Source organism: Artibeus jamaicensis, unplaced genomic scaffold, assembly GCF_021234435.1.
Source record: "Artibeus jamaicensis isolate MK-2021 breed Jamaican fruit bat unplaced genomic scaffold, CSHL_Jam_final contig_464, whole genome shotgun sequence".
Taxonomy (NCBI): domain Eukaryota; kingdom Metazoa; phylum Chordata; class Mammalia; order Chiroptera; family Phyllostomidae; genus Artibeus; species Artibeus jamaicensis.
The window spans coordinates 16,236,579-16,308,667 of NW_026521842.1; positions in this window are offsets into that span (position 1 = coordinate 16,236,579).

Sequence of the window (72,089 nt, forward strand, 5' to 3'; positions counted from 1 at the left end):
GTGGGTAGGGCCAGCACTGAGGTGCCTTCTCCACTTGGGAAACCCTTTGTATTCCAGGTACTTTTCTTCCCACTTCCGAAGTAATTTCATGAGCCTGGGGACTTTACACAGCACCATCTTAGGTGGGCACTGTCTTGCTCCTGTTGATAGAGAGCTATGGAGACATTGGTCTCATGGGCCAATGAATATGAAGTCCTGGCTGTTTCACAGGCGAATTCAACCTACAATAAAGAGTCAAATAAATGGAATCCTTCTTAAAACAGTACTGTGCTTAACCTCTTCCCTTCCCTGGCTTCTGGGCAACACAGTTTCAGTTACCTCTGCATGTCAAGCCAGCAAGAGACGGTTCTGTGTGTGTGTGTGTGGGGGGGGCAGTGATCTCCTAAGCACAGGGTACTCTGCCAAAAGACTCACACTGATCACACTGGGCCCAGGACCCAATTCATCAAACGCAGCATGACCTTTGAGTTTTTAGATGAATATTACAAAACCTTCTGACCCTCAATGGGTCCGCAAAGCTGGAAGGCCTTCTACATGCAGTGTGGTAATGTTTATACCCCTGCTAGGATAATCAAATATAACACGTTCTCCCTGGCTGTGGAATAGTGGGAAGCTCAAAAGACCACAATTTTTCTTTTTTTTTTTAATACTTTTGATCTTACTTTCTTTTTTAAAATTTATTTAGTTATTTTTCAAGTACAGTTTTTTGTCTATTTCTCCCATCCCAGTGCCCCCCCCCCGTCCTGTGCTCCCCACTTCCCTCTCATCTCCACCCCCCCTAGCTCTTCTCCCTGCATCCTTCATATTTGTTTCTCCAAATCCCTCCCCCCTTCCCCCTTAAATTCCCTTCCCTCTCCGTACCCTTGTACCCTCTGGTCACTGTACCCTTGTTTTCTATTTCAGTGTCTTTGTTTTTATTCTGCTTGCTTGTTCGTTTTGCTGTTTAGCTTCCTGTTAAAGGTGAGATCATATGTTATGTCTTTCAACACCTGGCCTATTTCACTCAGCATAATGCTTTCCAGCTCCATCCATGTTGTTGTAAAGGGTAGTAGCTCCTTCTTTCTCTCTGCTGCATAGAATTCTATTGTGTATATGTACCACTATTTTTTGATCCATTCATTTACTGTCGGGCACCTAGGTTGCTTCCAACTCTTGGCTATTGTAAATTGTGCTGCTATGAACATTGTGGTGCATAGGTTCTTTGAAATTGATGTTTTAAGATTCTTAGGATATAATCCTAGCAGTGGAATTGCTGGGTCAAAAGGCAGGACGATTTTTATTTTTCTGAGAAAATTCCATACTGTTTTCCATAATGGTTGTACCAGTCTGCAATCCCACCAACAGTGAACTAAGGACCCTTTTTCTCTACAACCTCTCCAACATTTGTTGTTTGTTGCTTTATTTATGATAGCCATCCTGACTGGTGTAAAGTGGTATCTCATTGTGGTTTTAATTTGCATCTCTCTGATAGCTAACGATATTGAGCATCTCTTCATGTGTCTCTGGATATTCTGTATGTCCTCCTTGGAGAAGTGCCTGTTCAAGTCCTTTTCCCATTTTTTAATTGGGTTAGATCTCTTCTTAGAGTGGAGTCGTATAAGTTCTTTGTATATTTTGGAGATTAAACCTTTGTCTGAGATATCATTGGCAAATATATTTTCCCATACACTTGGTTGTCTTTTTAATTTAATACTGTTTTCTTTAGCCATGCAGAAACTTTTTATTTTGATGAGATCCCATTTGTTTATTCTTTCCTTTATATTCCTTGCTCTAGGGGACATATCAGTAAAATGTTGCTGCGTGAAATATCTGAGATTTTCTTGCCGATGTTTTCCTCTAGAACTTTAATAGTGTCACGGCTTATATTTAAATCTTTTATCCACCTTGAATTTATTTTGGTGTATGGTGTAAGTTTGTGCTCACGTTTCATTTTTTTGCATGTAGCTGTCCAGTTCTCCCAACACCATTTGTTGAAGAGGCTATATTTAGGCCATTTTATGTTATTGCCCCCTTTGTCGAATATTAATTGACTGTAGAGAGTTGGGCTGATTTCTGGGCTCTCTGTTCTGTTCCATTGGTCTATGTGCCTGTTTTTATGCCAGTACCAGGCTGTTTTGATTACAGTGGCCTTGTAATACAGTTTGATATCAGGTATTGTGACCCCTCCTACTTTCTTCTTCTTTCTCAAAATAGCAGCTGCTATTCGGGCTCGTTTATGGTTCCATATAAATTTTTGAAGTGTTTGTTCTATGTCTGTGAAATATGCCTTTGGTACTTTAATAGGTATTGCATTGAATCTATATATTGCTTTGGGTAGTATGGAGATTTTGATGATGTTAATTCTTCCAATCCATGAACAAGGTATATGTTTCCATTTGTTTGTGTCTTCCCTGATTTCTTTCTTCAGGGCTGTGTAGTTTTCTGCATACAGGTCTTTTACCTCCTTGGTTAGGTTTATTCCCAGATATTTTATTTTTCTTTTTGCTATATTGAATGGGATTTTTTTCTTGATTTCTGCTTCTGCTGATTCATTGTTAGTATACAAAAATGCCTTTGATTTCTGGATATTGACTTTGTATCCTGCTGTTTTGCCAAATTCATTAATTAGTTCGAGCAATTTTTTGGTAGAGTCTATAGGATTTTCCATATACACTATCATGTTATCTGCAAACAGTGACAGTTTTGTTTCCTCCTTTCCTATTTGGATGGCTTTTATTTCCTTTTCTCGCCTAATTGCTGTGGCCAAAACTTCCAAAACTATATGGAATAGAAGTGGTGAAAGTGGACATCCTTGTCTTGTTCCTGATCTTAGTGGAAAAGCTTTTAATTTTTGCCCATTGAGTATGATGTTGGCTGTAGGTCTCTCATATATGGCCTTTATTATATTGAGAAACGCTCCCTCTATTCCCACTTTGCTGAGTGTTTTTTTTTATCATAAATAGGTGTTGTACCTTACCAAAAGCTTTTTCTGTGTCTATTGATATGATCATGGACCACAATTTTTCTTTCTGTTCATCACTTCCTCATCCCTTGAGAAACATATATTTTTCCCAGTCTGGAGAATCACCATACTGCTATGACTACCTTACACATATCTCTTTACTCCATGCCTCTAGCTCATAGAGAGGGGACTCCATGGGAATGGTGTCTAAGGTGTTCTTTGTCACCTAATACCTGGTTCACTGTACTGTCATCTAAAGTAATTCTCAGCAACTGTTTGTGGAGTTCCATTCAAGTGATCTATAATGATAAAAGGACCACCCAACAGCTGTGTGAAGTTGGGCAATAGCTTAACCTCTCTATGCCTATATTTCTTCATCTGCTCTACGAGGGTGATAATAGCACCTGCTGTATCAGGTTATTATGAAGACAAACAGAGTTAATATTTGTCAAGTTTTTGGAACCAGGTCTGGCATCTATAAAGCATTAAGTAACGGGGGTGATCGCCTACTTAGGGGGTAGTATAAGGAGAGTACAATAGATTCACCCTGCCTGAATCTTATCCACATTTGGGACCTCATCTACTGTAAAATTCATAGCCCGCTAATTAATTAGAAGTGCAACCCAGCCTGGCCTCCCTAAATGGGCTTGGTTCAGGGCAATGGTCCCCAGGGCTGCTGTCCCAGAAGCTGGTGGTTGGAGGGTAGAGCAAATGCATGAAAGAGACACCCCTGCTTGCCCTGACCTCATTCGAGGGTGGGGGAGATCCACATAGGCTGTGGCCAGGATACCGTGGTGGCAGTGCCCACTGAGGAAATTGATCACCTTAGTTCTTAAGAAACACTGTTCATTCACCACAGACCTGCTGGGAGCTTCTGCTCTGGCAAATGCTAAAGCACAGTTAGAACTGGTTTGTGGGAGATGAGAAAAATGTTCTCATTTGCTTCAAACACTGAAGCCACCCAGGGCCTCATCTCACCAAAAGCATTCTGGTTTCTACTTACATACAAGCACCTCTGGCCAGAATGGACCTGTGAAAATGAAAGCGAGGACCCGCATCCATGAACTCGCTCCCTGAAGATGAACCAGCATCCCACTTGGCTTAAGTAACCTCACAGAAGCTAACATTTACTGCATTTCAGGGGAACTCAAAGTAACATATGTATTATTAGCAATAATGCTAATGTGCTTGCCACTATTTTAAGTGCTATTCTTACAGGACTTCATTTAATCTGATATGTCACATTATTGTCATTTCATAGGAGGAAACTGAGGCACGAAGAGATTAAAGAGTGTGTCCAAGATCATAAAATTAGCATCTTGAGGCAGCTCATGGCCACTCATCCATACTGCACCTTTGCTGGAGGCAAATGAATGGAGACATTGCATTTTACAAAATACTAATAACGCTGTTGGTAGACAGCATCATTAGTATTTTGTAATACTAAATGCTAATTTAGTATTGGTTAGTTTAAACTTACAGTGAAAAATGGAAGGAAGGGGAGAAAATCAGACAGGAGGACAAAAAGGGAAAGAAAAGGGGATAGAGATAAAGGATAGGAGGAAATAGAAAGTGAAATACATGATTATATTATTATTTTATTTGTCAAATAAATCCTGTTTGCTACAATCATAGCTAACATTTGCAAAGAATGTATAATGTACCAGGCATGGCATGGTCTGAAGTGCTTCACATTCAGTTATTTCACTTAATATTCATAACAAAACAATCAGTAACTCATGTGAGACTCATTCATAGAGAAGAAAACTGAGCCCTGGAGAGGTTCCAATTCAAGAAGTAGAGGACCCAGATCTAACCAGAGTAGGGCTGTGGGATTATCAAGTAAAAAAATGCAGGGAAGCCAGTTACATCTGAATTTCAAAGAAACATCAAATCATTTAGGATGTACTTATACTAAAGCAACAAATAATTTAGGACATACTTAGACTAAAAAAATCTTCCATTTATCTGAAATTCACGTTGAACTAGGCATCCTGTGTTTTATCTGGCAACCCTAAACTGAGGCATTATTAGGTTGTCTCAAGTCTTTATAGTTCTAAGCTGGCATAAACTTTCAATTTAAGATCCCGTGTATACTCATGTGGTCAGATTCTCAGGGAATCTGTACAGGTGCCAGCAGGATCCAAATTCCTGGCTGGCTTCAAATGCAAGTTTCAAGTGCCAGAGGAGAACCTCAGGGGTGCACAATGACCAGTTCTGTGCTCCAGGGCGCACATGGGGTCCTCATGTCACAGGGCTCCCTTCAACACCCTGGTCCCCATGCACACCTCCACCCTGACTTCCTAACCTCGTGCATTCTGCCTCTCTCTCAGCTCCGCGTCTGCTTGCAATCAAGACTTTTCTGCCCTACACAGGATGCCAAGGTTTTCTCCACTTCAAGTGTGCACAGCTGCCTGGCAGATCAAGACAGCATCTGCGTCTACCCTTCCTCCGGCCTGTCCTTCCTCTAAAGTACTCTTGAATAGGGTCAGCTTCTGGCTGTATTTTTCAGTCTCTAATTAGCAGATTCCAATTCATCACCCTGAGTATCTCCTGGCATCAGCCCTGAGATCCCCTCTTCTCGCCTGGTGAATCGGTCTTCATTTAAAACCCTCTCTCTTAGTCCTAAATGGAAATCAATTCTGCAAGTTTAGCAAATAGTTAATTACTCCACAAAGGGGATTGATTGGCCTTTGATCACCAGAAAGCTCTGCAGTGCTATTAGTCTCTTTCATCTGTGATTAAACCACAGAGAGAAAGAAACAAAAACTAAATTAGGCTTCTCCTGTTATCCTACAAATATTTAATGACGGGCTAATCTTTTAGAGGTGTGTTCAGGGGATACGCATTCCATCAGGAGCCAGCTTCCATTCAACCTTGAACCCAGATTCCATCTTTGTGGAGAGCGCGGCAAAGAACTTTACAGAGGAACAGAGCTGGGCTCAAAGAAACCCTTTGTAGGACACACTCTTGTCTGCCTTTTTGTCTCTCTTCTTCTAATGTATGTTTTAATGCAGATAAAGATTTCCCCAGTGGACTCCTGGCATGAATAATAATAACAATAAAAAGGAAACCTGGCTTAAAAATTCCATTTGGGTTTTTCTAACTCTCTGGCCAGAACCGAACAGTGTCCCCCTGATTTACAGTTGATGAGGAGCCCTTCCCCCAAGTGACAAATGCCTTCCCTCAGTGTAGAGGGGGGCATGGGCAGTGGAATGTTCTGGGGTCACCTCTTCCTGAACAGGGGTGCCAAACAGCAGTGCAGGAGCTGGGGTGCTCTGCTTCATGCAGTAGATTGCGTGGATGTGTACAGAAAATTATACTTGTAAAAAGGCACTCTGCACACATTTGATACAACAGTCCTATAAAACACATAAGGAAATGGAGACACAGCAGGGAGTAAATTGCGAGGACATCAGAGTCAGGCAGAACTGAATTCAAAAGCTCCTCTGCTTAACAGCTGCGTGCCCTTGGGCAAGATGTTTAAAATCTCAGGCTTCCGTACAAAAGGTGTGATGACGTCTAGTTTATAGGGCCATTGTGCTGTGCCAAGGACAGTGCTGGATACATAATAGGGTTATTAAATGTGAAGTACGCTCCTCTGTCTCACTCAGGGGCCGCAGCTAGTTACTGAGAGAGCCTAGCTTGGAGCCGTTGTCCTTCCCACGTCCAGTGGGTTTTCTCCCCCCACATTCACGTCGCCTCTCCGGCAACCTTTCTATTCTGTGGTTGCCATTCCGCTTAGAATCTACCCTAGAGATTTCTGAAATGACATCAAGGCATCAGAATAAAAGAAGAGATTATGGCCCAGAATAGAGACCACCAAGGAATCAATCAGTTTTTACTTGAATGGACCCTTTCTAAACGGTGGATTTGCCCACGTAGCCAGTCAGATAAACTAGCTTGGTCTCCAAAAGCAAACACGGAACAGTGTCTAATGGATTGTTTTTCAAGCTGGTACTTTTGGCTTGAAGAGACGGTTTGTATACGCTTTTTATCACCCTCATTTGTTCTTCCTGCATTCTCATGTACATCCCTAGGGGTCATTCTGGGGTTTTGCTCTTCATAATTTTATCAGACAAATGCTGCTAATTGGGCTGACCCAGAGCAAGAGGGTGATGCTGGCCAAGCCGGCCCTCCGTATTCCCCATTCCACCTTTCTCCTCCGCTTGTCTCCACAGCTGCATCAGGACCCCTCTGAGCAGTGGCACATTCTTAGCTCTGTAATCTAGAGACCAATGGACTCAGCACTGATGACCCGGTGGGAGTCCCAGCTCTGACGTTCACATGCTGAATGACCTTGGACAACACAGTGGCTACACTAACAAGTTTAATTAACATTTCTGAGCATCTTCAGGTGTCAAGGACTGAGCTAACATATCTGTGAAGATGAAACAGACTAATTTACATGAAAGACTTTTAGCTATTATTATTACAATAGGTTTTGTTAAGTTCCACTCATGTCCTCTCAAAACACCCTACACATGAAGGCTGCTGGCTGCAAACACCTGGGACCCTTCCTGGCGGCTTTCTTTTCTGATCACATGAGTCCCCAGGCCTGAGCTGGCACATGCCTAAGAGCCGACAGAGTGGGAATCAGTCAAGAAGTGATGGACCAGAGTTCCACTCCTCTTGGCAGGGACAACTTTGAATGTCTGTCCTGCACTGTCTCTCGAAGTAGCCTATAGGCTGAAGCTCCAGTTGTCTGCAGTGGGAATATTCTCAATAATATATATTACGGGCTCCCTTCCCTTTCTCACTCGCCTATTAGTATTTCCTGGGATTACCTCCCAAACAGGTAATTTCCTAAACTTGTATCTCTGCTTTTGTTTCTGAGAAAACAGACAGCCACGGAGGAGCCCGCATGGAGAACATGCCCAGCTCTGCCCCAGAGGGGCCACCTCAGTGCCGGGTGGTTCTACCGGAAACAAGAGGATGTACCCTGAAAGGCCCCCTATTCCTCCACATTCTGAAAAGAGCCCAAGGACGATAGCTTCACCTAGGGCCAGAGGACAGAAGCATGGGAGGAATCAAATCTCGCCCGGCAGGAACTTTTTAGTGCTTTGGAATTTGTGTAGTATTTTCCCCTGGACAGTGGATTGGCTAAGTGGATTTCTCAGCCAAATTATATCTCAAACTCATTACCTCTTCCTCTCCAGCTGTAACAGCCCCCCACGTGTCATCCCTTTCATTCCTGTCCTCTTTAATGCATTCTCCATATTCTTATCCCATTTCCTACAACCTTTCAGGGTCTCTGGTTGTTCTCAGGAGGAGAAATATTCTGGACCTGCCTACAGGCCTGCCGTACTCTCATCTTGAGTCTCCTCCCCCGACCCCCTCACACTCTGGTCTCATGAAGTGTCTTGCTATTCCTTGAACAAGCCAAGCTCCTTCCAGGGACCCCGTGATCTCTTTCGACCGCCTGGCTTCCTCACTCCATGCACATGTCTTGGCCAACTCTTATTCATCTGTCAGCAGTTAGTGTAAATGCCCCTTCTTTGGGGAGGCTTCCCCTAATTGCTTTTATGGATTGTGGCAGGCAGCTTCTCAAGAGGCTCCCAATGATTTTCACCCCCTGGTTGTCACACCCCTGTGTAATTCCTTCCCCATAAGTGGGGGCTGGACCTAGGAACTTCCTTCTAATGAATAAAGTATGGCAACACTAGTGAGATTCACTCCAGGATTAGGTTCTAAAGACTGGAACTTCTGCCCTGCGTTCGCACTGTCTCTGTGTCTCCCCCCGGCATGCTTTGGGGAAGCAGACTGTGAGCGGCACTAAGGAGAGGCTATGTGGCAAGGCACTGAGGGCAGCCTCCAGCCAAGACTCATCAAGGAACTGAATCTTGCCAAGGACCTGGTGAGCGAGCTTGAAGCAAACCCTTCCCCAGTCAAACCTTGAGAAACGACTGCAGGCTTGTGAGGGACTCAGAACCAGAAGCACCCAGATGAGCTCTGCCAGGGTTTCCAACCCATGGAAGGTGTACGATACATGTTGTTTTAAGCCACTTGAATTTGGGGGTAATTTGCTATGAACCCAGATTATATCTAATCATTATATATGGTCACTCCATCGAGTGTGTATACTTTAGGGAACAATTCCGCAGCAGGTATTAATTGTAAACAACTCTGTCAGCCTATGGGAGGCCTAGTGGCTGAGAACAGGTGCTCTGGTCAGACTGCTGCGGTTTTAATTCTGGCTCCATTGCTTGCTGCCTGGATGATCTGGTGCTGCATATCTGACCCCTGGGCTTCGGCCCTTCATCTGCAAAATGAGGTAATAACGAGCTACCTTGTGAAGCAGCTGTGAGGATTAAACAAGATAACACTTGTAAATTACTTAATACTACCTGGTACTTAGTAAGCACTTAATAAATGCTATCTATTATTATTCTTATAGAGATTATACGAAGAGGTATAATGTCATTTTTGGAAATTGAGGGTCTTGTTTTCTACCTAGGGACATGCCACAGCTCATGAAGGAAGAAAACAGAAGGTAATAGACAATTAAGTGCTAAATCATGTTCTTTAGACTCAAAAAATTAAAGGAATTTAGAAGAGGTAAAAAAGAATAGACTGGGTTCTCCTGGAATGTTTTGTGGGGAAACTTTAACAAGACATGAAAGATGATTAGACCCCGGGCCTAAAGGGAAGATGTAGGGAATTGTAGCAAGGAGTCCCGGTGTGGGCTCCAAATGAGAGCAAAATAGGAGACTCATAACATGGAGTGGAGGATGTGCACCAGGAGGAAAATGACACTAATTAATACTGAGACCTGTACAGCAGTGACAAGTGTGAGACGAGAGCCTGTAGGATGAGGAAAACTTTGTGGTTTGCTAGGTGTTTGCGGAATGTGCTGAGGACAGAAAGGTTTACAGAGGAGAAAACTGGGAGCTGTGAGGCCTTCCATTACCATGGCTCAGTTTAGGATGGAGTGGAGGCCAGAGGCTGCCTGGCTGGGCACTGTTGTGCTCAGAGACATTTGGAGATACCCCGGGTCCTGGGAGAAGGGACGGGGAGGCCTGGGGATGGAATCCGCGATGGCGGGGCTCTCCGCGGCCTGTGGTGGCGGGGCGCATCTGCGGCTGCAGTCTCACCAGGGTGAAGTGGATGTGTCTGAGCGGGGCTCTCTTCGCCCACAAGCCACTGAAGCCCCAAGGCATGAGTGTTTGCAAGTTGGTGCGTGTTTAAGGTCAAGAGAACATTGATTTCTGCCCTGAGTTGTGGTAGAAGTTGTGCTAATTTGATAAGACAGAGCATTAAAGATTCAGTGTGGCTGGGTATTGATTATGGGGCAGGTCTTATTAGATGAAAAAATTTTTTTAATGAGCAAACAACTATTGGTAGAAAACTAAATAAGACTCACCTACCAGAACCTACCTTGTTTGAAGGGTTGTAAACCTGAATAAGGTACCATGTAGTGATTGAGTGCATAGCTTTGAAGTTAGACAGAATCCTGGTCTAGTCAGATTTAAATCCTGGATTTATCACTTATGGGCTGTGTAGCCTTGAACAAGTTACTCGACTTCTCTGTGCCTCAGGTTCCTGACAGGTACAATGAAAGAGCTAATATCTAAAACATGAGTTTGGTAGGATAGTTAAGCAAGAGGGTAATAATAATAAGAAGAAAACAACGTTGGATAATCTTTCTGGAGCTATTGAAAAAATTGAATCCCCAAAATGAGGAAACCGAGGCACAGGAGCTTGCCGAAGGTTACACAGTGTGGAGCCAACATTTGACACCAGGTGGCCTATGCCCAGAGCTGGCACTGCTAAATGCTGAGATCATGGCCTTAATGCATGTACAGCAGGGTCTGGTGTATAGGTGCTGAGTGCATGCTGAGCTCCAGAGCTGCGTGGTTGATGGAGGACCTAGAAGTTCATGACTTCCCTTTTAGTAAATCTTTGCAAGCTGCTGGAATTAGTTTCTTTCTATTCCCCCAATGAAATAGTAATACAAAAGAAAGTAATGGAGGATCATGAGCCCCTTGCCCACCCGTGCCTTCAAACCCAGATAAAACAGCATGAGGAAGGGAAGAGAAAGGAAGAGACAATGGAAACGTAACAGCAAATATGAGAACAAATGAGGAAATGTGGGTAGCTTTGGCATTGGACTTTGAGATCTAGGAAAGCTCATCAGAGCTTAAAGGCATTAGCAACTGCCACGTCACATGTGTGGGGCCTGTTCCCAAGAGAATCCTGTGGTCTGGAGTGACTGAAGGACTACGGTAGGCTGTTATATTGGTGGTCCCAATGAGCTGCACCTCCTGGGATCCATGCCCTTGTTTGCCCCTCCCACACTGATTCCACTGACGTCAGGTGATGAGCTTTGGCCAATGGAACAATAACGTTACATGCAAGTAGAGGTTTAATAAGTGCTAGTACTTGGACTTGTACCTTTAGAAGCTGGCCACCCTCAAAGCCCACCCTCGTGTGCCTGAGTGAAGTGAGACACTGCAGACAGAGACCCTGAAGCCCCACCTTGCTCATGGTTCAGGGTGGTGGCATGATGCCCCCAGCTGTCTGTCGTACACAGGGAGCTGCCCTCTGGCATCATAAGAAATAGATTGCTGTGGTTTTGTCACTGGGTCTTGAGGAGACAGATAATAGAAGTGACTTCTCTTATTTTCTCTTTTAAATTTAATTTTTAATCACAATACATATCATCCACTTTTCTTTAAAAATTAGAATACCATCAATAAAGCTGAAGTTCTCTTTGATTATCATGCCTAACTCTGGCCTCCTTCCCCATTTGTAGAAGTAAGCAAGTTAGGGGGTTGGTGTCCAGCCATCAAAAAATTTTTTTAAAACTTTCACACATATAGATATATATTCATAAATAATACATTGATTGGTTTTTGAGACTACTTTCAACTGCAATTTTGGGACAGTACTGAAGTGACCATCATTATTTATTTGAAGGTTGAGAGTGATAATTCTCCCCCTCAACGCATGGCAATAGCTTGGCCAATGGAGAGATTTCTCCCCTTAAACAATGACTCTGGGAAAACACATCAACTTGCTTCTAACCACGTTACCCATCCCTCTGCTACTGTGCTTATAACCAATTTAAATCAATGTGTGGATTTTCTTTCCAATCATCCTCAGAGAAGGATGGTTGGAGAAACCAACCAGAGGGGCTCCCAGAGGGACTTGAGCAACTTTCATTTGTCATCTCTTCAAGGAGGAGAAACCCTACCCAGACAATGCATTTCAACATGACATGGGAGAATCATGGCAGCCAAAATGGTCTGGCTTTCCATCCTGGGCTACATGTGCCCTTTGCCTTTCTTAACTCCTCAGGACCTCTGTTCCCTACCACATTCCCTGTCTAAAGAAGATTTACATCTGTTTAAAGGAGTTAGCAAGTACTCAGATCTCTGAGACCACCATGTCTTGTCAGTTTGCAAACAGGATGCGGGGGCTGCCAACATTCCCTACTGTTACCTACTTTGGAATCTCCCTATCCTGGGGCAGCTGAGGTCAGGTCTGCTGCCTGGAGGCCTGGCCTGCCACGGGTTGGCCCAAGAACAGAGGCAGGAGGCCAGAGGAACACTCAAAAGCATCTCTACCTAATTCGCACCTTGGCACCAGCTCGCAAGGCCCGGAGCATCACATTTACAGCAGGAGTGTCTAATGGGTGTCAGGCCTCACTAGACACACGCAGCACACTTCCCAGAGTGTTCAGAACTGTTGAATATCCTGCAAATGACTCACAAAGAAACATCCAAAACCATAGATCAATTCATCTAATATATCAGTAGCTGGAATATGACCAAGACATGTGGCTTGATGCAGGATGTTGTAGGGCAAATAAGTCCTTTGACTACCAGCCAGTAATAAAGCTGTCTTTTTCTCTTAGAGGTGAAAATGAACAAGCACTTTACCCTAATGGGAGCTTAGGGGAAGGGCAGACAGGCTCTCAGAACTAAGGAATCTGAAATAGTTACCAAGGAGTCGCCAAATAAAGTTCCTGGTAGCTCTGCATCTCTTCCAGTATCATGGTTAGCTTATGTCCAAGAACTACTAAAACTAGACAATGACACGTAGGAGTGCCTTGGGAAATACGTTGCGGCAGCCTGAAATGTTGAAAGCAGGGTCTCAAAGAGGTATCTGCACACCCAAGCTTGCAGCAGCATTATTCACAATAGCCAACACGTGGAACCAACCCAAGTGCCCATTGATGGAGAGATGGGTAAGAAAAATGTGGTATGTTTATACAATGGAATATTATTCAGCCTGAAAAAAACAGGAAATTCTGACACATGCTACAACATGGGTGCACATTGAGGACATTATGCTAAATGAAATAAGCCAGTCATAAAAAGGCATATACTGCATGATTCTACTTACATGAGACACTTAGAGCAGTCGCATTGCAGAGGCAGAAGGTGGCATGGTGGCTGTCAGGGGCTGGGGAAGGAGAGAATGGATGGTTCCCGTTTAATGGGCCTACGTTTCAGTTTTACAAGATGAAGAGCTCTGGAGATGGATGGTGGTGATGGCTGCACAACATTATGATTGTATTTAATACCAGTGAAATGTACACTTAAAAACAGTAAATTTTATGTTATGTGAATTTTATCACAATAAAGATATATATTGTGGAAGACTTAAAAGATGATCACAATACTTCATAACTCATTCCAGCGAGAAGTGAGGTCTATTTCTCCACCACATGGATCTGGTCTGGCCTTGGGCCTTTCTTGAACTGATACAACGCAGCAGAGTGACGTTGTGTGAGTTCCAGGGATTAGGCTTTAAGACACCTTGCAGTCTCTACTTTCAAGTTCTCGAGATCTGAGGCCTCCATGTAAGTAAATCTCAGCTAGCCTACTAGAGGATGAGACCCCATGGAACAGAACTGAGGCACCCCAGCTGACAGACAGACAGACTGACAGCCAGCCAGCCAGCTCCTGGCCCAACAGGCAGCTCATTGTAGATGCCCAAATAAGCCCTAGCTAAGGTTGGTGAAGTCTGACCCATGTCAGCAGAATTGCCCAGATTAGACCAGATTATTTGCTGATTCAGAGCCACAAATTAAATAAACTGTTGTTGTTTTAAAATATACAGTCTTGGTGGTGGTTATGCAGCAAAAGCTAATTGCTATGTATCTCAAAAACTGCTCTAAATTCTATTGACTTACTTAACCATGTTTTCAATGCTGTAAAATCCATGAAGACAGACACTGTGAACTGTCTTTTCTCCCATTATATCTCCATTATCTAACCCCATGCATAGCACAGAGTAGGTACTTAAATATTTGCTGAGTAAAAATAGTGTGAAATAGACTTATTTTGCTGGCACCTCAATTTTTTCCTAAATGAGGAAGCAAATTATGATAAATATAAAATAAATAAATAAAATACAAAGAAAACCCCAATTAGACTGTCCTAATTATCCAATATTCTTAATTAATGGGGCATGGATGAATGAATTTTAAAGCATCTGTAGGCCCCTTCCATCCTCCCTTCAACAAATATTTATTTAGTACAGAATTTGTGCTATGTACTATGCTAACCCCTAGGATACAATAGATAAGCAAGACAGATAGCATCTGTGGCCTCACGGAGCTGTAGAAACTTGTACCATTGATTCTGTGTACCACAGAAAATGATTAATTTCATTTTGTAACTGTAGGTAGAAATTGTAAGTAAGACTATGTGTAGGTATATCCACATAAAATGCCATCTCATCTTGGTGCAAGGCTTTCTTTCCTATAACTTGATTTTGGTTGGTGTATTTATTCCTATCTGATTAAACTTTACAATTCATTTATATACTCAAAAAATATTTATTCAGTGCTCCCTGCTCAAGTGTGAGTATATATAAGATGAACCTACCAAAGTATTGGGTTGGCCAAAAAGTCTGTATGATTTTTACCATAAAATAAAAGACACATTTTTCATTTTCACCAATAACTTTGTTGATCTGGTTTTTTTGAGTATGCTGGCTATCTCCAGCTATTGGCTTCTAGTAGGTAGAGGCCAGGAGTGCTGCTAAACATCTTCTAATGCATAGACAGCCCAAAGAATTATTTGGCCAAAATGTCAACAGTACCAAGAAACTTTGTAAACCACTTTTGACACATTCAATCAGTCATATCACCTTCTCCATATACTGCACAAATGTTTTTTATCTTTGTGTTTCAGATGTATTTTTACCTTTCTTGAAATAATAAAGCATAATATGCCAAAAATGTTGCATATCTTCTTCCATCTTCAATATTAAAATGGCTGCACAAAAATTCACAAGTTTTGATGTTTTTTAAATGCATGCTGATATGACAGCTGTCACAATACAATCTAACAAAGTGGTTTTGAATGAAGTTAAAGACAACCACGCTGTACTAGAGCCATCGTATAGGAAAAAACTAAACAAACTCTTTGGCCAACCCAATACTCTGACTTCACAGAACTTTCAGTCTAGTCAGGGAGACTGTATATAATTATATGTGTAACTATGCTAGTAAACAAACAATTACGAATTAGCCAAGTGTCACCAAGAAAAAGCTCAGTGTCTTACCACAGGGGAGCAGTACCCAGTCAGGGTGGAAAGTGGCGGGGGGACTTCTGGGTATGGTGAACAGCACAACATCATTGCCACTTGAGCTGGGGAGCTGTAGGTAGGACATTCTTGTTCGGTGTGGTTTTAAAGACTGCGTGCGAAGGCATTTACAGACTTCTACAAACTGTTAGCTTGTGGGCACTCTAGGTCTGTGCGGTTTATTCTCCTTCTTTCCCCATCTCGCCATTGCCACTAGGTGGGCATTTTTCCATTCACAGAAGTGCCAGAGACAAAGCCTAGACTTTGGGACTGCAGTTGTATGCAGCAGCCCTGGCCAAGGTCAGCTGAGCCTGGCCCAGGCTGGCAGAACTTCCCAGACAAGCCCTGACCAAAAAGAGGCCCTGCATTTGTTGCCTGTACCCCACTGGCGGTGGGTGAGCCACTGAAACCCCTCTGGGTTGTATTTCCACCTTTGGCATGAGACATGCTTCCTATGCCCCTCCCCATCCTTTCTTATCATCATCCCTTCTGTGCCATGTGCCCACAGGGCATGCAGCAAGCCACACTGCACAGCCACTCCTCACAGGTGTGAGGCGACAATCCCTGAGACCATGTCTGTGAAGTGCCACATGTTCAAAGAAGAGGGGCACTCTCCAGAAGGAACATGAGGGAACCATAATTACTATTGCACCTCTGTGGAGAGGCCATGGGTACTTGGCACGCTGCCACCACCTTCCCTGAAGACAGATGCTGCCCTGCCACGTGTGTGCTCACGATCGCAGACTGTTCGGCCTCACACCGAGCTTGCCCTGGGCGGCAGCAGGCACTGCCTGTTCATCTGCCTGGCTTTGATGAGCAAGGATGCAGATGAGGCCTGGTCCCCACATCTTGGAGCTATCAGTCAATGTTTATTCATTCAGCAAATATTTACTGAGTGTTTACTGTGAGCCAGGCATGAGGCTAGACACTGCTAGGGTATGAAGGCTGGTAACAGAGGAGAGAAACCTCTGTTTATGAAACACTAGCTATGGGGCTCAACACCAGGCCAAACAGTATTTCATTAATCCTTCTACAGATAAAGAAAACTGGTGTTTAACAACATATACAGGGTCACAGAGTTAGTAGATGGTGGAGCTGAGACTTGATTAAATGTCAGCCCAATTCTAAACACCAGTACACTCTTCACAATACACTGTCTGCTTCAGGAACTTACAAAGGTTCCCATGATCCCCAACTCGGCAGAGTTGGTATCCTCATCCTTAGCCATATCAGCCCTTTAGCTCCAGCTTACTGTAATACACAGTCCTCACAGAAAGTCGTTCTCCTGCTTCCTACCCTGGAGTCACCCCGTTAAGCAATGTCTTTTCTCAGTCTAATGCTTAGTGGGAATTCCCAGGGGCAGGTGGGAGGGAAGACAGGCAGAGGAACCAGCGCCTGCAAATTCACGCAAGCAAGGCAGATTTGTCTAGATAAGGAGGACCCAGGCATGCTTGGTGAAAGGGAAAAAACAAAAAGTACCCAAGAATAAGAGGAATAACTGGTGGTGGGATGATGGGATGGAGCCAAGCTCCATCTGGGGGAGGCACAGATGAAAGCCTTCACAGTCGGGCAGGAAGAACAGGTAAAGTACATTTAAATTCGGTGGATGAAATGATGACCATTGTGATACTTCAAGAATATGGAAAAGGCTTGACAGCTTAAATGGGGAATGGGAAATGCAGGGGGCAAACTGATTGCTGAATTAGTTAAAATAGCCAAACACTGGAAAGCATTTCAATGCCAAGCCATGGGGAATCGCTTGAGAAAATTCTGAGACTACTACTGGATGGAATATTTTGCAGTCATTGCAAATGATTATTAGGAAGACTTGGTAGCAACACAAAAAAGTATTATGATATAACACGATGAAAAAGTAAAATAAAACCCTGCTCTGTTTTTACTCCTAAGTGGACCGAGTGATAGATGTATGGAAAGAGAAAGACATTGGATTTGGAGACTGTTTTGAGACAGAACAGAAATTCTACAGAGCAGTGGTTCTAGAAGAAAATCCACAGATTTCATGAATCAATTATGCTTACAAAAGAGTGTGTGTGTGTATGTGTGTGTGTGTGTGTGTAGAGTGCACATGTGAATTTTTTCTGGGATGAGGTGAAGGCTCCAAGATTTCACTGTTTCTCACGTCAAGGCTACGGAGGCCCATTCAAATACTGTATCATAAACAATCTTATGACTGGAATGATTGTTCTTCTGATTGGGATCTTCCTTTCGGTTGGGATTCTGAAAGTGTTCTTGTCTAACATCTATCTCCCAACCTCCAAGGACCCAGTTGGGAGCCTATCATGATAAATGACTTGCGACTTGCATGTGGGGCCCATGCCCTCCTGCTAAATTCAACAATGGATGTGCGTGTACTCACACACTGTGTCTTTCACCCAATGAACACTTTCGTCCAGTCTCCCAGGCTCCAAGGAGCTCATCAGGGGACTTTTCTGAGGAGCAAAGGAATTTTTAATAAAATAATTTCAGTGACCTCGTATGGCTTTACAAAATATTAAATTCCCTCCAAATGAATGGTCACTGGGAGAATCAAACTCTATGGCTTTGCAGCCAAGTCCATGATTCATAAGACAGAAAGAGGTCCCGTGAGACTATTGAACCAAGGTGGCTAATTGCCCAGAAGACCACATGCCCTTAAATCAAGCTGGTGCATTTCATGGTGTGAAGAAAGAAGAACAGTGTACAATAAAGAAAAGAAAAATGGCCACTTAGAAAAACAAATGTTTCACAGCTTCTAAATAATTCAAAACAATAGTGTACTTGACTGGGTCATGTGTTTAAGCCAGTTCATATGGTCACGAAAACATTCTGGCGTTCCTCTGATCCAGCTCATATTCCTTCACTCACTAAATATTTACTGACCACCTTCCTTATGCCTGACCTCTGCCTTCTCATTGAAGAGCACAAGAACATAGGGCTGTGGGAGTGGGAAGAATAAAGGATCTTAAGGAATACAGGCTCTGGCCAGCCCACCCTGGGTTTGAATCCACCACCAAACAAATTAGTTATATCCACTGAACCTCACTTCCCTCATCTGTATAATGGCTAGTATTACTTACTATGCAGGTTGTATGAAAACTGTGAATGAACTTGTGAATAGCAGCAAACACAGGATACAGGCACCAAGTAGGTTTACTCTTGTGGGTGTACATGGAGGAGATAACTAAAGAATGCTCACCTTCCACCACAATGGTTGGTGGGGGGATCAAGTGAGCTCATAAAGTATGAAATTACTGCAAAAAATCAGTAAAATGTTCCAGAGATATTACAATTATGAGTTGTCCCCTAGCCCATGCCTTTTTCTCCCTTGGGTGTGAAGTGGCCTACTTTCTCCCAAATGTCAGAGGCTCTCCATTTTTCTTATGGTCTTTTCTTGTCTCTCAGCGCATGAGACATCATTTGCTCTAGTGAGCTTTTTTCTAGACTCTAACTGAGCTTTGGATGAGCTTTACTACACTAAGGGTCAATGTGTCCCCAGACAGAATAGTATTTTAATTCAACAGTATTCAGTAGTTATTAAACTATGATAAATGCTAAAGTGGGAAAGATTACACTTAGACATAAGAAGTGTCACTTGAATCACTTAAAAATATTATAATGTATGGCTAATTGCACCTTGACTATATTATCCAGTGCTATGAAAACACTTCGGATCCTTAAGTAAGGTACCATTTAAATACCTATTTCAGAATGTTACGGGTAATATTCTTGAGTGCAAAGGTTGTTAAAGGCCTCAACAGTCATTGAGTATCCATTATGCACCGGGCACTCTGTCCATATTAATTCATTTAATCCTCAAAACAATTCTCTGAAACAATTATTATCATCCCCATTTTACTGGTTGAGAAATTGAAATTCAGAGATATCAGGTAACTTTCCTGAGGTCGCACAGTGAACGCATGACAGAGCTGAGATTTCAGTTCAGAATCCATTGTCATTGCAGACATGTACAATCATATACAACACCTTTGCTTTTATACTTAACTTTTCTGTGCTTCAGCTTCCTCACTTATCAAATGATGATCATAATTATACTGGATTGTGCGAATTAAGTGATATGATTTATGAAGAGTTCATAACAGTGCTCAGTACATGGAAATATTATTAGATATTATATTTATTAGCTCTTAGGTTGCTGTTCTAGCACACTTAATCTAATGACTCTAGAGTTGGGATTCACTTTGGAGAGAAACACTCCCTATTCCCCATCACGAATTTAATACGGTTGAAGCAACAGAGTGCAATGTCTACACGGCAAGACTGGCTACATGATTTGTGTGGCCCAGGAGAAAATGAAATCCTTACCCTGTTCAAAAAGCATTAAGAATTTCAAGACGGCGGCTGCAGCAGAGCTTTGAACCCAGCACAGGGGTCCTAAGTGCTGGATCCTATGCAGCTGCACAGACTGCAGGGCCATGGAGATGGTGCTAGTGGATGTCCCGGCTGCCTTGGCTATTTGGCAGCTCTGCAGCCTTCGGCAAAGCACTGGAACTTTCTGAGTCTCTCTCTGGTTTCTCATCAATGAAATGGAGACTGTTTCTGCCTCACAGGCTATAGAAAGAACCAAAAGCAACTACAGGTAAAACAGTCCTGGCTTAACCACAAAGCACCTTGCTGGTGGTTCTCAATCCTGACCATGCAGCAGAACCACCTGTGAGCCTGTTTAAAATACAGAAAAAAATGGAGATGCTAGCAGTTCTGGAAGATTCAGACCCAGGAGCTCCGGTCTGTAGTGTTAGCAAGCTCTGGGCAATTCAGATGCACAGCCAGGATCAAGGAGCAGTGCACTATCGTGGAAAAGATACTTAGTATAGAAACATGCAATTGTTTAGAATTAGGGTGGTCCTTTCTTGGTTTTGAGATGGAGTATAGGCAAGGCACATTCAAAGCTTCAAGTCCTTCGAAACTCAGCCTATAGAATGACTTCGCTATATCACTTGGTCAGTCAGTGATAGGGATCTAGGACACACACAAGATTCCTTCAATGCCACCAGGTAAGGAATCATTCCTCACTTGGAACTGTGACTTCAAGGCCAGAGTTCTCACAGTGAGCTCCCAGATTCCTATCCCCAACCTTCCAGCTTCTGGTTGTCAGCTCACTAGGAAAAAAACAGCTCCAGGGAAAACAGATAGGCAACAGCAGCCTTTCTTTGGAAATACCTCAAATCCTGGCAGAAAACTGATTGTATGGTGATAGCTTTCATGCCAGCTGGCACATGTCACTGTAACTCAGCCGAATTCTCACCTGAGTGTCTGCTTCTGGAAACAATAGAATGGCTATGTTTGACGAGTCACACACATCCTCTCCTCAAAGCTGTTTATTTATTTATTTTTTAAACAGATTGTGTTCTGCTTCAATGGGAGTATTAATTAAGGTTCTATTACATGGGAAGGCAGGTGGGGGGTACTTAAGAGCTGCAGGGTGATGGTGACAAGGCAAAGCCAGGGCATGTGTGCAGCCATCAACTGGGTGTTCACTGGGTGGTATACGATCATAAATAGGAAGCACAGAGGTGCCCAGAGCAGTTAGCTGGCATAGAGTAAAGCCCATGTGCTGACCCCATAATATGATGCAGGCTCCACTCAAATTTCCTGGCTCTCATCCTCCCCAGCCCCGATACAGACACAGACATGCAGGCTGGGGCCCTGTCTGTGAATACCATGTTACTAGGGTCAGCTGGCAGAGGCTTCCATGCCATTGTAGCCATGCACAGCACACTGCCCTTGGCGTGTCAAGGGGCAGAGTCTTGGGCTGGGATGAAGACTGCTGGTTACTCTCTTCCTGGTACTGAGTACTCTGAAAGTCAATTCATGTATGCCTCAGTGGCCACAGGAAAGCCTAGGTCATTCTCTCTCTCTCTGTCTGCTGTCTCAGACTTAAATGGGTCCTCTCCAATTTTCTGGGCAGTCTATGGTGGATGCATGGGTAGCTGGCTACCCAGAACTGCAAGATACCCAGGAATGAAGAGAGGAGAAAAAGCACTTTGGGATAATATTCTACATATTGGAATCCCTTCTGGAAGTCAAGCTCTTTCCTCATGTATATATCACTGTTGAATTGTAGAATGTTCTTAAGGCAAGCTATCACAACCCCCAGCTTCATGGGTGAAGAAACTGAAGCCCAGAGAAGTTAAATAAGTTGCTCAAGGTCACATAATAAGAAGTGCCATAGACAGGACTAGAAGCTCCATCTGTCAGGAGAATGCAGTGCACTTTTTGGAACCCTGTGTCACACATCTTGGTGAGCTGTAGCAGACACCAACTGTGAGGCCCATAGTTTCCCCTGAACAGTAGTTACCCTTTATCATGCTTCCTTTAAATATGATTTCTTCACTCTCATGCTGAGCCCACTTTCCATACCTTGCTCCAGTTCTTGGATTATTGCTCTAGTCTGGTTTGGGGGCTCTGAAGTCAATGTCAATGCCAAATAGTTCAAAGTCTCTCTCACTGATCTTGATGCCCTTTCCCTCCCATCTAAGGTCTCAGCCCAGCCCCTCTGGGCAAGCAGTTAAGATTTGCAGTGGCTATGAGCCCCCTTCCTGGACCTCTTCTCTCTTTTTCAAGCCCAAACATCAGTGCTGCGTTCGCATGCACATGTCACACAAATTTTTCTACTCTTTCCACTTCCAGCATAGCTTCTATTTCCAAGGAGTCAAAGGGCTTTTCAGAGTCCATAAAAGTCTATGTACACAATGGCATTTTACACTCAGCAGTCTTCCCTGGGACTTTTTCATTTTCTGCAGGTGATCCCGAGTTGAGAAACGACTTCTAAATCCTGCGTACTCTGGTGGCTGATTAAAGTCTAGAAGTCCCTGTAGTCTTCCCACCAGTACTTTTGTGAAGATTTTGCATAACTACTGAAAACAGTTTAAAAGATCATGTCTGTGATCTATTAAACAAGATTTTTTAAAAGGGAGATAAAGGGTTTAAAAAGAACACATGAAACAGAAATGGCTTGGTTCTGCTTATTATACGTTAGGAATTGTAAGAATAACACACTTACTGCTAATTAAGCAAGTCATTTATCATGAAGCACTTGCCAGAAAACATATTTGAATTCCCCCAAATTCAAATAAAGAATTAGTGGGTAAATAATTTATGTTCAAGCAATTATTTGCAAGACTTTATTTAAACTGGAATTTAGTGAAAGTAATTCAGAGATGTTATTCCTTGCATCATGTCATAGGGCTGTTTAATTAGAATGACAACTTGCTTCTCTAGGTGAAAGGAAAGGGAAATGTGAACAGTAGAGACAATTCTCTTTGGCTGCTCAGAATGAGCTGGGCAAAATGGTTCAAAGGAAAGAGGGTGCTTTGGATGATTCCATAACACAGTAGAGAAGCACAGAATTTCCAGAGAAATCAAACTCAGGGGCTTAGGGGCATTTCTTCTGTAGAAACAATACAAAGCAGATATAGTAACCAGAGCCTTAAAAAACTCACACCCGTCCCTAACACACACAAACTCAGTGACACCTACATCCGAAGCACACACCCTTGCATGCAGACACCTTCACACACACCACTTCCCGGCTAAAATAAATAACAGTGCCAATCCCACCCCTAATGACAAAACACGTCCCAAATGTTGTCAAATTGCTTTCACAGAGTTTAATGAGTTGAGCATCCAGAGACAGACTTGTAGTTGCTGCCTGTCCTTAGGCTTTTAACTTTCCCAGTGTGAAGAATTAGAGACACTTGGGCCTGGGGACTTAAAATTGTGGGGCTCAGGGGGTGTCCAAAGTCTCTAGGTCCATTTTCTCTCATTTAAGAGACAGATATTGTCAGATTGCTTCTCAGCTTCCATTTCTCACCAGTTGGGTGGCTAGTCTTTCCACGGCATTCTTGGCTCGTCTGTACCCTTTTCCATGATGCATAGCTCTCAGGTTGGGAATTTTGAGTGAGATGGATCGCACGAGCTGAATCCAGCTATATTCCACTCCCACTGACCTAGGAGCCACTGAGGCCACTGCTGAACAATGTGAAAGAGCCTCTTATCTCAATACTGTCCTGAAGAAAGATTCATTCGGGGATAAACCCCAAGAGTCATAGGGGATGGGGATGTAGAAACACCATGGGGCTCGGTCCCTTTTACCCCTTTGTTCAATTCCTTTTAGCTAGAAAATCAGGCCACTGCCAGCCCAGCTGAAAAGCTGATGGCAAATCTAAAGCAAAAAGTGTAGGTTCTGCTAAGGATGGATGCACAAGATTATTCATGTTCAAAGAACAAAATGAGGCAGTACATGATAAAATTCGCCTTCTATGCCTCAGGCCAAGCCTCTGAATACTTCTTTGGTCTAGAAATTTACAAAGAGAGCTTCACAAACTTCTATCTTTGTCATTACTATAATACTGTAAGATTCCCCTATACAATACAATAAAGTGTAACTAAAAACATTAACCCTTCAGACGATTAATGATTGTGTGAACTTTGGGCGACACTGACTTACAAAGCTATTAAAAGGAGTAATGGCTCCTAAGATAAACTATACATAATTGCACAAGAGATTGACGGCATATGCAAAATCAAAACTACATAGCAGATGTGCTGTTGGGATGAGAATGAGGATGGAATGTGACCTGGACAGTATAGGCAGGGATGCAGCTAGATCCTCTAGCCCAGTGGTCCCTACCTTCTTGGCATCCCAGGGACCAGTTTCATGGGAGACAATTTTTCCATGGACTGGGGAATGGGGAGAGTTTCGGGATGATTCAAGTGCATTACATTTATCATGCACTTTATTTCTACTTTATTGCACTGTAATATATAATGAAATAATTATACAACTCACCATAATGCAGAATCAGTGGGAGCCCTGAGCTTGTGTTCCTGCAACTAGATGATCCCATTTAGGGGTGATGGGAGACAGTGACACCTGAAGTGTGTTGCTTGCGTCCAGTCTACTCCATAATCTGGTTTTGGTGGCTGTCACTGCAGAAAACCTGCTTCATAAAGATAGGTTGTTGGAAATGGAAGCAGGCATTTCCGTGTTTTTGTGGCAATCTCAGGATATTCCGCCTTGACTTTAATCCAGAACATACGGGGATTTGAAGTTGTCTCAGACATAGTTTTAAGGCCACCGTCATTTGCGATCGCCAGCAGTTTACCCTCTTCTAGCACAGACAAAGTCAATTCACCTGGCTTATTCATAAATGGTTCGCAGATCCATTCCTTCCAGTTTGGGGTCTTTAGTGGTTGGGAAGTAGTGTTCAAACTCTTGAAAGCTGAGATAGGTGATCACTCACCAACTGGGAGAGAGAAGGCCCTGGCTCAGTCTCTTTCAAAATCTCTGCTAAAGTTTGAAACATGTCAAAAATCCCAATGTTTACTAATCACCCCTGTAATTCTAGTTTGGCTTTGAATGTAGTCACTTTATCTGCTGACTTGAACACGGTTGTCATTGAGTTCATTGAGCAGGTTGAATATGGCTTTTAAATGTTTACTTTTATAATTATGTAAATATTTACACTGCTTTAAAGTCAAATACACAAAATACTTTGGTATATAAAGTATATACCAAAAAGTGTAACTCCTACCATTCATCACTGTCCTCTTCACTGTGTTCCCGCCTTCCCATAATAAGTAACTTTAAAAAGGTTATGGTTGATACTTCATTTGGATTCTTTAAAAGGTATGGGCAGCTTCTTTTTCACTGTACACTTTACATAATTTCTTAGTGCAGAACCAATGGGTTTTCTGTAGAATTTTTCAGCCACATCTGCAAGGCTTTCACCACCTACTTGTTAAACTTTAATTCATTTTGTTTCCGTGAAAGAAAGGAAACCCTTTGAAATCATTTGTTAGCTCTAAAAGAGCACGATTCTTTGGGATTTCTTAACATTTTTTGCATGAGCAGCAATGTTGCACTTCTCTCACCACTGACTTGCATGGATATTGAAGTCTTAATTCATGATATTTATGATGGCAGCAACTGCATGAAATGATTCACACTTTCTGGAAAACGTGGCTGAGAGACTGATGGAATGTAGGAGCAGTGGGCAGAATATGTGTCTCCTTTGCATCTAAATGGACAAATGCAAGACATGGTGAATGATCCAGGGGACACAGAACTTTCAATTCAATGTTCTGCTCAATGCTCTCTTCCTTGATGATTATAAAACTGGTCCAAGGTCTAAGGTATTTTATTAAACTCTCAATATTTGGGATAAAAAGTTCTTATTAGCACCCTTCAATACTATGGACTTTGTAGGGTAATGTCATTTTTTTCCAGAAACATTTCTACTCTTTGGCATCTCTACTCTTAATTACTTTAACAGTGCCCCAGTTGGTTTGCCTGCTTTACCCTTGTCCCTCCACTCAAAACTCTTCTTTACATAGCAGCTAAAGTCGAGGGAATTAGACCTACTAGGTTTTAAGACTTACTATAAAGCTATAGTAATTAAGACAATGTGGTGTCAGCATAAAGATAGACAAATAGACCAATAGAAAAGAAGAGAGAGCCCATATACAGGCCCTTTCAAATGCAGATGCTTGCTTTATGATTGATATGGTCCTAGAGACCAATAGGAAAGGATGAACACACTCTCTTATGACCATCTTTCCATCTCAACTGCTATTCACAGACATTTTAAATAGCTACAGGATATTCCATTGTATGAATATGACATCATTGTACCATAATCTATTTAACCATTTCCCTAACCCTTAACATTTAAGCTGCTCCTATTTTTTGCTATTATGAACAGTGCAGTAATGGGGATTTATGCATCTAAAATGTTGAACATAGATGTATTATTTCTTCATGATTAATTCTTTGGATGGAAATAATAGGTCAAAGGGTTTGGATATTTTGGGAAATCTTGGTCCACATTTTTTAAGTCTTCCCTGAAATGTCTTATATACCCAATAGCAGAGTCAAGGTCACCTCTTCTGATAACACTGAATATATACTTTAAAATGTTTTTGCATTTAGGAGGTGAGGAAGGGTACTTCATGGTTATTTTAATTTGCATTTACTTAATGACAGTGAAGTGAACCATTTTTTCCCCCAAATGCTAACTGGCCCTTTAAGGTTTTTATTTTGTGAAATGTTTGTTTTTATTCTTGTACCAGTTACTGAAATGCTCTCTCACACACCATTTGAATCCACCATAACCATTGTGAAATTAATATTTTTAAGCAACTGTTGTGTACCTGGTAGCTCTGCCTGAATACTTTTATATACTCCTTGCTGCCCACAAGACAAGTCCAAAGTCTTTAAGCACAGCATGACCTGCACCAAAACTGCTGTAGCACAACCTTCCACCAAAACCACCATGAGTTTCCTCACACACATCCTTGAACTCGACCAATCTGGTCTGCTCATTGAGATATTTTCCCTTCTTAAAATTCCCTTCTTTTCATTTGTTTACTTTCTTACTTCCCTTTAGCCTAGCTCAAGTACATTCTCTCTTGAAATATTTCCCTGGGAGAACATTTCTGACCTTCCGAGAACTTTCAGATGTTTAATGATATGGACTGGTTTCTAAGCCATGGAGGAGTAAAGGTGTTAAGCTCAAGTAAAGGTTATGTTGGCATTACTCAGTGCCAGTGGTGAAGTTGGTGAAATAGCCATTACTGGACCATTGTGGAACTCTTGCACTTTCTGCCTCTGCCACCCATAGCCCTAATCTCAGCACAGGGCAGGGCTGTATTGTGGGCTGGTGGACTTTGGGGAAGGAAGCAGCAGTGATGGAGTAAAACAAAATAGTTGCCAAGTTTTTTGCTCGATTTTTAATATTTTTTCTCACATAATCTCCATACTGCATCATGCGCTTACTGCCCACAGTCAAGTCTCTTTCTGTCCCCATTTACCCCCCCTTTGTCCTCTTCCATTTCTCCAACACCCCCTTTCCCTCTGACTATCAGGTGTGTGCTGGTATCATATTGTGGTTTTAATTTACATTTCCCCGATGATTAGTGATGTTCAGCATCTTTTCATATATCTATTGGCCATCTGCATGTCATCTTTGAAGAATTGTCTATCAGATCATTTGCCCATTTTTAAAATTGGATTGTTTATTTTCTTGGTATTGAGTTATAAATCCTTTAATTATTTTGGAAGTTAACCCCTTATCAGATATATCATTGGTGAATATGTTCTCCCATTCAGTAGATTGTCTTTTCATTTTGTTAATGGTTTCTTAAATACCAAGTTTCATTTCTGCTCTTTAGAGGCTGTGTTTCCATAACCTAATGCTCTTCATCTACATACTTGGTATAGAAATATAGTCTCCAGGATTATTGTGAGGATTATGTAAATTAGTGTGTCTAGAGTACGCAAAAAGCCTGTCATGGAGCCAGACTCAATGTAAGGAAGTTAGTGTTAATATAAGCAGAAAAGACTAGTATTCTGCTGGTCATTTCTGGGTTTGCATCAATGAATAGGTCGGGTCAACATGAGAAAAAATAAAAACAGGCACATGCAGGACAGTAAAGGATGGGGGCTGGGGTCTTATTTGGAGGCTATCACTAAAGTAGTTATCCTACTCAGTGGGGCCCTAATTACTGTGCTGTGTTAGGGGTTAATAGTATGGAAAGAGCAGAGATACGAGCAATGCTTTTTTCTAATTGAAGACAGTATCCAGTGTCACTGAGACCCAGTGGAAACAATAGCCAGAGGTGTCAGAGTCTGAAAACACAGTAACTGTGGAAACTTCTGGAGAAATGCAAGAGTGACAGCTACATTATTTGGATCTACAAGGAGAAACTGAGAAAGGAGAGTTGCAATGCAAAGTACAGGTAAAGAGTAACCAGGAAAAAGAATGTAAAAGCAGCAATATGGATTTCGGAAAAGGTGGGGTGTAAGGTTGAAGGTACAGAACAGAATGAGGAGTGACAGTATAATGTTAAAGAGTGCAGTTTATAAAGGAGATATAATATCCATAAACCTGTATGCACCACGCAACACAACAGTTAAATGCATAAAGGAAAAAAGCTATTCAATATACAAGAAGACTTTAAAATAAGATTTTGTGATATATATATCACAATTGGACATATCTAGGAGAAAAAATAAGTAAGAATAGGGAGTTTAATGTAAAAAGTCACGGAATAGATAAATTGCTAAAGTTAACATTATCTGAGGAATTAGTGAATGCACTGAGGCAAGAAAATGCAATCACTGATATCAATATAGTGAAGAATAGATAAAATATCTCTTTTGTGCTGATATGTTCAAATACCTAGAGAACCCAGAGACTCAATAAAACATTAGTAAAATGAATGAGACAATTTAGGAAAAATAGTAAAGGTAGATATAAAAAAATCAATAGCTTCACTCTCTAATAGAATAAGCACCTAGAAATTAGAAAGGCAAAAAATGACAATAGGGATTTTAAAAAATACTGTAAAAATATATAGAAACAAATTTAACATGAAAGAAACTTGAACCCAGGCTATATTTTCCTATGGCAGCTACAGCCTCTCTAGTGATATCTTAATTTCAGCCTTGGGTTGTGGGGAGTGTGGGCTGTCCCTCTTCCAAGGTCTTTGCTTTATCCTTGTGCTCTTTCCTTCATTCCAGGAATAGTAGCTGATTCCTGCATTGGCTATTTGTGTATTCCTTACAGTCTTCTTTTAACCCTTTTAGAAGTTAACCACCTTTTATTAGTTAATAAATCTTTATAAATATACCATTTTTAAATTACTGACATGGTTTCTATCTCTGACCAGACCTTGACTAATACAGATCTATATAAATAAAATTATAAAATCTTATTAAAAGATCCCAAACAAGAATCAAAAAGATAGAAAGGTATTTTCTTCAAAAGAAAGACTTAATATTACAGAAATATCCATTCTTCCTAAAATACATATATAAAGATAATGCAATTCTTATTAGAATTCCAACAAAATTTTCATTTTGGGAAATAGATAAAAAAATATCTTAAATTCTACTGGAAGAGTAATCATATGAGACCAGCCAAGAAAAGCATACGGTGTAAGAACTGTGAGGAGGGATGTGGTCTGCCAGAACAGAATGTCACAGCAATCAAATCTGAGTGGTATTGGCAGAGAGACAGACAAAGAGATCAGTGGAACAGAATGAAAAAGCCCAGGAAAAGATCCTAGGACACATTAGAATTTCATATACGACAAAGACAGAATTTCACTTCAGATGGCAGAGAGTGGTTTGTTTAACAAGTTTTGCGAGCACAAACGGCTAGCCATCCAGAGCAAAGGTGTGTCCAGTTTTTTCTGTAAAGAGTCAGATATAGAATATCTTAGGTTTTGTGGCCCTTTTTGTCTTTGCTACAAGTATACAGTTCTGCCATTATAACTTAAGAGCAGCTATAGACAATATGTAAATGAGTGGCCATGCCAATGTTCTAATAAAACTTTATTTACAAACACAGCCTGTGGGCCATAGCTTACCAGCCTCTGGTCTAGAGGAAAATGAAATTAGCTCCCTGTCTCTGAACAAATAAAAACAATTCTGATGGAGTAAAGACTTAAATGTAAAATATAAACCATGAAAAACTTGTAGAAGAAAAGCCTAGAAGGACTACAGTTCTGATCATATGAAGCAGAGTACCCATCTGAATCAATTAAAGAAACCCAGAAGCCATAAAAGAAAGTTGGACATATTTCATTACATAAAAATATAAAATTTTATACAATAAAAGATGCCAGAAACAAAGTCTAAAGACAAAACAATGGATTCAAGAAAAATTTTTGTACCACAGATGACTGATGCCTGTAATCTATAATGGGTTCTTATTACCAATAGGCAAGAAAAAAGACCACACCCTAAAAAATGGGCAAAGGGTATGGATTTTAGTTTAAGTGCATTTGGAAGCTGTTGGAGGTTTTGAGAAGGGGAGTGATAGGACTTGCAGTTTTATAAAGACCACTCAGGTTGCTACGTGGAGAATGGATTGCCAGGGGCAAAGGGCAATCACGGAAAAAGGGAGTCCAGCTAGGATATTTTTGTGTGCAATAAATGTGGGCTGGCTTTTGATGAAAACACCTATAGCATACTGCCTATGGCATCTAGGCCTGGGTTCCTGAGCCTGTCTGATTGTTCTTGGCTCTGGGTATAGGGAGAGGCTGAGGGGAGGCAAGAAGACTTGCTATAACCTTGAGGAACTGGGGAATTCTTGGCCAAATAAGGCCAGGAATGGGAGGAAGAGGATGAGACTTGAGAAGGAAGAGGGAAGATTGACAAACACAGGAGGGGACGAGGGGACAAGGACGTGTGCCTGCAGTCCCTGACTGGGGGAAGCCTGCACCAAATAATTTCTTCTTTGCTCAGGAGGTATGGCAACCTAACAACCTGGGTGCAAGATATTTTCTCTATCTATCTGATATGTGGTCTAACAAAACAATGTGCTTCTCCTTGGACATGGGATCTACCCAGCCAGCAGCAGGAGCGGCAGCTGGAGTGACGCCCAAAGGAGTGTCCACCCTCCCTGTGCAACATTAGGGAGCCCAAGGCAAAAATCTGAGGCTGCATAGCAATAGTGGACCTGGAGCTGGTAACTCAGGCTCTGTGCAGAGGTTCTGCTTTTTCAAATGTAAAATAAAAAGTGTCCTGGACAGGAGGGATCTCTAGAGAAAAATAAAAGAACACACACAGACGTGAGCTGCTGGGGAGAGGCCGTGGAGGTGACATTTGCTGTAAAGGGAAGAGAATAGCATCTCTGCAGAGGGACCCTGCAGCCTGTGACAGAGCTCTGTGTGGCTTATCTTCGTGGAGGCCTCTCGGTCGCCTGCAATCCCTTGTGGAGCAGGCAAAGGAAAGTGGATCTGAAGGAACTTAGGGGTGGGGTGGATACTGTCAGTTCTCCTGCAGATCTGCACCTCACAGCTGCCTCTGGGCAGATTGAGGATGTTCAGTTCTCCATGACCAAGCCTGGTTCTTCAAGGAGATGGGCACAAAGGGTCCCACTCAACAAATATGCTGGCCTCTGACAAAACAGCAGAGTCTTGTACTGCACACAAGCACACATTTCTGCACACCGGGAAGAGTGTGTGCCTTCCAGAGAGTACTGTCACATTGAAGGCACCCAGGAAATTCTGAAACCCTTCAATCATTTTCTCATTGCAGAAATGCCTCTCAAATACTGGATACTCAACATGCACATCCTGAAAAAACAAATAAATGATGATCTAACAATCCATTCAGATATGGAAACCAGGAACTTCCATGATGTCTGATCCTCTAGCCATGAAATTGACAAACTGCTGCTGAAGGTCCAAATCTGGCCTGCAGCCTGCTTTTGTAAATTACTATTTACTGGAACACAACCGCACCTATTTGTTTACACACTGTCTATGGGTAGCTTTTGAGCTCCAACAGCAGGCAGTCTTGAGTAGTCATGACAGAAACATATAGCCTGAAAAGATGAAATAGTATCTGGCCTTCTATAGAAAAATTTGTCAAACCATGCTCCGGGCCACTACCTGCTCAGTAGGTCTGGGGTGAGGCCAAGGATTCCACATTTTGAAGAGGCTTCCAGGTGATGCTGATACCAGTCTGTGAGCCACTCTTTGAGTGGCAAGGTTCTAGGACACTCTTTTCAAAAAAAACAAAACAAAAGTACGATGAACTGGTATACATCAAGTACCAACCAGGTATAAGGCATGCATCTAACCCTGTGGCTTCACAGCACAGTCAGAGAAAGTCTTGGGCATCCATTTTCCTTGCTTCATCAGCATTGCTTACTGATATAATCTTAACAGCATGCACCAAAGGAAGGGACTGGAAGGTGTAAGAGTGAGGCAATTAGAGATGACAGTGTATAAATTGTTTAATCTGGCATCCAAAATCAAGATCACAGAGTCTTCTGAAAAATTTTTAAATTAATTTTGAGAAAGAGAGACAGACAGACAGAAAGACAGAGACAGACAATGACTTATTGTTCCACTTATTTATGCATTCATTGGTTGCTTCTTGTATGTCCCTTGACCAGGGATCAAACCCACAACCTTGGTGTATCAGGATGACACGAACCAACTGAGCTACTAGTCCAGGGCCAGCTACATCAGTTTTCAAATCAGATAGATCTGGATCTGAATCCCAGGCCTACCATCTACTAAATGTCTGAGTATGGATAAGAAGTTTAAACTCTCTAAATCCCACCTTTCTTATTTTTAATATATTTACCTTGCTGAGTTATCATGAGGGGGTGAGATAATGCATATAGTGATTAGTTGTAAGATTTTGACTAAAATAATAAAAATAATATTATGATCATAATATTAATATTGTTTTGGCTCCTCAGAGGTATTCACGTTTTCATAGGGAATAATTGCTTCTTTACTCAAATTAAGAACTGTGTTAGAATTTCAGTGACAGTGACAGAACTGCTCCTAGGTTTATGTCTTAGAAGGTGGCCACTTAATAAAGGTAAGAGGCCTGGAAGGTTTTTAGGCAATGACCTTGAAAATCAAAAACACAAGCCATATATGTGAAAGTCAAAAGAGCAATGCCAGATACTGGATTGGCCATCAGCTGACACTCAGATCTTAAAATATCTAGTTCTTGGAGGTCCTTTCCATCAGTGAATTCTGATGGACCACCCTGGAATTGGCTTATGGTGAGACAGCCATGAGCCTTTTACCATGCAGGTGTTCCTTCTATTTGGTCAATGCTGATATCATCCAGTGAGTAAATCTATAAGTAATCTCCTTCACATAAACTAGGAATAACCTCAGAATGCATTTCTCCAGTAGCCTGAAGAAAGGGCCCAGTAGCAAAGAGAAGCAGTTCTTTCACTCCAAGACTAGTCATCCCAAAATTCCACTTTTGCTGAGAAAATAGAGGAAAGTGCAGGGATCAGCACATCCCTGGAATTTCCATTTCATCTGAGAGCATATCACGTGAGACTGTGTGAGTCCCATTTCCTTGGTACACTAATAGCCCGTGGTACATGCATTACTTGAGCAAATGACAAGGTCCTGAAGTTAAGACTCATTTATACCGAGTGTGGTACCCCGTGGATTCACACCACACAAGCAAATCCTTATCATTTCCCTTTTGGAAATCTCACATTACATTCTGCTTCATGAATTCCACAATTCCATAGTAATATAGATTAACATTTTGAAAAAAATAAAACAAGTAACATTCTGCTTAGGGGAATTTCAGATATTAGGCTTCTGATGAGAACAGAGGGGTAATGTTGAAGACTTCAGGATAGCACATTATCTTAGAGAATGAAAAACCATTCATTGTTTTCATTCCCCAAGGCTATGGGAAGAATTATTTAAAGATTATTTTTATAACTTTGAGTACAATTAATTTTTACAAAACCCATGGACAATATTCCTATTTTTAATGATTATTCCTCATCTTTCTCCCAAGAGCTTTTCAGTTGGACATTTTTCTTTTCAATTAAAAAAAATGCATAGATGTGACTCAAGAGGGCTGGCAGTATTTTCAAAAACCAGTAGTGATTCATTCAGGCCCATAATTAGTCATATATCTTTACACGTGTTTCACAGAAACAAGCCGTACACACCCACCACTCTTTGGTGTGGTACCCTTCCTTGGTGGAACACGCGGGAAAATTCCATATATCAGAGATCACTTATGACAGCCCTATCTTCTGTGTAAAAGGTCATCTCCCAGCAGAAGAACAGCTCGCCTAGTTAAAGGGAGACCAATTTTTAAGTGCTCTGCCAAGCTGAAGACGGAGTGAATGAGGGAGAGAGGAAGATGTCAGATTTCAAATGCAGGGCACACTCATTGCACGCTCGGGTGCTGAGCTGGTGGGAGGGGGCAGAGAAACCTCTATTTAGAGATGATTGGGAAAAAATCAGCACTACACAGTGCACTTGAAGGAGGAACAGGGTAGGATGTGCTTTCTGTCTCTGCAGTTGTGACAACATGGCTGCAGTGGGAACTTAAAGCAGCAGCAAATGGTGGCGGAGGGGCTTCCTCGGCTGGAGGAAATGTGTGTGTGTGTGTGTGTGTGTGTGTGTGTGTGTCCTAGTTGCTGGGGGAATGTGTGTGTGTGTGTGCCCAAGCTGGGATTGGGGAGTGTGTCACGAAGACTAGGAGGCATATGAAACTCAGGTGGAGAAAAGGGGTGCAGAAGGACAGGACCATCAACAAGGAAAGTGGTCAGAGAACAGCAAAGGGTAATGATCTGGGAGAAGCAAACTTCCAGAAAATGATGTTGACTCTAAGAAACAGAATCTGCAGTATTTTAAACCCTTGAACTATAACTAGGCCAGCTGATCAAAGGTACAAAAATATCCCAGCTTGGTAAAAGCTCATTGGCAAGTTTAAAATCTGTTTAAAATGATTCCAACACTACTCCAGATAAACGGGCAGGAGATTGGAGGCACAGACACAGGGCAATCTCCAAGCAAACCTGCCAAGCAGGTGATGCAGACCCGGGCAGTCCACCACCTTCTCTCCCTGATTGCTCCCTGGTTACCTTCCTTCCAGGAGGGAGGACTCCTTGACATTCCCAGTTGTACCTGGCACCAATCAGGCTTGACATCAGTCTTTGAAAGCCCGTGTGACAACCAGCCAATCTGACAGACCAATCTGGGTGACTGTGTTTTCCCTCCTTCAGAACAGAGTTACATTGAGTTAGGCCTTTTCCTTTACCAGACAGATGCCCAATACAAAGAGAGTGAAGTGGTAGGAATTGCAGACAATATGTGTAATCCCCCTTGCAGTACATCTGGGGCTGGAGTCTTTCTATCACCCTGAGAGAGAACTGGTTTCTGTGGGCGCAGATGTGTGTTCTCTCTCCTTCTCTCCTGCCACTCCCCAACCCACACTACTCAAATATGCATCCCCCACACACAAAGACACACATATGTGTGCCACACATGAGTGTGCCACTCATGAGCACACTTGTGGTGTTATCATAGTCTTTTTATTCCTTGGGCTTCTCAGGACTATCTGAATAAAGTGAGGGTTGGAAAAGTATGGCTCATGGGCCAAATCTGGTCCACTGTTTGTTTTGTCAATAAAGCTTTATTAGAACATAGACATACTTACTTATGTATTGCCTGTTTGTGTGTTATCTTTTACACTATAACAAGGTTGAGTGGCCAGCCACAGCAGAGATTATATGGCCCGCAAAGGCTAAAATATTTATGTCTGGTCTTTTAAGAAAAAAGTTTGCTAACCTCTACTCTAAGGTAGCACTCATATTTAGAAAGTAGAATTTTTTTTAATTTCCAAAAGGTCTTTTCCTCATTTTTTAAAAATTGCTTTACTGTTGTTCAATTACACTGCATTATCTCCCTGCCACAACCCCCCACTTTCATTCATTTTTTAGAGTGATTCATGGACATTCACCTCTTACACTCATAGAACCCTACAATTAGAAGGCATATTTTAGATTCCAGTCCCACCTAAAGCTTAGTGTGGAATTCTCTTCTGGAATATCTGTGGATGTCCCATCTCTCTCAACAGTTCCAATAAAAGGAAACATACAGTTGACCACAGGGAAGCCCATGATGTTTCTCAACAAGTGTGTGGGAAAGTTCCTTTTTCAATCTAGAATGAAAATCTGATTTCCTATAATTTATATTCATTGGCTCCCATTCTGCCTTTTGGGGTTGGTCAGGATGAGGGGGGACAAACCCTTTTAAGTAACACAGCAACTATTTGGGGACAACTAACAAGCCTTCCCTTTGTATTCTGCCTGTCCACAGTAAGTGTCCCCAGTCCCTTTATTGTTCCTTGTGTGGTGTGATGTAAGCTCTCTGGCTCCTCTGCCACCCTTCCTTTGTCCTTTTTACATTTAGGTTGTGAGGACATGGATCCATCCTCAAGTGGGGCATTTATCTATGGTCATAGTTCTGATAGCTCACCAGGGAGCTTGCAGAGGGCAGAAGGCAGAGGCTGGCCACTCTCTTTCTGGCGTCCCAGGCACAGGGTAGCACCCCAATCTGATTGGGCCTCACAGTGCCCTCTGAGAATGGTCACACCAAGTCTTGTACTTGTACTGGAGGCCTAGCAGGGATTCCACTAGAGAGTTGGCTCTAGAGAATGGTGCATTTTGAATTAACCACTCCAGAAATCATAAAACAGGATTGTCAGATTCATTATGGAAAAGGCTGTGCTGAATATAATGCTTTAAGTACACGTGGTGGCTGCTGGGGATACAACTGGTATTAGTGGCTTAAGGGGCTCAGAAAATTTCCGAGAGACCATAACAAAAGAACAGCCTGTGTTTGGTGAGAACAATGGAGGATGGACCCTTTTCCTTCCATTGATGAAAGGAGAGCTTTCTTATTATTTAAAAATTTGACACTCCAAATACCCACTTCCCCCCAGTGTACCATGTCAGAGCTACTGAGGAGCATGTAAAAAAAATTTTTTTTTAAATCATTAAACCACCCCCCAAAAAGAGGGCTCAATAAGGTCTCATTCTGTGGTAATGAGCTCCAATTTAACATGATCATTATTTCTGACATTAAAGGCCTGAGAATAGTGTCACATGCCCAGAAGCTATATTTTTTTTTTTACCCGCTAATCCCAGAAATAAGAAGCGGCCATTAGGGACAGTGAGTCAGGGGCTATAAAGTGTTTTAAAATAGGAACGTTGCAATAGACTGACTTGAACACATGAGGCACAGCCTACACAAGGCTTTTAGCCACCTGTGGGTGCCTCCAGCTTCCGCCACCTTAGCTGACCTGTCAGCCAGGATGGCCGAAGGTGGTGCTGTGACTGTTCAGTGAGTAACTGAGGGCATGGGTTTGCTGGATTCTGGGTTCGAGGTCTGGTTGTGCCATTTTTGCCCAAACCATACACCTTTGGGAAATTTTACTTAAATTCCCTATGTCTCGGTTTGGCTCATCTGCAAAATGGAACTAATAATAATAGTATTTACTACTGGGTGTGGATTAAATGAAATGGCATACAGAAAACAGAGACACCAATATACCACAGAGAAGAAAGGAGGCCCAGGATGATGGGGAGAAATATCCTAAAACAACAGATGGGCTCTGGGCTTACAGATCAACCAGTCTTGATGGGAGCAGATCAGAAAGCTCTAGGAGGATTTTTATAAGAAGATAAAATTGATATAACACCCAGTGTATTTGAATATATTGAGAGTAACTGGGGGAGAGTTTATAGACATGCCCATAATTATTATAGAAAATCCAAAACAGAGCCAGTGAAAACAGAGATGTATAGAAAAGGAAGAGTAATTACAGTATACTACATGGCTCAGCTAGGCTGAGTATTGACCTAATGAGAAGTATAATATCTCAATATCAGGAGGATGGGGATTTTATGTGTTTTTTAAAGGGAATTTAAAAGAGACTTGGGTCCTCTTTTTCCATAGTAAGAAGTCAAAAAATAACACCTATAAGTAAAAATCAGGTATAGAAATTTTTAAAATGATATTTAGAGATGCAAAGATAAATTTGTAAGGAATCAGTTAAAAGAGTTGAAAGAGTGTCTGTGTGCAGTAGGCACTGGGTGGGAGATTTTCAGGGGCAATTGCATATTTTTTTTCATAAGACCGGTAGGTAGGACTACATGAATCTAAAAGTTATGTCTATGAATAACTTTCATAAAAGTAAAACTAAATTAAAAGATTTAAAATTCATACTAAAATGTGTCCCACCAAATGATTTCACCATTGGTTCTTCCAGATTTATTCGATTCAAGTCTTGTTTTTCTCACCCTTGTAATAGATGAAATGCTGAACAAGGGAGGTCAAGAATGTTTCAGAAAGCATGTTTTTGACAAACGAGACACAGCAAAACTGGGGAGAGTTGACAAACTCTGAGAATGGTGCCTTTTGCATATGTGAAGTTCATAACCATGGGTAACAAAACATGAGTCAAGTGATGTGCCTGACTGGGTGGTCTGAATTATATTCCCACAAGGATGGCACTTCCACTTCTTTCTCTGTTTATCCAGACACAGTCTCTACCACACTTCAGCCCACTGGCTCAAGGATCCCCTACCTTGCCATTCAGTTTTCAAGATCTTACAGAGTTTCTTCACACCAGCATTAAACTTTCAAGTTCATTTTTTTTAGTCACATAAGGTACACTGCAGACACAGGTAACTGGAGGCATAAAGGCTATTTGATTACCCATCCTGTATTTTTCTTTAAAATATCATGAGACTTCTATTATTCTTTTACTGTCTTTTCATAATCTTGTACCAGATATAATTTTTAAGAATGTATTTTGCTGCATATTTTCCCTACCATCTAACTTAAGCTTAACACTCCCTTGATGAAATCAGCATGTCACTTGTCATTATATTGCTTTTAGTCCCAAAAGTCTGTTGATTGGTTCTAATGATCTCCCCCACGATCATTAACAGTGTTTCACCATCATGGTACGGCAATTCCTGGTTCTCCCCCTTCCTCCATAAAACTTTACATTCTGTACTACTAACTGGCCAGCTGTTCATATGCCAATTCCTCTGTTACCAAAGTTACGATCCTGAATTTGAGGTAGAGGTGAACACATACCTAAAGTAATTGGTGCTATTCACAAGTTTAAAGTCACTAGAGAGGAAATCCAGTTTCTACTAGAAGTACGCATTCATTCTCATGCGAGTCTTCCTTCTGATACTTTGAGCTGTTTCCCAGCTCCAATTATGATGAATCAGCTAAGATAAGTTGGGACCTGATTTTTGGAAAGACAGGACAATGATACCTGTGGGAAAACATACACTCTTGGGAGCCACAGCATCTAGTAGGTCGCATCCAGTAGGTCAAAGAACTGTTGTAAAGGAAAGTGCTAGAGAATACTGAATTGCTAACTAAGAACAAGAGCTCTTTAGTAGTTCCCATCTGTGTCACCAGCACCGCTGCTGTTCTCTGCATACACAGAGACAGGAGGACACAGATGTGTTTATAGCAGTACACAAAGCTCTGGTGAAATCATGAAAAACTGGCACAATAAATAACTGTCTATATTTTATATTAACTGAAGCTTTTTCATGTCCTTTAGATAATATTTCTAGAACCTTTATATGAGCCAAACATTGACCTAAATATCTTATCTGCATTATCTCACACCATCCTCTTATGAATTCAGTTAACAGATCAGGAAACCAAGGCCCAGAAAGGAAAAGAAAGCTCCCTAGGGTTTTAAAGTGAATGTGTGGCCAGGCCAGGACTTGAGAACCCGTGTCTGATGCCAATGACTATGCTCTTATCCACTGCAGCAGTGGTTCTCAAATTGCCAGGGGAACTTGGCCATGTCTGAAAACAGTTTTACTTGTCACCCCTGGGGGGTGGGGCTGCGGCTAGCATCTAGTGGGTAGAGGCCAGGGATGCTGCTAAACACCCTACATTGAATAGGACGGCCCTGCAGTAAAAAATCACCTGTCCCCAAATGCCAACAAGTTGAGGCTGAGAAACCCTGTACTTGCTATACTTGTTTTTCTTTAAGAAAATCTGAATGAACTGTCCATTGCCTTCTCCCCAGCAGCTAGAATAGTGCCTGGAACATAGCTGCTATCAGTGGTCTTATAACTGTTACCAAACAGTTTACTTTTATGAAATTATGAAAGCCCCTATACTGCTACATAAGGGGCATCAATTATTTTTCTTTCATTATGTGAGTAATACTTTTAAAAGGTCTATAGATTGGACTTCACTGAAGATGCTCAGAATAGGGGCCCTTATGTACAAAACTCACTACACAGAGTACAGAAATCCCACTAATAAACCCCAATTTCCCACATTAAGTGCTGATGTATAAGACATCTACGGATTCATTCCCATACCTACCAGCTGTCCCCCAGGACTTTGTTAAATATGCTCACATGCACATCTTAGGTAGAGTTAGACTTTTAATGAGGCTTCGAAGAAAGCAATGACTTGCCATAAAATTCTTGTTTTTTTCCCTTTGTTCTTTCATAATCATCACCCTACCTGTAATAAATAGGACAGGGCCTTAGAGGAATGCAGTGTTCTGTTGAAGCTGGGGAAAAGTAGCTGGGGCTCTAAGAAGAAAACAGGTAGTTAAAGAAAAGGAACGACACAATACTCTCTCTTAGCCTCCGAGTGGGCATGGGCCATTCCTTTCTGTTAGGGTGGGCAGAGGCTTCCAGGGAGGAGAGGATGGAGAATCTGGTTGATCCTACGGCAATTGAAGATTGGCTTGCTTACAAATGTCTTCTGTGGTGGAAGTGTGCCATGTAGGATCAAACTAGGGACCACGGTATTCACCTTCTTCACCTCCTTTTGCAGTTTGCATGGTTTCCAAAGGAGAATTGAAATGTTTACTTGCTAGCAGATTAATTTCTCATTCATTCCACAGGTATTAATTGCCAGGGTATCCTTCTGGGTATGTGGATAGGCTGCATTTCCCAGCCTTGTATACAGTTAGGAGTGGGCACGTGGGTGAGTCTCAGCAGTGGCAGATTGGTGAGAGATGTGTGCTAGCTCTGTGCCTAGACTTTCAGATAATGGTCATGCCCCCCCATCCCTCTCCACTGTGGGGAGCCTCTGGGGACCCAGCTTTGACCCTACAGATGGTGAGAAAACTCTGAAAGATGGTGGAGTGACATGAAGGAAGGAGCCTGAAAAGTTCTCTTGTGAACCAGAAATGAACTTTGTTCTGTTAGCTACTCTGTCATTTGGGCCTCTTTGTCATAGCCTTTGTTATGTATGCCTAAATAATACTGGTCTATGCCCTCAAGGAACTTACATTCTAGACAGACAATAAATACCCAAGGTAATCAGGGACAGTCTTTTAAGATGAGACCTGACTGGTAAGGATAGTCAGGCCTGTAAAAATCTGGGACTCAGGCAGATGGAAAACCAAACACACAGGCAGAAGCTACCTGAGGACTGGAAGAGTAACATGGCTGAAGTGTCATGATTAAAGTGGCAGGACTGGATGAGGTTGAAAAGCAGAATAAGAATAAAGAGTCTAGAAGCAACTCTAAGTGTGATATGAATCCATCAGAGTGTCTTAAACTGAGTATAGGTGTGTGCATATGTGTAGAGAGAGGGAAACAGAGCTATCATTTGATTTGAATACTGGAGGTCACTTTGGGTCTGGTATAGAAAACGGATTGCAGGTGCAGAGAATAGATTGGAGAAGAGCAGTGAAGACGTCACCGTAGTGGTTCAGGGAGCGGTTGGACCAGGACGTCAGTGGTGAGGATGGGAGAAATGGCTGGATTCAGGATGTGTGTTGGAGGTAAAGAAAATAGGTCTTGCTGATGGATTAAATGTGGAGAGTGAAGGTGAGTTCTTGAACAACTGGGCAGTGGTGCCATTTATGGAGCTGGGCAAGACTAGGGAAGAAAATTTTCTTTGGTGGGGGAGGACTTTAAGAGGCTTGTTGTAAAATTGTTAAATTTCAAATGCCTGTTAGACATTGAAGTGAAGAATATTGCATTCAGGAGAGATAATTTAGGGATTCTTCAGAGAACAGATGAAATTTAAAGGCATGAGCCTAGATGTATCCTCCTGGGGAATGGGAACGGAGGAAGAAGGGGTCCAGGAAAAGTAGACTTGGCCTAGCAGGCATTCAGCATTTTCCCACAAATCTCTAGGATAAACAGCCCATCGACTTCTAGGAGGAGGAGGAGGAGGAAGGTCACGCCATGGCTGGTAATTCCAATTAGCCTACAGGAATCCCTTTCAGTGGGGTCAGGGGGTGGGGTACTGCAGAGGCTGGCCCGTTGGCTCATGAGAGCTGGTTGTTAAATGTTCAGGAATTGTATGAGCCAGTTGTTAACTACAACCATTATTGTGAAACTCACAGTGGCATTTATACCCTGGAGTCAGTAAATAGTCCAAATCAGGGCCTTTTTTTATAAAATGTGAGAGCCAGTTTACTGGCACATCACTGGTCCCTCCCCACTTTCGAGGGGATGGGTAGTATTCAACGTTGTCAGAGGACTGGCATGGGATCCCCAGCTACCACCTGTACACACTCACAGGGCCTAACACCTACAAGAGCTGAGCCACATGGCATACAGTATACAGCACACAGGGGCAGGGGCCCCTCAATCGGGCTCCTGTAACGTTTCTCCCGTGATCCAGCACTGCTCCTTTGCCGTCACAAGATGGATGGAAAGTGGTAGTGGGTCTTAAGCATCCCTGGAAAAGGTCAAAGGGAAGGTTTGGAATCTGAGTATCCAGCGTTTCATGGAATGAGTCCTTAGAAAGGCAAGAGAGTATTTCTGCTAAACGGTGGCTGCAAAAGAACTGGGGACTTGGGGAGTTTCTTCCCTCTGGAGCCTTGGTAGAAACACTGAGATGAACATGTGCCTGCAGGCAAGAAGGCAGGTGGAACGCTGGTGTCTTGGATGTCCGGGACACCTCTATAACCCCAAGTTTCTAGACAGACAGCACCCCCTATTCCCTTTGGAAAGGCAGCAGGTTTGTTCTTTGTAACCCTTCCATTCCTTCTTTGATATTGTCCCTACCGCACCTATTTATTTCACTGACTCCAAGTTGGGTTTTCACGAAGGTGCAAATGGGCTGATTAGTTTATTCGGGAGTATTGACAGGCTGCAGTGCACTGGAGCATGCAGACAATCTCCCTGCACGCTCGAGTGGGCTGTGGTTACCTTCGCTGCCTCCAACAGGAATTAAGTGCTGGTTTGCGTTGGTGCTCAGGGCTTGAGAGATGTGTCATTGCAGCATCGCTCTAATTATGATTTTCAGGACATAGAGCTGTCTGGATATAAGGGGGCCATCAAAAGTGCATGGAAGGTGACGAGGGAAAGAGAGCAGAGAGCACGCCTCCGGAAGCTGGACTCCAGGGAGAACCAAATGGAGTCCTTGCATTATCTGCTGTGCACAGCTGGGTCATGTGCCCACACACACATACACATGCAAAACCCATGAGCCTTCCTGAGTGAGGCTTTTATTTAGAAATGAATTCATTGAATCTGAGAATATCAAGTCCGTAAGGAACCACAAAGGTCATTAATTCCAAAGCTTAATTTTTTTTTTAGATGCGGAAACTGAGGTTCAGAGAGGTTAAGTGATTTCGCTGAGGACACGCCGCCTATCAGAGCAAAGGAGAGTCCCCGACTTCCTTACCTCTAACTCTGGAACCCTTTCCCCCATAAAAAGCTGCTGAATTTAAGCAGTAATACAAAACCTCAACTATTATACACTGTGTATGTGTGCATGTGTGTGATTGCATGTGAGTGTGTCCCTGTGTGTAGGGCTGTTGGTGTGTGGTGGGAGATTGCAGGGATATTCTCTCCTTGCTTCTTGTTTTCACATCTCCCACAAGACAGGAATTAAAAGGAAGGAAAAGCTGAACCATTCCCGCGGGCAACTAGATCTGTGAAAAGAGTCAGTAGCTCAAGGGGTCAGGCTAACTTCCTTCTCTCAGAAGTATCAAGGCTACTTTTTCATCCCTACCATGTTCCAACCTTGCATAATCTATAATAATGTGATTCTGAAACCATTTTAGCAAATGAAGATGGAATGTGACTCTCTCGGCTCCTACTGAACATCCGATCTGCAAGACCCACAAGGAGCTGCAGTGGAAAGTATACTAAGAGAAAATACAGACAGTTGCTCATGAAGGAAAAAAAGATTCTCTGGAGTTGGTGACTCATGGTCCTTTTCATTACTGTTCTTAAAGGGGGATGACAGGCTGGAGATGGAGGCTCACCTTTTACTCTTGTGTTTAATTGTTGCAGAAGCCTTTTATTACCTTGTGTTCTTCCCCAGAGAGAACATGATCTGTTACAGCAACCAGGCCTGGCTATGACTGGCTCACCTAACTGTGCAGAAATGATGCTATCACCTCTGCATGATTCTGGGTCAGCTCCATGGCCATGTCTGTCTGTTGCCAGTTCAGGAAGGCCCTCAGGAAAGAGAATAGGGCAGGAACTGGGATTTCTTTCCTTCTTTGAATTTTGCATAAAACTCCCTCCCAGTCCACATAATGAGAAAACATCAATCATCCGTCTTTCCCCGGAATGTCGGAGGCCATCCTGAGCCCGTCCTTTGTCCCAGTCATCTGTACACAGGAAGGGCTTGTGAAATTGCTTTCCCCAGAAAAATATGTTCATTTCCACCTTCCTTGGATGGCTCTCACAAATGAAAGTGCTTTGTCATTTTTAATGCCCGGTGTTCTCTTTCTCCCCACTGTCTCCAGTCACAGTCCAGCCAATAAAAGCCACAGGTATTTGGCTTAAAAAAATGCCTGAAAGCTCACAGGACAGTTGGAATCCACCAGTGCCACTTTGCAGGTTCTCCTGGAGTTACACGATGCAAAAAAAAAAAAATGACTGCAAGGAAAGGTTTTCTGCTCCCCTGGAATCTTCTCAGGCCTTGGGCAGCATGTGGATGGACACAGACAGGGTGGAGAGGGTGAGTTTAGCTACCAGGTGCCGGCCTGAAATGGAGGCATGCAGTAAGCCCTGCCCGATCTCCCTTGCTGGCCGAATTTGAGCGTCCAGGGAATTAACAGAGGTGAGAGCTCTTTGTAAATGGGAAAGTGCATTAAAAATGCAAGTTATTATTATTTCTAAAATGTCTCCAGCCTACAATTTGTCATTGACACCTATCATTCTATCTAGATGACTGGGTAATTGTTCCTCCGACCAGAGGGAACAAGTCTCCCCTTGAAATCTTTATATGTCTGTGTAGAGGCTTAAGCATATAGAACCCTGCTGTAATAAGGTTTTAACTCCATGGAGGTTTGTAGATACCAAAGGACCAACAGGATCCTTCAAAAAGCAATGCATCAAGCTTTTAGTAGAAAAGTTAGTAGGATAACCTGAACCTGTTCCAGTGTAACAAAAGTCACCCTCCAGAACATGAATAGAGGGTCAACATTCTAGGATCCAAGGCAGCTTTATAGGACAGATTTGCTGCCTCAAAGTTATTTCAAAACAGAAGTTTAGCATAATATGATCATTTCCCACATAGCTACATTTACTCGACTGGATTCCCTTCTTTGAGGTATTTCCATAGATACCTACTAACTTTAACTTCTTCTGCCTTTTCTTGATCACATCAGCCACACAAACAGTTAAAGATCTGCAAACATATATTTAATTGCATCAGAAGAATCTACTTATTCAAAGGAATCCCTTGTTTCTCTAAGTAAACTTGAACATCTCCCTGATGATGGACAACTTGCTTCTGAAATTATTTGTGATGAAGGACAACTTGTTATTGTCAACACCCGATCCTTGGTAAACCGGTACCTTATAAAATATATAAAAATGAATTACTAGAAAAATAGTGTTGCTTGAATGTTGCAGCATGTCAGACTGGTATAAGTTTCTAAACTCTTACTCTGAATTTCTGTACTGAAGGTACAGAGGACCACGGTTCAGAGAGCAGTGGCCTGCGGGCCGTACTTTGAGCAGCCCGGACGTAGAAGCAGTGAACTGTTTCTATCTTACTTATAATGGGTCGAATTCCCATTATGCAACTTTTCACCCCATATACAAGTTTGTAAATCTGATATTTTAATAGTAGTTTTATTTAAGCAGGGATAGGTCTTTATACGAAGACTCTAAGCTAAGTAATCACAGGCCTATATCTTTATAACAAGACTTTAAGCAAAAGAAAAAAAAAAGACTTTAAGCTAAGTAGTCAATTGATAACTCAGATGGAGGGTATAGTTAATACCGATGTGAGTGACACAAGGCACTGACCAAAAAAAAAAATCAGGAAGTTACTCTAAAGTTTGAGGAAGGGGGAGGTTTGGAGGTAGCTGCAGTATAAAAAGGAGATTAAAAAAAACTGAAGTGATTTTTAATCTGTATTTTACATGATAATAGATTAAGGGGATATAAAGACAAATAAAACCAGACTGGATGAAGGAAGAGGAACTTTGTGAAGGCTGTGAGACAGAGAGCACAGCCAAGTGAATGCATGTGCACACACACGTGTGTGTGTGTGTGCGCGCGCGCGCGTGCACACCGTCTGCCTGGTGGGCAGGCTGATTGGAGCTGAGTAAGGAAGGGCAAAAAAAAAAAGGTTGAAGGAGCATTTTCAGAAAGGGGGTCCAATTTATATCCGTGGCTGTAATTGGTTTGTGTAGAGCAGGAAGATGGGGGCAGTGGGGCGACGTGATGGAGTGAAACATTGAGGGCTGCGATTCCCTTGCCTGATGAGTTGGAGAGAAATTGTTAGTAACCAAGACTGGTCCCGCAGGGGTTCATTAAGTGACTGGCCCTCCACGCCACCCTGTCATTTCCAACCTGGATGCATCAACATTAGCCAGCTTTGCAGCATGCGATTGTGTGGTGTGCGAGGTGTGTGAAGGCACGGGAGTGTCTGCTGGCTGGGCTTGTGTGTTGTGTTTGTGCCTTTTCTTGGGGATGCAGTTAAGTTTTCCATGGGAATTAGAATCATGAGGGCCACATGCAATTAAAGAAAGGCAAAGAGCAAAAGGTGCTTTCTTACTGGAAACACAAATTTGCTTTGACACTTAAAAAGTACCATGGAGGTGAACAATGAGGAAACCAAGAAAGGATTTGAACTGGACGGGGGGGGGGGGGGGGCCCTGGGGAAGTGAAAAGAAGCCAGTGGCGAACACATCCAAATGGTAACTTCTTAAACCGCCTCTGAAAGGAAGAGCTTGTAGCATTTATCTCCAGACTGTGAGGCCTGTCAGCCCTCGTGGTGGGGAAGGGGTGGGGGTGCAGTGCAGCAGAGGTAACAACAGGAACTAGAGTTACAGAGGCGAGTGAGGAAGGGAAAAAGGGTGAACAGGCCAAATGAACAGAGTGCCCGAACGCCTTGGCGCTAGTGGCACGTAGTCACTGCTGCTTTGGATCTCAGGATGGCCCTTTCCAGGTGAAGAAGGAAGCAAACTCATGGGAGGAATTTTAAAGGAGTAGGACGCCCTTTGGGGATCCCACAATTCAGGTTTTAGAAAAGGCACTGAAGTATATATATAAAACCCACCAAAATGCTCATGGGAGCTCTCAGGATTCAGTCTCAGAGCACTGTGCCTTTTGGGAGCAGCCAAGAAGCCAGTATCAGGGCTGGGGAAAAGCTAAGGCCATCTGAGGGAGGCCCCCAACCTCCCTACCCTCTGACTCCGTCTGTCAGCTTGACCTTGGGCGAAGCCAGCCTTTCGTCTCTGGACAGAGGATCCTCCATTCAGTGCACAAGAAGGCTTAATTTCAACCTGTTTTCTATGGTCTGTCATGGTTTCCTGGAACTATGACAATGTAAGACCTACAAGGCACAATGGCAGCCTCCTTTAGTTTTCTCTACTTCCTAGAACATGTGCTCATCATATCTGAAGAAGCAGAAAAACTCTTCCATCTCCCAGGATGAACCTCAGCTCAAACTTAGTACTGTGGGTCCTAATTCTACATCATTAGCAAATCATAAGTAGGGGGAGTCACAATGCTATTAAATACATTACCTACGTGTTTGCAAATTTCAGGGCTGATTACAGATATTGCTGTTGGTGTCGTTAATAGCTGCCATTCACTGAGAACGCTGTACTTCATAATACTTGTCATCGTCTCATTGTCATCATCACAATAACCGTGTGAAAGAGTAAGGTAGTTACTATTATTGCCCCCCATTTTTTCCAGCTTTGCTGAGATAGAATTGACAGATAACATTGTGTAAGTTTAAGGTGCACAATGTGTTGACTTGATACACTTATATATTGCAAAATGATTATCATTATAGTGCTAGCTCACACCTCCACCATGTTACATAACTACCCTTTCATTTTTGTGGTGAGAACATTTAATAGCTACTCTTTTAGCGATGATTGCCCCCATTTCACACATGAGGGCACTAAGTTTCTAAGCTCCAGATGTCCCACCTCGCCCCAGGGATCTGAGCCACTTGCTCCACTGTCCCTCTAATTCCCGACTGTTGCCTTTTTCTGAGTGCCTCCCAGGTGCACACCTGTGCTAAGAACTTTGCATATATTATCTAGTTATCTCATATGGTCCTCAAAGCCACAAATCAAGGTAAGCAGACCCAGCTTCCAACCCCCGGGCATTTGTGAGCTGGCTGTTCCCACAGAGTTGCATCCTTGCCAGGCCATCTGAAGTGGTCCAAGGTGGCAAAGAAACCACCCATGGGCTTGAATGTGGTCACTGCAGATGGCCATGATGGGGCCTGGGTGTCTTGCACTTCAAGGGTGATAGGAGCCTCTAGATAACATAGGAAGTACGCTTCCAACTGCATCATTCCTTCCATCCACGCTGTTCTCAGCATCAGTGACCAAACAGATGAGAAATACAGAAAGACTTTCAGAGTGATGTTCACTTTGCAATTACCAGAAGGCAAATGGGGATTTCCTGATCTTCCTTTTAACTCTAGGGAGCCAGAATTGAAATAAATAGCAATGTTTTGATATAAACATTCTACTTTTCTGTGTCTACTAGAGTGGACAAGGCTTAGCTGTACATCTTGATACTATCTAGGATGATTAGGGGAAAAAAAACATAAAGCAACATAAAATAATTAAAAAAGACCAAGGTGCTCTCCCCATAGAATCCAGGGCCAATGAGGGAATTTGGGAGTTGTTTATATAGGACATCTCTTTATCTGTATAAAGCAAAGAACCTCTCTAGGTATCTTTAGTGGATTGATCTAATAAAAAAGCAGATTTATTAAGAAGAATATAGATAAACAGGCCACTGTAATTACATATTAGTTGTTGTTTTTTTTAAAATAGAAACTGACTCCAAGTTTTTTAGTCATTGAAATGGGCCTTGCACATCATGCATGTGATGTAATGACAGCTTCAGACAGGGGATGTTTTTGATGCATTATTAACCATAAAAAAAGGCATTAAATACCAGACTTCAATGCCATAGGGATGCATATTTCACAAGGAATTATTTTTCCATGTATGCTTAAAGTTTATTTTGGTAAACAGATGACTGGAGGCTGTCAGAGCTGGGGTGAGATTTATGTTCATGTGGAATCTTCTTGAAAGGAGTGGAGATGACTGGGATCTGCTGAACACCGACAGCAAAATGCAAGTCTTTTCTTGGCTCCAGGGGAGGCTGGAAAGTGCCACACGAACAATTCCTCCTAGGAATGTGGTTTCCACAAGGCATCAGGGTAGATGCCCGAGGGGGAGCACCGTGCGGAGGGTGTGCAGGGGACACACATTCCATTTTCTCTAGGACGCAGCAGAGGAGCAAAAACATCAGGGTGGGAAAGCTGGCTTCAGGATGCCCTGCCGGATGCCGTGTTGAGTGTCAGTTGCGAAGAGCGCCCTGAACTAACTTCTTCATCTCAGAGTCAGTCCCGTGTGGGCACCAAGAGCTCTCTCCTTCTGTTCCAGAGGCACATTGCTGGCAACCCTGGGGTGAGACATAGAACTTACTGATTCTGTGGGTTCTCTGATCCCTGGTAGACAATGGAGGCACTAATAATATATGTGTCTACTAAAGTCTTCCTTGGGTAAGCACAGAATTACAGCCAAGGCAGGACCCGGTGGACCTTGCTGGACCTGAAGATAATTTCACATAAGCACAGATAATAGTGTCCACCTTTAGAGCCACCCTTGCCTATTTCCTATTTGATATTTAAAAAGTCTCATCCTAAAGACATATCCATTTTGGCAGATACTGGTAGTTTAATGTAGTTACTCCAGGCTCATACATTCATCTGGATTGCAATAAATTCTGTTTAACACTTGTTACACAGACATTTAACTGCAAATCCAGAGCCAAATGGGCACACCTGGCCCATATGCGTCTGTAAAATACTTCCCTGCTCACATCCTGCCTGTGCCTAAAAATCTCAGTGCCAACACATGCCACCACAGCTCTAGGCCTGTAGGGTGGTCTTCATTGGGTCAATGACCCATGACTTGTACTAACAGGACATGAGTGGCATGAAGAATGCCTACAGAATAACAGAGAATGGCTTGGGGATATCTTTTCTTCTTGCAGCCTTATCTTCTTGAACTTTGTTGGGACTGGTTTATAATCTCTGACGACATTCCAGTTCCTGAGTAAGGCTGTGAATTAGCTCCTGTATTTATGTCTAAGTTTCTTAGAGTCACAATGAATTGGATCAGGGCTTTTGGTGATGCCTCCTCCAAGGTGGCTGATTCTAAGGCAGTGGCCCTCAACAGAGGGCGATTTTGTCCTGCAGCAGGTGTCTGGTGATGTTTTAGAGACATTTTTGATTGTCACAACTGGGGGTTGCTATAGGTATCTAGAGAATAGAAGCCAGGGTGCTGCTAAATATTCAACCATGCACAGGATAGCCCCTTCACCAAAAAAAAATGACCTAACCCCAAATCAGTCAGTTATGCTGAGGCTAGAAGCCCTGTCCTGAGGGACTGCAAAGCTAGCCACTATCCTTGGTGACTGGAAGCATCTGGGATTAAAGTTTGGCTGTGCACCATCCAAAATGTTGTGATTGCATTTCAAAGTGAGGGAGGGGCCCTGCATGCTGATTTTCCCACTGGAAGGTGATGTGCACCTGTGTCTGTGTACAATGGCCAGTGCTATAATGATGCATCAGCACTCTGAGGCCCACAGAGTGTGGCAGAGGACACATCAGCAGTCCATGTGAGTGTCACACACTCATTCTGTGGGTGGTGAAACAGAGGCACAGGCCAGTTCAGTGACTTGCCTGAGGTCATTGATGAAGGAGCAGCAGGGTCAGGAAGAGACCGCCGACCTTTCCATCTTTAGTCTCCCAACTCCTGGTCTGGAATTAGAACCAGGAGGTCCTGTGGAACACACACACTTCCTCCTTCCCTCCCTCTCCCGTATATAGAGATATAGCAAAATGCAGGTTAAGTTGCCTTTAATCTTTAATTCATACACAAGGACGTGCTGCACAGAGAGATATAAAGAGTAAACTCCAGAGGCAGCAAGTTCTGTAGGTTTGACCAGATCTTCCTTTTCAAAGACAGACAGCCTGGGGAATCACATGGATGGCCTTCCATTGCCCTCTTGGATTCTTTTTATGGCAAAATACTTGCTTTTATCAATTTCTATCCCAACCTCTGATTCCCATAGGCAGGGGGGAAGCAAACAGCCATTGAGGGAAGTGCACCTACCCTTTCCTCTGATGGAAATGGGAGACTTGAGCCACAGGGGAGGTGGCCAAGGATGGGAGTGTTGTTGGGGGTGAGGGTGGGGTGGATGGGGGAAGAAGTTCTGACTACAGAAGCTCATGGAGCTGCTTTTTCTGCGTAGGTGGAGGGATTTGGCCTGGGATCTATGAGGACATCTTTCCTTCCGAGGCCCCTGTAGGCATTTCTGCACTTAGTTCTATCAACACAGATACAGAGGAAAGAGATTATTACATCGATCATAAAGATAGATGTGCAGAGACAATGATCTTGGAGGATAATTGACTAGAGAGAACCAAGTTGGGGAAGAATAGCACAAGCCTGAGTCTCCAACAGGGTCTTGAGGTCTAAAGCCAATGGGGCAATAAAAAAAGGGATTTGGATGCCAAAAACTCTAACCAGCAGCAGGCGCAGCTGCTAGTGGCTCCTCATCGACACATCTGCCTTTCCTTTTCATCCCAGTGCAGTCTGGCCAAGAAGTAAAGGCAAGTCGGAATCCCAACAGCTGGGCTGGCAGTGGTTTGGTGTGTAGTGTCTGGAAGCCTCTGGGCTGGAAACACTTAGTCTTTTGGGAATGAGAGGAGTGCAAACAGAACAGCGCTTTGGAAATCTGGTTTCTAACTAGCTGACCTTGGGGCCCTCTAGACTTGAAGTCAGGGTAGTGGTGACCTTGATGGTCCCATTGGGTGGACCAGTGGGTCAGGCCATTGGCCTAGATTCTGCTGTGTGTCAATGTTTGAAGAATGGCTCAGCCTCTGCTCAGAAAGGAGACAGGGATGGCCTCCCAAGGAGTTGATGTGTTATCCAAACTGTCCCTCGGGAGAGGACCAGGAGCTATGTTAAAGCCAGCCGAGACAGCCAGAGTAATCCTCATCTGCCAGACTGGGTCAAATTTTACAGACACAAGCTCTATGGATCCCCTAAAAGACTGGCTCTCTTCCCATTCATTTCAACATGGCTTTGTGTGAGGGATTCCCACTGTGTGTTTAAATAGCTCTTTCCCTGCATTCAGTACAGATTCATTCATCTGGCCAAAGCCAACTGTGGTGAAATGAAAGTGTTAATTCAGCCCCTAGATGAGTATTTCACCCAAAATGAGTACTTTCCTCTCTAAAAAAAGCAACTTAATAAGTACCTTTTTGTTTATAGTGCCAAGCTAGGCATTACAGACAGCAAGACAGAAGGGTATGCTAGGTCCTTTAAAAAACTTCTTGTTCCCAGGGGACCCCAAGGATGTGTCTGTGTGTGGAGAAGACACATCATGGCTGAATCGCCAACTCTGAATACGCCCAGAGACAACAAAAAATAGCTACATTTGGTTTGGAGGAGACAACTATGCCCTTGATGAGATAGTAAGAAATCTTGGCTCTTGATAGACACTTGTACCTTTCATTTTAAGAAGTGTCTCCAGTGTGTACCCACAGCACAGGTGAGCGCTGACCCATCTTCTGCTACTTGACCTGCGTGATGTTAAGGGACAGAAACTAGCAGACAGAGGAAGACTCTTATAGGAGAGGCTGCATCCTCTGGTGATGCAAAGGACATTACTAAGAATTAACGATTGCAATGGTTACCATACACTGAGTACAAAATTACATGCTATGCACAAGCAAATTTCATCTCATTCCCATAACAACCCATGGGGTAGACACTTCTTTGGTGACGTGGATGCTAACGTATGGAGTTTAAGTGATTTGCCCAGTATGGTGGCTGCTCTAGAACTAGAATCCAGCACTTAAATCTAGGTAAGACGCCATGCTTTTGATTTTCACTTGTCCCTCCACAGGTGCATCATAGAGCTCTGACATGTGAGACAGACAGAGCTGTGAAGGAGTTGCTGCTGCTGTTGTTTTTGGTATGGCTTCTGGTGGCATTGAAGGTTTCATAACACATCTTTGATGGCCACCAACAGCAGAGCTTTCATGCTGGTGGGCCCTCCCAAAGGGTGAACAGCTCATAGTCAGGGACTTTTAGGCCTCTGGACTCTGGGTGAATGACCCTAGTGGCTACTACAAAAACAGAATTTTCAAGACAGCATCCCAAATGTAACTTTGCAGAGAATGGGGAAGGCCATGGGCTGGAGCTGACTTCAAAGATGCTGTCGTGAGTTTCTGTCTCAGAGTAGGTCTGTCCTTGGTTGAAAACTTTCTCAGTTTTCTGAGTCATTTCACCCTAGGTTTTAGAGGTGTTAGTAATTAAATTTAATAGAGATTGGTGCCTTGTTCTTAAAATTTTTTTCAGAAATTGGCACTTGCCCCTTAAGTATGGACACATAAACTATTCCCTAAAGTGTATTTTTTTAGTGTGTTGTTGAATGGAAATATTTTCTGTGGAAACACACCTCTGAAATTTTAATGTCCATCAGATAAAATATATGATTCCACATACAAAAATTTTGTTAATAGTTCTTCATTTTTTTTTCGGGGCCACAATAAGTGAACTATAACTGTGCACAGTCCAGATCTCATGGGTGGGACCCATAAATGCACATGTGTACATGTGTGTGCACGTGTGTACGCGTGTGTGCACGTGTGTGTTTGCCATATGTAACATTTAAAATTTTAAATTAACTGTCATTTAAAATCCTGGGGATCGTACAGAAATTCTGGTTGATGGCTTCCAATGGAAAAGTTGAATATTTTGAACACTAGGTTAATGTTTCAACTGGTAGAAGTTTCTGCCTTCTGATGAGCGTGTGCTGGTCGGGTTGCCAATGTCCCCAGCATCCTTACTGGGTCTGCATCATGGGTTTCCTTGGCCGGCCACCCCCTGAGGTATTTACGTTTGTGGCTGTGTGTCGAAATAACTCTTCTCTTGTTTTCTTAGTTGCTGTACCTAATTCCTACTGTGGTTAAAACTAAAGAAAGAACAATCAAAAACCTCCAAGACAGACATAGGCAGGCAGCCTCCCAAAGACTTTGCAACAGAAATAAATGACAGAGAACACCTTTATCCCCTGAGGTCCCATGCCCTGGGCTCACACCAAACCCACAACAGCCACCACGGTGCACCAGATGCCCCAGCTGGGTTTCTCACGGCCCCTTTCCTTCCCCTTCTCTCCTTCTGGCTCATCCTGCCCTCTCCTCCTCCCTCCTTCCCCTCCATCACCCACAGCTGCTGGAGACTAGGCCCCTTATCCCATTCCATCCCTGCCTAGCACTTTGCCTCAGGGCAAGGTCTGTAGTGTTAAGACTGGTGATGGCCTGAGAGAAGAGGCCGATGAGCCCCTGGGGCTGCTATTAGTACCGGACTTTAGACACATTACAAGTTAAATAGGCTTTTGTGGGCTGGCTGGGAGATACAACCACCTTACATAATACTGTTTCTAAGAGAAAATTTAACTGAGGTTTCCAATAGCAGACTCACAAATGAACTTTTGCAACATATCCTATTAGTAAACTTAATGCTTCTAAATTCTAGACGATAATTGGGCTTCCCATTTGGAACTTAAAGCTTTCTTAGGGTGAGACCTGTGTCTTTCTGCGCTTTTCTATTGAAAAGCAACAATTTAGATACATGTGTAGATCTTAAGAGAAGTGTGCAACTCATCAAATACCAGTGGAAGGCCTACTGCATTCAAGGAACTGAGCTAGCTAGGTACTAAAAGCGAGACAGAGTGAAATGCTGCCTTTTAGGAGTTTGTAATTCAGTGTGTGTGCGATGGGGGTGATGGGAGCAGAAAAGAGGCAAAGGGAGCAAAGTGAATGCGAGGTAATTATGAGTTATATAAAAGAATGCCACGGAGATTCAGAAAATAGCAGGACTTGAGATATTCTCATGAAAGAGGTGGTTGGAAATGAAAATGAAAAGTAGATAATATTTCAAGAGGCCCTTTCCACACATGGTGTGGGATTTCCAGAGCATTCCAGACAGAGGAAACAGCACAAACAACAGCATGGGGGTAAAAACTTTGCGAGTGTGTTCAGGGAACTGGGGGAGGCTGGTCTGGGTGGAATGCAGCCTGGACAGGAGGGGCAGGTGGGAGAATAGGCTGCTGAGTGGTCATGCTGTTTAGGGCCCTGGGCACCAAGGACTGCCATGTGCCTGACCGGCACAGAGGCATGCTGGGGCTTGGGCGTGATAGATTAGAGGGCAAGATGTGGAAAAACTGGTTTAAAAGCTGTTGTAATTCACAAAAAAAATAATAAATAGCTTTGTGGGGGAAGGGGGCGTTCAGGGAGGAAGTGGCAATAGGAATGACCAAACAACGGGGAAATCTCAACTTTCTTAGATGTTGGTAATGACGATGTTATCCCTATATCATTTATCTAACAATGTTATTCTTTTTAAAAAGATTTTATTTATTTATTTGTAGATAGAGAGGAAGGGAGGGAGAAAGAGAGAGAGAGAAACATTGATTGGTTGCCTCGCACACACATCCCAAGCAAGGACCAGGCCTGCAACCCAGGCGTGTGCCCTGACCAGAAATCAAACTGGTGACCTTTTGCTTTGTGGGACGACGTTCAACCACTGAGCCATGCCAGTCAGGGCTCTAACAATATTATTCTTATATAGCTACTAATTCACTCATTCTCTCAGTGAGAAAGTATTTAAATGCCTATGGCCATTTTTTTTCACATTATACCCTTGATTCACACACAATACTACTAAGTCAAATACAGGAGAAAGCAATTATTCTAGCATGATTTACCCAAATAAAATGCTCTGTATATTATCAATGTTTCTCAAATCACCCATTTGATTATTAGCATGAAATGCTCCGAGAAAAAAAGGAACAGATTAGCATCAAATGCTTAATGGCTTCCTTGGAGGTCCCAGCACCCATTCGAAGTAGTAAGGACCCTGAGAAGTCCTGAGGTTCAAAACAACAACAGCAACAACTTTTAACCTTCAGGTGCAAATTTTGACCATAGAACTTTTTGACTGACTCATTTCTATTAACTTTTAAAATGCATTTTGAAAAACACTGTTACAAAGTATTATATAAATCCTAGGTATAGACCTCCACATGCAATTATTCCTGTTAGATTATTTTCCACCTACAGCTATCACCTCAAAGGTAAATGAAAGGGGCTATAGCTCATGGTGTGATGCACACAGAAATAATTTCTGTAATCAACCACTTATTTTATTAAGCACCTATTATATGCCGGACACTGTGCTTGACATTAGAGGTACATCGGTAACTAAGAGAGATGTGTCTCTACCTGTGAGAAAATAAACTTGAGAGTTTAATCAATAACACAGAATCTTCATAATAATATGTGACAAATTGGCTACTCATTCTCCTGCCATCACTTTCCCTCTAATATTCTGAATTATTTTTACAGAAAGCAATTTTGTAGTGAAATTTCAAAAGTCCCCTATTAAAAATGGGGAATTAAGAAGTAGGATACCACACCAGTGCCCTCCTCAGTTTGTTAGCAGGTCTGAGACGAGACTAGTTGGTAAAAAGAATTTAAGAAGAATTGGCTCGAGTGAAAGGAGTCGGGGACCAGTTTGGCTTTTACTTCTCTTTGGAATCAACCCTCTCTCCCTGTAACAGAGGAGACCACTGCCCACGATAGGCTCCTGGGCATCTTGCTGCCTTGGGGGTTCACAGTTCACTCCGGGAGCCAACCCTTTTATGGTCACGCAGGGTTCTCCCTCCATCTTTTTAAATGATGGTTGATGTTCCTGGAAGATATGCAAAATAAACTGTAATCTTTAATTGTATATTTAAAATATTAATAGAAATCGGCTCTGGGTTGAAAATCAGTAGAAACAGACTTACAAGAGATTAGAGGAAATTTTAGTCTTGAGAACTGGATGTTTCGTGTAGTTTATAGAAAGGATAAGAGTGAAACTTCAGCTCTTAAAAAAAATCCTGTTAAAAACTGTATTTTACATCCAGTGTAATTCTGCAACCATTAAGCCTTAAATGGGTATTAAGGCTGATGCAAAGTAATGAAGCCAAGAGTGGAAACACACACTATGCATTCTTCAATCTGGGGAGAAAGGGCTGATTCATCTGTTTCAAGGGCCGGGCAAAGATAAAAGACCTCATCCCAAATGGGGCTGCCTCCTCCCCAAACCTTAGCCTTTCCCTCCACTGTGTTTCTGGTGTGGAAAGTATTATTAATGTCAGTATCACTAGTGCTTGTGAAAGATTCATGGACCATTTCCTCCCCTTCTGCTTGAATCCCCCTGTCTGCTGCTACCCCTTGCTCCTCTCACTACTGGGCAGTTTGGTGACGCCAGCTGCAGATCCTGTCACAACCTGCCTGCTGTCATGGAATCATAGTGTTTCAGAGAAGGGCCTTAGAGATGGCATTTTGAGAAAACTGAAGTTCGAAGAAGGACAGTGGCTTTTTTAATGTCACATGGTAAGCCCAGACTAGAATCCTCCTTGGCTCTCTTATTCCTTGTCATTTTTTCCCCTCCTCATCCTTTTCATTTTAAATGTATCTATAGAGCCCTTTTTAGACCTGGCAGGGCAAAATCCTACAAGGGAGGGGCACAGATTCTGTGGATTTTTAGACAAAAGGTCTGAGAGGTCCCATTAGTAAATGCAGGAGGAATGGGAGACGTGGGACCCTGCCTGTAGATCGCCACAGCGACCAGTGCGGCAGGAAAGATGCTGCGCCAGATGTTAAAACCAGCAGACAGAAGTCTGAGGAGAGACAGGATATTAGCAGAGTCTCGAAATATTTCCCACCAAGATATTTATTAATTACAAAGGGGAAAATAGTAACTTAACAGTGAGAACACTCAGCAGACACCATCTTAACCGAGTGACCAAAGTCAGTATCAGTAATAATCAGATGGACACCATGAACTCCTGACATAACACACAGAGGAAAGTCCACCCCCCCCCCCCGGGGGTATTCTTATACAAAATGCATTCCTCATTCTAATCATGAGAAAACATCAGACACACAGTCATAGAGAGACATTCTATAAAATCACTGGGCAACAATTTTCAAAAGTGTCAAGGTCAGGAAGCACAAGGGATGGCTAAGGAACTCTTATAAATTTAAAGGGACTAAAGAGACATGACAATTACATGTAATGTGGGATCCTGGCTTGGATCCGGAAAGGGAAAAAGAACACTAGTGAAAAAATGGTTGAAAACCAAAAAGGGCTATAGTTAGTAATACTATAGTAGTATTAATTCCTTAGTTTTGACAATTACATGACAGATACATATGACATTAACTTTAGGGGTGCTGAGGAAATTCTCTAAGCAAGTTTTGCAACTTTTCTATTAAGTCTAAAATGATTTCAAAATAATTTTTTTGAAAAGAGAGTTAAAAAAAATCTGTGTGAGGCAGGGAAAGGAAAGAGGGTGGGTAATGGGGTAGAGATGTAGCATAGCAGCTGACTGTTCCTTCAGAATTTTCTAGAAGCTAAGGCCCCTGGGAGTTTGTCATTTCCTTCTTGGGTTAATCTGAACTTGTACATTAGTATAGCTACAATGTAAGTTAAGTAAACTTCTGAGAATAAGCCCTGGGTGTGAAAGGACTGATTTCCTCATCAGCTGAGTCGGTGGCCAGTGGAGCGGGGAGCGATGCCAAACCCTACAGACTGTACCCTCAGAGGCTCACCTGGCTTAGTCACCAGGAATGGGCATCTCCTCATCACAGGACAAGACTGGAAGGGAGAAGCCAGCCAGGAGTAGGGTGGAGGGGAGAGGACATCTTTGCCCACGGTGTTTACATTATGTATGTATGTTTCTGACAATGAATTGTGTTCTTGAAAACATCTTCCTCATTTATAGACGTATCACTGTGGAGTGTGCATGTGAGAGAGAAAAAAAACATGTCAGAATCCCAAAGAAAACAGCTTAGCCCTGCATTCCATTATATATACAAAGCTCAAAGTATGTTAGTGATAAATTTGCAAAGGGGTGGAGATGTGGTTTTGTTGTTATTTCCAAATGCAAAACAGGTCCCCCCCCCCCGGTTTGGTTGTTGCTGTTTCCCAACAGAATGAAAATGACTGCATTCAGGACATGTTGCCAGAAACTTGCTTGGCAAAACATTTCAATTCCTTTGTATAAAAAAAATAAAAGTATTTCTCCCAGTGGGTGCTTTTCCATGTTCATTCTCCCTAATTCCTGTGGTAACAATGGCCACAGTTAGCTCCAGATCCGTGGACATGGTAAAGGAAGCCACCTCCAGATTCCAGATCCTTAAATCTCATGGAAGATTAACATGGACGTCAAACTGACATTACCAATTTAGGGGATTTAAACACTCAGCTTTCGAGTAAACAAAGTCCAGTGGCAAGGTTTAGACAACTTCAGTGATGTTCAACAATACAACCCAGATGTCAGGGAATACAGGCCTCACAAACGCATGCTTTCCATTGCATTCGTCATGAGAAAAATGTAAGTGGGATGAATAGACTAATGAAGGAAAGAAGAACCAATAATTGCTAGATAAGTTTTATGGGGCAGATACTACCCTAGGTGCTTTACATATTATATGCTATTTCCCAAAGGTTTGCAATGAGGTAACTCTTAATGCCATCTTACCGATAAGGATATAAGGCTCAGAATCTGCAGCGTGCCCAGGTAACCCAGTTGGTGAGTGGTAAAGTCAGGATTTAACCTGTGTGGGCATGACTTTAAAATTTTTGCTCCAAAAGTCAACACTGGCCATATGTAACACTCCCTTGTTTAAAATCTTCCAATTTCTCTTATTACTACTACATTAGCTAACATCTTAGCTAACTTTTGATGTCTCAAAGGTGGCATCTTCTCTCTTTTCTGGCTTTGTATTCGGCCGCACAGAATGAAACGCACGTTACCCAATGCTGGGCCCTCTCACAAAGGCACAGTTTCCTGAGCCTCCCTCCATCAGCCAGCATTTACCTGATGCTACGTGACTTTTCTCTTCATTCACAGGTCTGCCTACTTCCCCTGCCCATGCAGGTGTTGATTCTTGATCTACTGATACTCTATGTGCTGTGCTTACTACCCATTTGCCAAATGAATGAATGCATGAGAAAGAATAGGATGCTTCAAATACTTTGGTAATAAATATTTTTCAAATTTTATATAGTATCCTATATAAGTGCTATGAATGTTACAACTCTTTGTGAATGATTCACTAAAGCAGAACTCCTAGAGATCCATATTAGATATGATTCAGTGGTTTTATTTCAGTGATTCTAAACCAAGGTGATAATTTTGTTCCCTCCACCTGGGCAGGGAGATTTTGGTTGTCATAGCTGGGGCAGAGAGTTACAACTGGCATCTAGTGGGTAGATGCCAGGGATGCTGTAAATATCCTACAATGCATGAATAGTCACCCCAACAGATCACGTGAACAGTACCCAGATTAGGAAACTTTGCTTTATCTAATTTAATGTCATATGTTTGAAAGTGATCAAACTATGGCTTTTCCCCCCTGCTTTAATTCAGATTTTGGTCAGCTAGGCTGGCTTCCATTGCCTGAAGTTGTCATACCAAGGAATGTTGAAATTCTCCGGGGGATATGCTTCTGGAAAGGTCAGAAACACCTTTGTTCAACAGCAATGCTTCTGCACATTCATTGACTATCAGCTGGTCATCGGCTACCACCCAAACTATGTAATGAATTCAGCACATAAATTATTTAATTCCAGCAACTATTATCCCAGATTTAATTCCAGCAACTATTATCTTTGTGTTTTTCTCCTTTGCCAGCTAATCTGGCTCACTGCATTGGAATTTTGGTCATGCCCATTCTCCTTCTGCACTAAATTATCTCCTTAACATAGTATAAATAGAACAAGCTTGTGTGTGATATGCTTAACTGTTAATTTACCTAATTAAACTAATTCAATTAAATCATTTACATCTTTTTTGGTATTGCGCCAGTTGATACCACTGCAGAAGTGGGATGTTTTAGGAGATGATTGTTCAGCAAATGAATGGAAAAAAAATAATGGAACACAGAATGAAACAACAGCCCAAGTCTCTTGACTTGAAAATTAAATGATACTAAAAAAATGCTGCTTTCACAGGGTACTGTGATTAGCTATTTTTCTTAAATCAATTTTCTCTAGAAATTGGTATTTTAGCATGGTGATCATAATTTATTGTGTAAGAGATATTTTAAACACTATTTATGTGTTCACAGACTTGGTATGTTTAAGTAATGTGTGTTCATTCCCACATTAGGGTACGATTAGTAAATGTTTTGCAGTGCTAGCAAGACATGAGCCAAGAGGATTCTTTTGAACACACCTGAAAAATCATTTTGCTAAATTACATAAATATCTTTAGGATGCATACATATTTCACTTATAGTTATCATCTAAACATCCCTGTCATAGTGATAAAGAGGCAAAAGTAAATGTAAAACATTTTATGCCAATAAAAGTCAACAGGAAGAAAAAGACAAGAAATTCTAGGTAGGGAAAGCCTAAATAAATTGTCATCTTTATGGATCTGTCATAAACCTCCCCCCACCCCCCCACTTTGGACTTGGCTAAGATAGACTCTGCATTTAGGTGGGACTCTAGATGACCCAGGTTTGCTAATGGATGGGTCACCACAGAGGTATCCTTGCAGGGCTTCAGGTTGGCGAGGGAGGGACATCGGGCGGGATTTGGTCTCCTCTCTAGGAACACACATACCCAAGGCAGGGCTTGAGCTAAGGGTCTGTCTGAACACTTCCTTTACAATGCTTCAGGGGCAAACAAGCAATGTACCATATTTTTCAGACTATAAGATGACCCCCCTCCAAATTCGGGAGGAAAATGGGGGTGCATCTCATAGTCCAAATGTAGTTTACTTGGCTCACTGTGGGGGGGGCAGGGCAGTGGCTTATGTTATGTATTATTAAATATTTTAGCACATTTTTGCTTCAAAAAATTTTCCCCTATTTTCCTCCTCTAAAACCTAGGTTCATGTTATGGTCTGGTGCATCTTACAGTCTGAAAAATTCAGTATTCTGTCTCCTGGAAGCCCTTACTTTCTGCCTATTTCTGCTGAGTACTTCAAATCCAAGCATCTTTTCCCCTCCATTTAAGAATCTTGAGGAGATAATTTATGGGAATGAAACAGAATAGCTATCTTCTAACAAGATGGCTTTTTCTCTTCTATTTGGGAGGTGAAATCTATGGATGCTCAACCGTTGGATGGGGCCATGTCTTCACAAACAGCCATAACTCCCACACATCACAAACTTCCTGACAAGAGAGTCTCGGAGCTTGGCAATCAGATTTCTAATGCTAATCCTCCCCACAGCACTCAAGGTAAACTCATTCTGTTTGAGTGAATATGAGTTCCTTCAAGCCAGGGGTCACCTTGTCTCTATGCATTTCACTGTCCTGGCACAGTGACCAACACAGAGGAAACATAAGAATTATTTTATAGTTACGAAAGAGTGAAGAGAGCATTCCCCAAATCAAATTCATCTTTCCAACCACAACAACGTTCCCTTTCACCTTCACGGGAGGTCGGTGATGCCATGAACGTTCCAGGCGCCCAGGCTTCGGTTCCCACTTACTGCCTGAAGAATCCCCTGCTAAAGCACATCCACATTTCCTGTCAACTACTAGTGTGTGCTCCTTCTCTGCAGCTTCCCTCTGCTTCTTAGCAGTCATTCCCCTAAACTCTCTCTACCTTCATGAGAGCCAACGAATGCCACTGATTTGACTGAGAGAACTGATATTTCTTTTCTCCTATTTCTAGAGGCTAGAAGTCTGAGATCAAGGTGTCAGAAGGATTGTTGCTTCTGAGGCCTCTCTCTCTGGCTTATGGATGGACATCTCCCAGTGTCAGCATGTGGTCTCCCCTTCTTATAAGGACACTGTCATCATGTATAAGGGCCCATTCTCATGACCTTGTTTTAGCTTAATTACCACTTTAAAAACCCTATCTTCAAATACAGCCACATTCTGAGGTGCTGGGGACAGAACTTTGACATATGAATTTTGGGACGTGAACATATGAACATAATAGTCTAGAACACCTCCTGTTGTTCAAGAGCTGTTAGGAAAAAATATTCAGAAGTCCTGCAACTTTGATTAAGTATAGCTAGACACCATTTTGTAGATAAAGGACTAACTTTTTCCTCTTTTGCTATCAGGAAATGTTGGAATGCTGCCTCCAAACTCCAAGTTCCCCCCGCCTCCTCAGACTTTGCCCTCATTTCCATCCTTGTCTGATACTGCTGTGCTGATGCTGACCAGTCTGGCTTGTCTCTGTCATTCCATTCACCTGTCAGTGACTGGTTTAGGTCTGGTCATGTGACCTAAATCTGGCTAAGTGAGAGGAAGGGATGTGTGCTTGGGGCTTCTGGGAATGGGTTTGCTGTTAAGAGACCTCACAATTGATGTGTCCCTTTCACCTCTGGACCATATTGGGTCTGAGGGTGACACCTGGAATTTCTGTACCCATATTGCAACCTCAAGGGGACCTGAAATAAGGAAGAGCTAATATATGAACAGCATTATTCAGGACAGATTGAAAAAGTCCAGGTCTTCAATGACATAATTGAGCTACCAAATCCACCCATCAATGAGCCTGCCCTGTCCTTAAACTTGGTGTTGTTTGGTGAAATGATACTATTTCTTATTATCTAAGCCAGCCTGAAAGAGATTTTTACCATGTTCAGCCAAAAACATCCTAACAAATAGAATGGCTGCAGGTCACTTACTAGTCACTAACTAATCACTCACTAATCACTCTCAGTGCCTCAGTTTCCTAATTTTTTAAATAGAAATAATAATGCTTACACCCCAGCATTACTTGATCACTTAAGTGAGATCAGTCATGTAAAGTGTTTACTTCATTGCCTTGGATCTATCAAGTGCTCAATAAACAAGGACCTTTACTACCTTTCAATCCTCAGGGGCCCCTGGTATCTTGGAAATTGCTTTCGTCCTTCTCACATACAGAGTGGCCCAACAACTCAGGCTACTGACACTTTTGTACACAGAATTATAATCAAATTCACCGAGGCAGCTTTCCATGGCCAGGAGCTCTGCAACTGGCTCGTTGGTCACGTAGCGTTGACTATGGACCCAAAAGCCCATTACCTTTTTTCTCTAGCAAAAAAGTGTATGTCATTGTGTAGGGATCAAACTGTTCACTGGGCTGGACTTTGTTATCTGCAGCTTTCTTGAGCAGGACACATTTGCTTGGTGGTCTCATAACTGGGATCTCATGACATGTCCCGCCTGTCCCCACTCTCTCCTGTACTTAGTTTCTTTCACTGCTGTCCCTCTTCCTACCTCACCTGCCGTGCCCCATGGCACCTAATACAGTGCTTTCTACTAATATTTTTAAATTTTATCTATTTATTTATTTTTAGACAGAGGGGAAGGGAAGGAGAATGAGAAAGAGAGAAACATCAATGTGTGGTTGCCTCTCACATGACCCCCACTGGGGACCTGGCCCACAACCCAGGCCTGTGCCCTGACTGGGAACTGAACCAACAACTCTTCATTTCACAGCCCAAGCTCAATTCGCGAGCTACACCAGCCAGGGCTACTAATAAGTATTGATAAGTACATAAACTTAACAAATGCTTGGCTGTAGGGATCATTGTAACAAAGGTTGAGGGGACACTGGCAGTAGAAAGTCAGGGAGGAGATGGAGAAGTCATATTTTTGGAAACTGCATTGTGGGGCATTTGTCCATGGGTTCAACTTCCCGTCCAGACTGTGTCTCAGGGTGCATGCCACACTGGGGCCACTTGGGGGCGTCCAGATGGCTCAGCCAGAACAGAATGTTTATCTATAAATTTATGTATGTACCTTCCACACCTAGCAATTTACTAATTGCTTAATCAATGTCAGGCACAATGCCAAAAGTTTTATGATCTCACTTAATCGCTACCATTCTAAGGGTATGAAGCCCATTTTATAGATGGAGACATTGAGGATATGCCCAAAGTTGTATAGCTGATGAGTGGAAAAGCCAAAACTCAAACCAGATCCCGTGTTTTTATTTCCCGGAGTCAAAGGGTTTGAGGACTGTCTGTGGTCAGAATATGCTGGAGGGCCCAAGGGCATGGCGAGATCAGGTCATCCTGCTGGATGCTGTTTGGTGACAGAACCAAAGCAGCACTACAGGAAGGGGTCTAATCACCACTTCCGGTACAGCCCTGAGCAAATCACAGGGACCCTGACTCAGTTTGCCCATCTAAAAAATCAGCATATACATATCAGCCATGTATTTTTTCTTGAGAACACTGCAAAAACCAGATGGGCAAAAATCTATCAAAACATTTCAAGTAGCATCAACAATCTCTAGCACTAGATTAAGGAACCACGACTTTTATATTCCTGGCCTACAGTAGGTATTCAATGTATGTTTGAGAAATCAATGAAAGGAAAACAGAACCTACTTCTGTACCATTAATAAAAGACCGTTTCCGCTTCTCATCTTTTGATCATGACCCTGTTTTTCCATTTTTTCCTTCTTTCTTTCATTTCCCCATCCCCTCCTTGATACCAGCCAGCCCATAGCATTCACCCTTTGGCCTGGCTGGTCATACTCCACTGGGTACTAACTGGCTACTCCCAGCTGGTGTGCAATGGGCTGCCCATAAGCCCCGAGCAGTCTGGTTGTGATGGCCAGAGCTGGGCCAGTGACAAATGGGCTCTCTGTGCCTCTGACCTGGTGGGGCCAATTAATCACTGGGTGGTACTCTTTCTGCATATGTATGGCCAAGAGCACCCCAAAGCTTTGGAGAGGCTTTTTTTTCAAACTAGAGAGATAAGAAGTGGGTGGTGGGGGTAGTTCGAGAGAGACAGAGAAAGGACTTAAGGAAAGGGAAAGGTCAAAAGACTGAAATGGGGTACAAAGGTGATGAATGGTCTCACCAGATGGTGGCTGTCCTGTCTCGCCTTAGGAAATCACAGTCATGGGGATCAGTGAAGAATCTGAGTCAGAATAATGAAAAGCATTCTCATATACAAAGAGTTTTAATACAGTTCTGCAGCCAGAAGCACTCACAAATGTCTTCCAATCATACTCAAAGGGGGTGTGTATATGCAAGAGAGTGAGAGCCACTCGTGTATACCTGTATTGATGAAGAAATATGTGTTAGGGGATGTTTGCAGGAAATCAAAAACATATGGCTGTGCTGCCTGAGCTGCATATAAGCCAATACACTATATTGAGAGCCATTCATTTATACCTGTGTTTATCGCAAAACATAAACATGAGGAAAGAGGTCACAGAAAACTCAAAAGACACACCTTAAAGATTCCGTCTGCATCCTCGGAAAGCACCAGAATCTGTTGCAAGTGACATTGCACAGAAATCCAAGGCACAGCCCCCTTCCCCACGATCTGCCCACATGCATAAAGATGTCAGTGTGTTGATTATTCTGATTAGACTTTTAGTGTAATTTATGGGGTCCAGCCATTGTGCCTGGGTGTCTGGCCTGCACTCGCTGCCCTGACGATGCCATTTTTAAAATGTCAGCTTGGCCATGATTCATGGCTGATGCTGGTGACATTGCTGCTGACCTGAAAGAGTTAGGCAGCAATATTTAATTAAAAAGAGAAAAAAGGAGAAGCCTAAGGAAAATCGAAGGCGAAATCAAAAAGAACCAAATTCATCTCTGGGAAGATCAGCACCTTGAAACAAGAAAGAAGCAGTGAGTGTCCAATGTGTTTTCATTTATTCGCAGGGCTGTATGTCCACTTGTCACTTGGAGCACTAAGGTCATCCTTAATGAGGGAGACAGGTGCTTAGATCCCACTCACCGTCATCAGAATGGCTCCCACTGTGTCTCGTCGGGAAGTCCCTGGGAGGCGCAGCCATCACTTCTAGCCCTTGCCTTGTGTGGGTCAGCCCACCTGCTATCTAGCCCACTGACTGCAGATGCACCTCAACTCCTGCTACCTGGCTCCCTCAGATGCCCAGCTTGCACAAAACCATTCTCAGGTCTAAGCTTCCAGGCCCAGAATGTTGGGCAGGCTTCTGGGTGAAATGGATGCTGTGGAATCTGTGTTCCCTTTTTTGCGGGTGTATGTCCAGCCCTGTACCACCACCACCAACAACAGGAGCCACGTACCAGCACTGAGAACAAAGGATCCCTCAAGGCTTTGTGAAGTTAGCAGTTTAAGTGGGAAAACAATTATCCCTTAAGTGGGAATACGCCTTAGCTGGGAGGCCTAATAAACCAGTCTCCTTTCCAGAAGTGGAAGGACAGAATTTCTCATTAATGGGAAGGCTGCAGTGAACTGAGGTTTAAGACCCAGGGCCGGCCTTTGTCAAGACCTACAGGAGCTGGGCCATTGTCTTCTAGGCTCTCCTTCCCCAACGACCCCAGGGTCGGGGGCACACATGCTGGCCTTGAACTCTCCGTCTGTCTCCCTCACCATATTAATTACTATTCCCTTTGGTCAGGCTAGGAAAACAGCCTCGACTGCATTAGTGCTAATTAAGAAGAGTAAGCTCGCCATCCTGGCAGCCTCCATCGGCTGGTTCAGGCCAGGAAAGGGCCCTGACAATCTCATTACAGGAAAAGAAAACACCTCCCTCTGCTCCTTCCTGATCGGGTAAGCCCTCCCTCCAACCCCAAAGCTGAGTTCTCTTCCATTACGGATGCATCTGCCTCAGCAACCAGTGACCAGCCAGTACAGCCGGGTCAGCCAGACATGCGGGGCAGGGAAATAGCTACATGTCCTTAAGCCAGGGGAGTTGGCAGAACAAATGGGGGGTCATGTCCATTTCTAACTCCATCTGTTGCCATCTTCCTCTTTCAGTCACCGTAACTAAACTAAAAGACAGACAGACAGACAGACAGACAGACTGACTGAATAAATGTGGATCGCAACATGTCATCAACCCCTAACTCTACCGGTCTCTCCATTTAAACTCACCAGGTTGTAACTGGCTCGTGAGAGGAGTCCAGTGCCCTGGAAGTACACAGATCCTTCTACAGGATCTGAAGACAGCTAATAATTATCTGAGCTGTCCTCCATGCTGTGTCCTCCCTGTCATCCTCACTGCCCTGACCCAGTCAGTGTCTGCTGCCATCCATCTGCACGAGGTCACCAGAGTTACATTCTTAAAGACGTGTGGCTATGCTGCTTGCCTGATTTACAAAACAGCCACTTGATCCCTCTGTCTATAGCAGAAAACTCCTCAGCATGCTTTACAGGTCCCTGACGACCTGGACAGGGCCTTCCTTGCTTTCTCATCTTTTGTCAACCACCCTACACCAGGGTAGCAGTTGTTCCAATCACGCTCCGACAGGGTGGCACCACAGAGGCTTGTATGGTCAGGAGGAGGGAATATACGTCCAGAGACGGTACTAGGAGAGTGCAACCAACGGGAGAGCCCAGCCTCTCTCTTCTCACCCCCACAAAAGGGACAAGAGGGACACAGGGACAGCTACTACTTACTTCTTATTGGAGATAAAAACATTCGGATTCCTACCCCTCAAAAAGCATATGTACAGAAATAATTGGCCAAATTTTAAACGATAACTAATTCAAATGAGGAGGCTATACAACACATATTGGTTGACACACATAGCTGTGGACTTTGCTCCCCATTCTACTTGGAGGATGCTGCCCACGGTTCCCAGAATAAACGGAGTGTCCTCCCCTCCCATGTCCTGCTCTGGCTCTCTCCTGTGTAACTAGTGAAGGCCTTGTCATCTGCTCTCAATCTAGCTCAGTCGCAATGCCCCTGGCTGCCATGGCTTGGGGTTGCCGGCTGTACCCGATCCCCAGGACAATCTGAATTTTAGTAACAAAAAATCATTTTCAGTTATATTCTAAGTATTGCATGGGGCATACTTAAACTAATAAGTATGCATTGTTTCGTCACTGTGTCTTATTTCTCTGCTAAATCTAAAAACCTCACTTTGGCTACATAGCACATCACTCCATATTCTCGCCAGGCACTTTTCTAGGTGTTAGGGATACAGCAAGAAACAAAATGGACCAAAAGAGAACAAGCCCCAAACAAAAATAAAACCCCTTTCCATACAGAACTAACATTCTGTAGGCAGAATCTAGGGTTTCTTGTATTCCAGCACTGATTCGGCCCAAGGGTTATACTAGAAGTACAGACGGATCGGTATTTGAGTCCCGGCTCTCCCACCTACCCAGCTGCCTCAGAGAGGTCATCGTCCACGTCACACAAACGGGGAGGTGATGCCCATGTTGCAGGCTGATAGAAACATGTGAGGTGATGTTTACATTAGTCCACAATGCCCCTCCAAAGAAGGAACGGCATCCTAATTATCTTCGCACTCCCAGTGCCTAGCACACTGTTACTACTTGGTAGGGACTCCGTGGGCCAGCCTGGTGGGCACAGTCATGACTGCTTCAGTACACGATAAGGCACGGGTGTGCGGTGTCTCCATACCAGCAAAGAAAAATGGAAATAGGAAGCAAGCTGTCTGATAAAGAAGACCAAACACTTAACTGCAGAGAAATACTGGGTCTCTTTTTAGCGTGAATGATGCAGTTTGCATATTAACCCCAAGTGGATACTACCAGAAAATTCACTTTATTTTCCCTTCATAGATGCTGCAAGGCAGTTTGTTTCTAGGGACTTTGGGACAGAGATGCCCTTAAAAAATAAAGCATCCTAATTTTTATGGGAACCTGGACTTTTTGAAGGTAATGTTTTCTAATTATAAAAGTCATTTGTAAAATAAGGAAAAGTTACAAAAGGCCTCCAAACTCATGCATGCTCCATCCCACCATTCAGGGATAGATAGCTCCTGTCAACATCTGTTATGTTCTTCTATCCCTTTTTGGTGTGTGTGTGTGTGTATGTGTGTGTGTGTTTCTCCCCTTTAGGTATATATAATAACTTGGAATCATACTTTATATAATTTTTGTACTCTGTTTCTTTCCCCTCACAATGTTCCAAAACATTCATATTCTTGAAAAAATATCTTTACAAGCCTCATATTTCTTATGTATGTATATATGCATAAAATTTATCAATGTCCTATTAATTATAAATCCAATTATATATTGCTAGTTATTTAGTGGATCCCATTTTTTTCATCATTTAGAATAATGGTGTGATGAGCATTTTTTATTTACAATTCCATGGTTTATTTTCCTGAAAGAGAAAAGTCCTAGAAGTTTGGTCAAGATCCTTGAAATGTATAAAGCACCTGACCTCCAAGAATCATTACAGCCAAGGGTAAGGAAATGCCCTGCTTCCTGATGAGACAAGCTGACACCTCCAACAGAGTCAACAGAGATGGGTCTCAACATAGAAGAAGCAACTGGACCTTGGGGCCCGAATCTCATCTCCAAGATTCTCCTCCATCTGGCAAGAGGGAGATTGAGGTTTGATTTTTATGAAGGCAGCTGGTTGGTTTCCTTACCCTATGAGGATATTAAGAATTGTTGAGCTGACCATAGATTATCTTGAGCATTTAGGAAATCCATTATTAAAATCAAAATGTCTATCTGCCTAGGTTTGGACGAAGAGTCATATACTAAATGCAAGAAAATAGGATTTGACAGTGTTTAAACTTAAAATAATTCTAGAATTTTTTCTTTTGAAAAGGTTGACACTAGAGATAGCAAATGCCTGGTTTATGTGCTGTTATTCTGCAGGTCAGTGCCTGCTGAGTGTGGCCCTCTTGTTTGAAGGTCCTGGATTCAGCCTTAGGGTCCTCATCATAGCCATTTAGGTAGCCCCTATTAGTGACTGCAGTTGGCATGCAACTTCGTTGTATAGTCTGGATATAGAAATATGCAAACAAAACCAATCACCTGGAGCTATACTGTTTCATGGAGAGATGAGGAGTTCAGAGCCCAAACCACTTCCTTCCCTCAGAAAAGACTTTTTAGAGTTCTGGTTGATGGCCACTGAGCTAGTCGATCTGTTCTCATCCCTCCAAATCCAAACATTTAAAGTTTCTTGCACCCCGTTATTCACATCATAGGAGATCATTTTTATATAAAAGATCTCATTCGGCATCGTGTTTGTTCTCTCTACTTTGTTCACTGGATCGAGGTGTGAACAGAAGTGCCTGAGATGTGGGAGGCCCACTGTGGCCTTCACAACAGAATCAGTGATGGGAACTAAGAAGTAAAAAATAGAATTGAAATGAAATGAAATTATTCTTCTAATTTTTTCCAGTTTGGGCTGTAAAAGGCTACAAGAGGCTTTTAGCAGACCCAAGTTTTACTTAAGTCGCTTTCAAGAAACTCTGCAGTGGACCTTACATAAGAAAGGTACTGATTCATCAAATTAAATGCAGATCATCATGGTACCAACCATACTGATGTCAAGGATGATCGCCCCACTGGTGCCCGCTGAGATGGGGTCCTGCCGAGACTAACACTTGGGCGAACTCTCAGGACAACTGGGCTGGTGGCTCTGCCACTGTCCAAAGAGGCCTGTTTCATCCCCTGGACCCTTTCCTTCCAGCTGAATAGCAGGGACAGGCAGGGCCAGGGCCTCCATGGAGCCCAGCACTAGGCAGGTCAGGGCCACAGCCATGGAGCTGCCACTGAGTATTACTGTCATTCCAGACAGCAGCACGTCGCCTGAAAGAGAGATTTCAAACCCCACAAGCTCAGCCCTCCATCCCCTTGTTCTCCCTGCCTTATAAAAATAGAAAGAACACATGTTCCCATTAGTCACTTGCTTCAGGGTTGCTGTGGGGTATATGCAAGCAGCCTGTACACTGGAACCAAATTTGAATATCATTTGCATCTTCCAGGTAGACAATGGATACTGCATCAAACACACAGGCACAGCCCCCCTCC